This window comes from Schistosoma mansoni, chromosome 4, assembly GCF_000237925.1.
Source record: "Schistosoma mansoni strain Puerto Rico chromosome 4, complete genome".
Taxonomy (NCBI): domain Eukaryota; kingdom Metazoa; phylum Platyhelminthes; class Trematoda; order Strigeidida; family Schistosomatidae; genus Schistosoma; species Schistosoma mansoni.
This window is the reverse complement of record NC_031498.1, coordinates 23872686-23944774: the sequence shown is the minus strand read 5'-3', so window position 1 is coordinate 23944774 and position 72089 is coordinate 23872686. Positions and strand designations below refer to the sequence as shown.

Below are 72089 nucleotides of genomic sequence, written 5' to 3'. Positions count from 1 at the left end.
ACACTCACTACAAAATATAACATGAATTAATAAGGATCCGTAATTTCCCGTTGTTGATATACAGGGACTATAACTGATCAGTTTTTGCCTTCAAATGTTCAACTTAGGAGGACTGGATTGGTATAGACACGTGAAGTTTCAAATATAAACAATGGGAAATTATCTATGTACGAGTTGTACAAGTCAGTAGCTCGATCAAGACTAAGTAGTTCAATGATTTAGTGTTTGAAGCGACAGGCACTAAAATTTAAGCTTTAGTGTGGACGTCAGTAGTGGAATACGGGTACATCCGGTTAACCTGTCCAAAATAGGGCGACAAAAGAAGCTAGATCCCACTGCCAAGCATAACCTAAATAAAGGTTCTAAATTTAGATTTCGAAAAATTTCAAAACAAGGACACTGATTTCTTGAGATCTCCACAACTGATATCAATAAGTAGTTCGGTTGTTTGTAAATTAATCAGCTTACCCCCATGAAATTAATTACTACGAGAACAGGAATAAAGTTCCCATGCTATACAGAAAACCTCAAAAACAAGTGAGAAATTGATACACTAATTAAGAAAGGTTGACTACACCATAAAAGTTCCTATAAAAATGCTTGAAAAACTAACCTCTCGCATAAATGTTTATCTTTACGAGACCGATGAGCGTCTTCATTTGAGTTGTCAATTGAAATAATATACTCTTTAAAGAGTCGAATCCTTTCTGATTCCAACGACAAACCCTAAAACAAATATTCATTGAAGTAATGAATTGTGAGCAAGAACGAACGCTAAACAACTGAAATAATTGGTCGAAAAAGTGAACAAACAACAAACTAAAAAAGCAGTAAGAGAATAAACAGCGATAGTTAGGGAATAGTGACGATGCCAAGAAACCATATGACATTAATGTCATTAATCTTGACAAGTGTCATCAAAATAAAACGGATGAATTATAGTTAGTATACTAATAATCTAAATGAACTGTACATGCGCATAATCACTATCAATAATAAAAAGTTCTATAATGATTTTACTGTACAATGTGATGATGCAACCCAGTTCGCAACTGTAGCTTGATGTACTGGGCTTTAAGTCACACAGTTTAATATGTAGGAAATAGAGACACTTACAACTTAGCCAAACCAAAGTATGTAGAGTGTGATTAAAATTTGAGACTTACTGGTTAAAAGTTGAGTTTTAACCAATAGGCTACTACTATTCCACTAACTGTGAACACATCGAATACGTGAGATAGGTGGAAATCCAGTAGGCAGTGACGATGAAAAGGAAATCATATAACTCATTTATTCATTGTCAACTCAACAGTAACTATAAAAACAACTCGGAAATCTGGTTGATCGTAAGGCAACTATTAAAGTGAAGTTGGCCAATAAAGTTCTAGAGACGTACATAATGAGAAAATATTCAAGACGTATCTACAAGACCATTAAACTTAAACGTTCTTGAAATGTCTTACCAATTCATAACTGCAAGAAATAAACACATAAATTATAAAAGCAGATCGTAAACAGGATCCTGGATAAGAAAGATTAGTTCAGTGCAGTCTTCTCAGTGAATTTATTTTCAGAGCCCTACCATTTCAAAAAGATACTTAATTTTTTTTAAATAATGATCAGTATTATGTTCGTTGGTAATAATAATAATACACTGGTTAAATATGGTAACGGAGAAACGAAATAAACCAAAATACAGAATTGTCATTCTTATTAAAAAACTGAAGATGGAAATCTCGACAGCTTAAATATTCAAACAGATAAAAGGTAATAATTGTAAAAGAACGGGTTGAGTAACGTGGTACAATAAAAATTTTTAATTAAGGTGGAATGTAATTAAAAAATTAAAAAATAAAGATGACAATCTTAAACCAACAACAATGATGGTTTTCGGAGTCTGATTTCCACAAACAAAATATTCAAAGTTGACTAAATACATCAGTCAAATCAATTTGGCACATGTGCATCCTGTGCGGATTGCCTGAAGTCACAAGCACTACGAGCAGAGATGGGACTGGTCAATTGAAGCCCTACGCATCAATGGGGAGATCCAAATAACCAATACAAAAATGAATTAAAACATTGCCTCATCGCACAAGCTAGTGGCTATCTGGACATAATAGCTAAGTGGATAACGTAGTGGCGTTTGAGGTGAACGGCACTGGGTTCGAGTCCCGGAGTGAACATCAACTCTGGGATGCAGGCACATCCAGCTGACGATACCTATATTGGACGAAACGAGCCTCCTGGGTTCCACTGCTAGCCACCATCCATGTGTGCCTACCAAGTTAAATCAATTTATTTAGAATCTAATCATGAAAGGCTACTAATCAACTAAAAACCAACTGAGATTGAGATTAAAATACAATAAGAAATTGGAAATTTACTTTGAAGGCAGGATGGTCACTCAATTTTTCTCGAACTTCTTCCCAACTAGTATTGGACTGAATGAAGGAGGAATTTGTAAGCATTTCACAGAAGTTTTGTTCAAGTTTTCTCATACGCCTAGCATCATCTCTTTGGCGTTCACGTTCACGACCTTGAGCTTTTTCTAGTAGACCGTCATACGTCATACGCATATTTCCTTCATCTATTCCTTTGCTGCGTTCATCAGAGCTTATTATCTGAAGAAAAATATCCCAAAACTTGATATTAGAATGTAAAACTCCATTGTCATTTAGATATAAAATAATTACCAATAAGTATGAGTCAACGATACTGAACATTTTATATTTACAAAATGCAGCTGGTTTATAATATCCAATTTCACTTTGTTAATTTCTGAGTTCTGCTGAAGAAATTATGGACTTTGCACTTTACTGACAAGGAATCACTGTTTTTAAACATGAACTGTGTAATAACATGGACCAGTGTGAAAACATGACATACAGGTTTACGTTAATAAAACATGTTGTACACTCAAGCACATATTACGAGAAAAAGAAAGAAACTATGGTTCACTGAAGATTTCATTTTTATTTCATTTTATTTTTTACACGATTTCGTTCATACAATCCAGTTGACTAATAACAACGTACAGAACCAGATTATTGATGAAAACGCTCCGCCCCTCAATAAACTTGTCAAAACACAAATCAACTGACCAGAAAACAGTTTTTTATTCTAGTGAAAGTAAACACATATACAAGTTAAAAACAGAAAACGTAATCAAACCCTAAATGAAACACTAGTGGGCGTAGGATTTAGAGTTTAATTCATTAAAAGATGAATTCGTTGATGAAAATGTGAAACTAGATCAAAATAGTTTGTTAGACAAATAACATCACGAATCCATGTTTTGCAACACAGGAACAAAAAATCAACGGAGAAATGAGTGAACAATCGTAAAACTGGCCATGATTAAACCCGATAACCTGATCTTAGTTCTACTAAAGAGTGGGTGAGTCACAAAACTAACACCTTGTATTTGCTAATGATACTTAATCATGTTTACCTTCGTATTTAGCATTTTGTACATAATATGTCAATTTACTAGGAGAAAACTTATTCTGTTGTCTTGTCTTCTGATATTACTCAACTCAATCTGGTGAACAGCCATCACTCGGCATACACTGTAAAATAGCGTTTCATTTACTGATTAGTATCCTCCTGATTGTTTTAACAAGAGAAAGAGCTTCAGAATAAGAACTAAAATCCCCCTCCATAAGAATATATCATCATGACACAGAAGTAAGGTGTTTTATCTTAAGTTAAATTAATCACAAATAGATTGGGTTAAATTTCAGCTAACGTTACGCAAAATGGTAATAGTGCTAACACCTCATGATGATATTTTAAACTGTCAAATTGTAGAGATTCACTACAGAAAACAACAACAAACTTACTGAACAAAAATCTTCGTATGAAACAGACAAGTCGATCGGTGTACAGTTGTATTTTAAAATCTCTTTGATAATCTTCTTCTCAGCTGGGAAACGAGCTCTTAATGCTTCAACATAGAACTTAAATAAATCCAATGGAGTAGAACCACGTTGAGCAAGCATTTTGTGAAATCGATCATCTCTAAAACAGTCGAAAGTACACACAAAGTATGAAGATTTAGCGTCGAATCAAACAAAATTTTGTCTCACCATATATCTGTCATAGGTTACTGTATCAAAGCTCATCCGTACACGTAAAGTGTATTGAATACACATCAATGACGATAATTGTCATCTATAACGGAAGTCACAAGTTTACGTGTTTGATGTCGACAAGCCAAACATATTTCTTATCAAATGAGCTAATATATTCCATGATTGTAAGATTGAATGGTAAAAGCGAGACGTAGGACTATACATTTCTCATTGTCTGTATTTCTCAAATACTTCTTAACTGTCAATATATCGGCTGTTTTGAGGTTGAATTCGCAGTTTTAGGCAGAGAATAGTTGCTATAAGTGTTAGGTAGAATTGATACGTTAGTAAATAATTTCTTGACTTTTTCTGTGCGGTTTACTATTTTTCACAACACTTCACAAATTTCTATACTGTTTTGGATTATCAGAGCCAAAAAATAATGTACTAGAATTAACATAAAATCGCTTACTTGTTTATTATATGGTATAGATCTTTCCATAGAGACATAGAAGTGAGTAATTTCTGTTCGTGCAATTCATCAAGTAAAACTATGAATGCTTCTCGATTCTTTCGTTGTTCCCTTTTTTGTCTCCGACGTTCGCGTTCTTTATCTTCGTCGTGCTCTTGTTCAAGCATGCAAATATGCTCTTCAAAACAGACAAGGGCATCCTCTTTATCTAAGTTTTGTAAATCCACATCTCCAGTGAATCTATCATCAGTGTAAATTTAAAAATACACAGAAGACTAACGGTCGGAACAGACAAAGCAACTTGATATATTACGAGACCACAAGCATAAATTCAGCTGATAAGTCAAGAACGGGTGTAAATATCAATAATATGAAAACCAAATTGATCGACTTAGAATGAGCGAACACCCTTTCCAAATTAACGCTTGATTTGTTAGACGTTTCAGAGATTTTACTGATCCCCCATTACATTTAACTATCAAACCAGAATACGCAGATGACAATGTCTCGCTTGATGGAAACCGAAAAAACCGGTTGCTTGAACACTTTAAGTAACATTGTAAGCAATTCGGAATAGTATGAATGTTATTCTTAATGTATAATATTACACCGTAACTAGTCAGCGTTAGCCCCTAGTTTGACCATAAGGAGTGAAGTAGTTGAGTATATTGATTACTCAACTTTGAAATTCGGATCAATACTGATAGTTTGTTGCCCGACAAAATTTCTTAAGGACATAAAAAGAATAACTCCTACTAATCTGGGTTCCCTGTGGTGTGAGTGGGTCTTGCTCTTCATTATTCTACGGCTACTAAACATCCCCAATGAAAATGACATAGATAGTGTGAAAGTTTATTGTTTCTTTGAAGTTATCTCCATATACTATGGGACGACAGAGCACTGCTAAGGTTAGATCTATGACACTAAGTAAAAATCCAAAGTCCACTCATCAGAACATACATCATCAATCAAGATGAATAGGACATGCGCTTGTCTAAACACCACCTAACCTGCAATGTTCGGTGACGTGGAATTATAAGTTATGAAAAAGTTAACGACGTTTAAGGTATGGTTTACGACGTTACTGACAGTAGGTGAGGACTTGATGGTTGAGGTTACACAATACTCGTCATCAACAGTTCGAGACATTTGACGACATGACTCAAAGTCTGTCACAGTGGTGCGACTGTATTTGTTTTCCATCCTCAACTACTGATTGGTTATTTCAATTACCGGTTTACATTCTCGTTCCTATCAAAATAGCGCACCTGTAACACTCATGACTGCAGCATTGGATAAAACAGTTTTGAATTATTGTATGACTGAACATCAGTTTCTTGAAGATTTTAGGTACGTGTGTCTGAGCTTTCACGTCACACAAATACAGTGTGGTGAAACTAACAGGATGGATAATGGAGGAATAGAAGTAATATCAATAATGACAGTAAAATGACTGAAAATAAAGAATATGGTTAGGAGAGGAACAAAATGTTCACGGGAATAAAACATACGATATGTTGAAGAATCCCAACAAGCACGAAACCTAGGTTCAAGATATCTTGTCAATTACTTCTCACAACTTCACATCAAAACAAAGTGAGTCACAATGTCAAGTGTTGTGCATATATATCTGGTGCCCCCCTGTACCAATATTTGTCAGTCAGTCAGTCAGCTACAACGTAGGACCAGGCACATATATGCATCGGTTCAAGTTGCCATACCTCGTTAGCACAACAAGATGAACACCCGGCCGTTTCTGCTACTTTGACGTGGTGGTCGGGCTTACTTATCGTGATGAACCAATCGAGCTATACTGGCTGGAACAATCGTTCCTCAAGGTCCTATCATGCCAGGTAGGTCAGTTGAAGAGTGGTAAGACTAAAAGCAGCAAACCCAAGGTCCGAAGGCGAAGTCGTACTGCTGACTGTACAGAGGTGTGACAGTAGTAAGGTGTTTCCTTCAGACAACCAACACAACAGCGATGCTGCCTTCCCACAAGGAGGGGTGGGGTTAGAAAAGGTCGACACTAAAAATGCACATCTCGCCTTATCCCACGGATATCCGTCTCCGGCGGTAAGGTCCTTTGAAGAACGGAGCTAACACAAAAACTACCCACAGAAAGGTGGTGTGTGACCGACCCCAAGCAGTTGTCCCTTGGGCACTGCGGTCACGTTCTCAGTTCATTAAGACCACTTCTAACCCAATTTCCTTTTCAGGTACCTCTAGAAGAACCCTTCCACGGTGTGGGCAACCGGGAAGTGATAACTGCCGTCATACTTTTAACAGCACTCAAGACCACCAATATTTATGTTCAAATAAATAAATAATAAACAATGTCAAGCCATTTAGCTTAGCGAGCACAATGAAAACTTGATTGATATAATTTTATGACCACAAACCAGGTAATATCACATCGATTACTACTCAGTAACCGATTAACATAAACGTTAGTCGCGGTTTAGTAACCTACTACCCAATTTCAAGAAATAGTTGAAGTTTAAACATCCTATTGCAGTAATGCTGAGAATAAAGATATAGAACTATCCAAAAACGTGTTCTCAGTTTCAAGTCTGGCGTTCGCAATCATGGCGTGGTTTTTCTTTTATGTTAATATAGAAACACAAATACACATGGAGTGTGAGAACTGTTCTAATCGTCACACATAAATTATTTACTCAAATTAGTACCATCTACAGAATAAACAAACACCGATCACTGAAATAAAGGTAAAATCTGTCTTTTTAAAACAAAAAGTCACACAAATGAATTTGATAATAATCTCTTGCCGGTTCGGTTTAATTTAGTACATGTGACATAACATTAATGGCGGAAATTAATTACATAAGTTTATTCAGCTAACCTGGTATTATCAAGCAGCATTTGTTGTGCTTCGCTCCAGGTCGTCCGATATGTAAGATCAAGCATCTCACTAAGAATTTCATTAAATACTCGTACATTCCTTTTTCGCAAAATCTTAGCTTCTTCTCGTTCACGCTTACCTACCTCTTGCATGACATCATCGAATATTTCACGGCGATCTCGATCGGGGACATCAGTCCATTCCTTCGTGTCCGACAGTAGTTGATCTACTCTACGGTATGACATAGTTGAGTGCAGCTTATTGCATTTTAGAAGATACTTTTCTAGATCCTCTTTCGCCCTTTTAATTCTTATTCTTTGCTCCTCGCGTTCTTCTTTTAACCTTTGAGTTTTGTAAACATTAAATATTTGCTTTTTTTCATTAAACGTCCTCAAGATGGAGTAACGAGGATCCCCGGAGATTAACTTTAGTGCTTGCTCCCACGTAGCCCCACCAGGGACATTGCAATCCCTGAAAAGCCTCCTAAGACCTTCTGCCATTTCTGCTCGGGTCTTATATTCTGGCACTGTCTGAGTATTTGGTGAAAATGTAGTTATATGTGGATTAGATACAGGCTTCTCTTCGTCACTTTCATCTTTATCACTGTCACCTACTTTTTCCGGAGGTAGTGGAATCGAAATTGATGAAGGTCCAGTATCTGACGTATCAAAAGAGGCCAGAGTTGCCTTCATTGCCCTTTCTATTTCTGAAGGCTCAGGAGGCTTATTAACGTCATCTTTTGGGGTGGCTGGTGTACACGGTGTAACCGGAGGCATACTTGGTGGTTGTTCGGGGACCGTAGAATTCGCAGCTGCATTACAGGCGGCTGCTTGGTTTTCAGCGTCTATAAGTTCTTGCGGTTTGATCCATATTGATTGTTTTGTATTCTCATTAAAATAGTAAGGTTTTCCGTTTTCGGATTTAAACTCTTTCCATGGACAGTTGCAAAGTATTTTCTCACGCTGAGTCTTCAACTCTTGAGGTTTTTCCCAAGTCGTCTGTTGAGTGAATGTATTATAGTAGTATTTTCTCCCATCATGAGAATGGTGCTCTACCCAACCTGCATTGATTTGGGCAGCTGACAACTGGGTGACAGAGTTAGCTGGATTAGGAATCGACGCAGGCACGTAGGCTGCGTGAGCATAACCAGGATAACCAAGGTGAGCAGTAACAAAATGATGAGGATAACCTGCCATTACTAAACGAAGTGAAACCTGAAGGATGTCAACACGATTGGTTGATGTACGTCAATTTAGTTGTTTTAACTAGTTTTGGGCGATTGTAAACATAAAGTGAAGAGTGGGAGAATGTATTAGCTATACTCAAAAGAAGCACCAGGGAAAAAAAGACAAACAATTATTTGTCACTCATAACTTGAACAAAAAACCAAAACTAACAAATAATAAATATTTTTTGATATCCCAGAGTGTAGAAAATTGTATTTCAGATGTTTTGTGACTTAATGTAAGTCACTTTTTTATAGTAAATAAATAACCGAAACAAAGTTAACATGAGTTTAAATAGTACGAAGGAATATCACAAAAAGATATTATTAACTTACTAACCAATGCCAAATTTATTTGAAGCTATCAAGTCTAATATTGGCATTGATAACTACAAGGCTAACAATTATTTGAGGCGGCCTAGACTAAATTTTAAGGGATTTTAGAACAGAACGATCTTTTGAGAGCAAATCGTCTGCATTCGAAATTGTTACAAACACTTCCTCGAAACCCAACAATACGCTTAAAGCTTATTAAGTAGCTACTACCTTTATGATTACAAACTGACAACGAAATATCTGAAATACCAAGACGTGTTCTAAAGGTAAAAATTACATGTGAAATGATTTCAGTGGCTGGAATTTAAGTGATCCTAATATTCCGCCCGGCAGTCTGGTTCGAAATTGTACAGAAAAACTTAGTAGACAAGTCTCGCCAAGCTGTTCGCCTAAATCTCGACAAATGCTCATACGAAACACGTTTTGCGTACAGCTCTACAACACTTATGTCAAAATAAAGAACTGAAAAGTTGTAAACAAGAGTATAATCACACGCAAATACATTGAAGATTTACACTTTTACGATGTAGTATGCTAATCATGTTTAACTCGCACACTGAATGTAGCTGACCACCTCATATAGTAATACAAAAACCACGTCTCCACACATCACAAAGACACTAGCACAAGAGGAAAGAAATAAGACCAGCATAGACAGGTGCAAGTGCGTTTAGTACTATACTTATGAAATGGAGAGAAAAAGAATGCACCTGTACTAATGGTAGAATTTTATCCACTCCACGCTTATTAAGCTCGTTCGACTGACAATTAATAGATCCATAGAACGACTGAAATAGGTGCGGAGCAAAACAAAGTAAGTCCCGAAGGATTCCCTTCGAAAAAGTACGGACGATAGTCAAGCGTGCGATTATGAGACCTGTAATACATAGCGCAGACTGAGATGCTAGCTAATTATGACTGGAAGGATACTTAGGAAAAGACTTCAAATATGATATATGCTGTCTTTTTTGAGTGATAGATCAGAATAGATCCCCTTGAAAACACAGCGAGTTTCGCTGTTTATTCTGCAAATTCACTGGGTTTTCAAGGAGATCTGCCATTGGAACAAGAAATCACTGAGATCTCTAAAGTTACAAGATTCGAAGTCAGCTAAACTACTAGAAACCACACACTTTCGGGACATGTCCGACACCTTTTACACTACCCGCTACGATTTACTCTAAGCTCAAACATCAATCTTTTTTTGCTAGAACTTATTAACTACTTGTTGTTTCGAACTTACATCTGTGTGGTCGGAAGGCATTTTTATGGTAATAAAGTGTATTTCTTGTGCTCTCACTTTTGAAATGAAGGACTGAATAAGTTGGTCACTAACTGTAGGAGCGACCATACAGTAATTCGCGGTGTAATAATCCTTAGTACCTATGGCAGTAAATTAGCTGTCGACCGTTCCTCTACAAAACTCAAAAGACGACATCAACACTATGTCTTTGGGCAGGGAACTTCATATTTCACGTAGAGCTATTATGAATAGCTGTCCTAATACGTGTTGTTCGCTACTAAAATGAATGAAGAATGAAGGCTATTATGAGCGACATGTGGGATCATGACCGTATTGCGATTGTGGCGGTCTGCTGATAGACCCTGCAGTGGTTGAGAAAGGTGCCTTCTTAAGACTACTTCAGCATCCCAAACCTGATAAGTCCAGTGGGCTTGATATTCATCCTATGATTATTATAGCCCGATCAGATGTAATTGCTGAACCTATAGCCACAGTGTTTGATATGTCCCTGAGGCAGTCAGGACTGCCAATAGACTGGAAAGATGCAATAATCAGTCCGGTGTACAAGGCGGAGGATAGAGATAGAATTGGTAATTATCAACCCGTTAGTCTAGCCAGTGCAGTTGTAAAACTAATGGAAAAGATTATTCGGATGGCTGTTACAAACTATTTGGGAGGACATAATCTTTTGGGAAAAGATGGTTTTCGGAAAGGCCTATCATGTTTGGCAAATCTTCTAGTAGCAAGAGAAGATTCTGCTGTGGCAAAAGATCGAAATATTCCTGTAAGTGTGATTTTCAAAGGTCTAAGTTAAGCCTTTGATAAGGTTTCTATTCGGGTCTTTAATTAAAACTGGAAAGTTTTGGAATCCGTTATACGGTCATAGACTGGATAAGTCACTTTCTCTATGACAGGAGACAAGGGGCAAGGGTAAATGGAGCTCTCTCATCGTGGGAACCTGTAAAATGTGGGGTTCCCTAAGACACACTCCTCGATCCTCTTCCCTTTTTACTTTATGTAAATGATTTACCAAATGTAGCAAAGTCTTCCGTTCTACAATTCACCGGCGACATAAAGATTTAGAGACCCATACACAGTACGTCAGAGAGAATAGTATTACACGATGATTTCAACTCATTGGTGGCATGGGTGAACAGATGGTCACTAGAAGTGAATCCTAACAAAAGTGTGGTGATGCAATTAAATAACCATGGTGATTAGTATCCCCACTCGATATATGGATTCGTATTACCAAAAGTGATATTAAAACTACTAGTAACTGTGAGGCTGTTGCTGCAAAAGGCTATGGGGTACTGTGGGTTAATCGTATGTCTTTTTAGTATTTGGATGAAGAAATGTTTAGAATATTATGCCCGACTTTCAAGCGACCACATTTGGAATGTGAGATTCAAGTAGTTAGTCCTTATTCCAAGTATGAGGCGGATATGCTGGGACGAGTCCAACGACGAGGGACTAAAATGGTGAAAGGTCTATCTCGCCTATCTTATGAAGACAGACTGAGACACCTCAACTTATTTCCGTTATCTTACCGTAAAATACAGGGTGATCTAGTGTTAGCCTGTTATGTACTGAAAGATGACGTTGGTATTAATGTCTTATCTTTTCCATCCGTCTAGGACTGATCGTTTAGGAGGACATTCGAAGAAAGTTCAGAAACCGAGACCAAATCGTTTACGTCTGGAGTTTTGTTCCTCTCATCAAGTACTGAATTACTATGATTCTCTACTACAACATGTAATATCGGCACCTACTGTTGATATATTCAAAGCGAGATTGGATCTCCACAGTATTACAAACTGCAAGGATTAACATAGGTCAATAGACCTCCTACCCTTATTACTGAAAACTGAAGACCGTGCTCATACTGACCCCTCTTTGCTCATTAGGTTGCGTATTACGGGCATACCAGCAAACTAAGTATGGTTTATTTGTTAGCCTTGATGAGCTTGCGCGTACTAGATTTTAGGCAGGAGAACGAGTGAAAGGATTAAGTGAATGAACGTCGAATCAGCTTGTTGACTGGCAGTCTGAGGATTTCATTTTTTGTCCACGCTGACAGAGTTGTGTTTGCTGGGCTAGGATGTGCCTTCGAAATTTGACCTAACAGATTCACAGTTGATGTTGCTAAAGAAATTCATATGAGTGCATTTTTCCGGTGATTCAGTTACAAAGACAGAATGGTGCAGCAGTGGATCGCCCTGTTTAAAGGGGTATAAGACTAATAGGTAGGCAACTTTCGACGCTGTGTTAATGAAATTTCTTTTCAGACAAAAGAATAGTCTGTCTGATTCTTCTATCAAGCACCAATGTCATTATTTTCCATGAATTAGATATTCCGAACTTGAAGTCATCCGAGTATAAAATCGGGAGAAATTTGTTCTTAGTCTGTCGGGAGATATAACTGAAATGATGGTAACTCGGACTATTCGTCTAGCTAAAGGAATTTAAATGAAGTATCCACAATCTTCGTGATGAACTAGCATGAACCTATTGTTTTATAGCAGTCGGGATATAGGTGTAAGTGAACAATTTTAGGTGTTGGTAACATACAATTAGGTTTATATTGCGACTTACGCTCAGGAGCACTAGCAGTAGTCTGACTTATCATTGTCGCTCAATAGGAGAAAAGCAGGTAGTGTCGTTGAGTAAGAGGAGTAAATAAACGAGATGGAATATTTCCATTTTTATCTTATTCTGTCATCTTTTATTTTGGCCAGTGGTGGGTGGGCCGTGAGGCCCTAGATAACCACCTGACATTCACGTGAAACAGCTCACTGACAGGACAACTGATTATGCTGACCACATCAATGTTCCACTTTTGAATGGATTTGCAATGCACAAAGTCTGATCACTCCTGGTTGCTTGACCGTTAATGAGTAGCCATATGACGATCAACTTTCAGTTCGTCTTGGTGATTTTCGAACAACAATACCTTTTTGAAGTGGTTTAAACTACCTTATTTGCTGTTACATATATTAGCGGGAACAATCCTAGCTTCCGTGAACTGTCATAACATTATTTTGTCTTAGTTTTATAACTCTGAACGGTCTTCGGTATAGGTGTGACAAAATGTAATTTATTGTGATGGAGGAATTCAGGTTATGCCAAGTTAATAGATAAAACGTACCCTAACCCCAATCACCTAATCAACTACCAAGAATCCTTGGGTGGATTACTGGATAGAAGCTAGCAAGCGGTGAGGCTCAAAGACGGGAGATAGATCTGATCTAATGAGGGTAAGGCTAAAATAAAGATAGGGTGTAAAAACTGGTAATTTCCAAATCGCGACATAGGAATTTAGTAAAAGCTGGTAAGATACATAAATAATTTCGCCACCCCTTCCAAATGCTGTTAAATCCTTGTTCTAAGTGCTTGAGTTTGATTTGCATGTAATAGACCGTCGTGGTTTGAATTTGAAGCTAATTTGAAGTCATAAAAATGAATTGAAGTGCCATGCGTAAGAGAAGGATATCAATATCATTGATTAATCGCCTCACCCCAAACCACAGTGATGGTCCTGAAACCAACTAAATTTCCAGCCCCGATGTCTGTGAGTATTTTGAGGTTATCATGCTTGCTGTTCAGTAACTTGTTCTTTCATCCTACCAACACATAAGCAGCTGAAAATCAACATATAAAAACATAGTATCAGGACTGCCTTAACTTTGTCTTGATTCATCAGATCGTGGCAGTCAGCAATACACCTTCTATGAACTTTTGATAAGCTCATTTGGCATGAGGATAGAATAATATGTTTAACACGAAAGAAAAGTTACAAATGGTGACTACGTCTACATAGCTGAGTCATGAAGCCACTATTAAATGTTCACCTCTTTTGATCTTCCATAAGTGTTAAATGTTGAATACAAGTCTGCTCTGGTATCGTATCTTCAGCTTTAGATGCTACATCATCCACTCACTAGCATCGACATGAGGTTCTACATCACTATCACACCACTATATCAATATCACTACCTGATTCTCCATATAACAACCTCTCTATCTCTTCGTGTAGTATGCCAACGGTAAGACTAGTTGACATGAAAGGCACAATACCCACGTGCATCAGAAAGTCAACACGGTCCACCAGACAGATTGCTTTACCAAGACCTAAATCCTAATTACAAAAAATTAGGGAGTCTAAAAGTTTATCTCACACTTACGAAAATACTGATCTATATAGTACTGGCATCCGTCAGTTACGAAACTCTCTTGCCGAAATAAACGGTCGACTTAACCAACCAACACCTCTCACGTTTTCCGAGGTCTCAACTTCGTACATGCGTATGTTGACGACTGTCTGATAGCAAGTACAGACAGAGAATCCCTTCTCCAGCATCTGGACATTGTTTTCGGACGACTTCAAAGGCATAGCATTACTGTAGACATTCAGAAATGCCAAATTGGAACTGACTCGTTAGAATTCCTAGGACACACTATTGATGCTCAAGGCATTCGATCTCTTAGAAGCAAAGTAGAGGCCATTCTGGATTACCCAGAGCCGCCCACCATCAAGCGATTGCGCACATTTAACGGTCTCGTAAGTTTTTATGGGCGGTTCATACCAAAATGCGCATCCCTTATGAAACCGCTAACCGACCAACTTCATGGAGATGCGAAATCAATTAATCTAGACAACACTGCGCGGAAAGCATTCTCCACAATTAAGGAACTCATCACAAAGGCAACCCTGCTCGCACATCAGGACACTCAAGCGCCAATTAGTATCACAGTAGACGCATCCGACTCAGCAATCGGAGGAGTCTTACAACAATGGGTTAACCACTCTTGGCAACCTTTAGGATTTTCCTCGAGACGGTCGTTAGAAAATGAATCGGGGTACAGCACTTTCGGTAGGGAACTCCTAGCTGTGTATTGTGTTGTACGGCATTTCCAACGTTCCATTGAAGGAAGAGAATTCATAATTTTTACCGATCATAAACCTTTTACCTTCTCTTTAAGCTCATCTCCAGTCAAGTACTCACCTTGAGAGTCTCGACAACTGGACTACATTTCGCAGTTTACTTCAGATATACAACAAATTTCTGGAGCAAACAATGTAGTCGCAGACGCCTTGTCTCGAATAAGTTCCTTGAACAGTTTCCAAGGACTCAACCTTCTTAAACTCGCTCAGCTTCAAAAAGAAGACATTGATCTTCAGCATGAGTTATCCTCGACAACTCTTAAACTAAGTATTAAGCAGATGGGAACAGGTAAGGAAACCTTACTTTGCGACACATCTACAGGTAGGGATCGTCCAATAGTACCAAAACATTATCGACGCAACGTCTTCAATATTCTGCAAAAACTTTCTTACACAGGTGTTTGTGCATCCATCAAGCTTATAGCAGAACGGGTTCGCTTGCCTGGTATGAATATAGACGTGAGGGAGTGGGCACGCTCCTGTGTAAGCTGCCGGAAGTCTAAGGTGATGAGACACAACCAATGTCCCTTGGGCTCTTTCAAAACTCCCGATACTCGTCTCGACCATGTTCATCTGGGTTTGATGGGGCGCTTACCAGATTCAAATAGATACTCATATCTCTTAAACTGTGTAGACTGTTTCACTCGATGACCAGAAGCAGTGCCTATCAAGGGCATTACTGCTGAAACAGTGGCCCGCGCCTTCGTCGAACGATGGGTAGCAAATTTCGACTGCCCTTTGACTAGCACTAAAGACCGTGGACGTCAGTTTAAATCTGGACTTTTTCGCTGTCTGATTAGGATTGGCCGCCTACTACCCAAATGGGTTAGCTGAACGCTTTCACAGACGGCCTAAAGCTTCACTCTCAGCTGCAAACGTTTCACAGTCAACCGATGCTCTTCCACCCGTCTTACTAGGTATTCGCAATGCAGTGAAAGTTGACATTGAGTATAAGCATCTCAACTCGTTTATGAAACGACACCCGAACTTCCAAGATAATAGATAGATCCTTCGTCTTCTTCACTAAACATGGATCTAAACTCTTACCCGAGCAGGCTTACAAACACACTGCGTTCAGTTTAATCTGTTTCCACTCAACCACAGTCAACTGTTTTCGTTCAACCTGCCCTACGGTATAGCACACACGTCTTTGTACGTCGCGATTCATTTAGAAGGCTTGTAGAAACGGCATATGAAAGACCCTTCGAAGTTCTTCAAAATGAACCTAGGTATTATATAATCGACAAGAACGGCACTAACGATAGAATCAGCACCAATCGTCCCAAAGCCGCATATTTAGAAGAAAACCCTATGCGTATCGATTTTCCTTCGGTACAATCGAAGAACGTGGGTTGAACAATTACGATTACTCACCCGATAGTCAACAATCACGACGACACTTCGGGGGTATCCGACAAACGACTCAAAACATTGCGTTCTGGAGGAAGAGTAAGATTTCTAGAATACTTAAATGATTAGTGTACGTAAGATACTACATAACACTTCGTTTCGTCTCGACTTCTTGTGTATTTCGTCAAAGAACAAGACAAGCTTTTTAATATGCCGATATATATTTATTCAAAAAAAAACAAAATTGTTTTTGTTGCTAATATGATTAGTCACGTGGTTATATTTTTATTTTTTCAGAAATAATCAAAAAAAATCATCCTGCGAAAATCGTTTTTACGCTATTGCATCTTCACGAAATACATGGACATGAGTTTATTTTCTTTTTCCCTCCCGTTTAGTGTTTTCATGCACGTGCGAGTGTAATTCGACATGCACTTACACATCTTTTTTTTCAGGACGGCTTGAAAAGATGAAAAAACGACGACGTTTACGATGAATCTGAATTTCCATTGTACCTGTTTTCCATTACTGTAATGTACCACATGGCTCCTTATAGTAAGGAAAGACGATTAGACGCTGCTAAACATAGCAAGTTATAAGGATTATGTTTACCAACGACAAAATCATTGGGTTTTAACTTCTGGCTGACTACGTCTTAGGGTCATTACTACCCCACTAAGGGATTGGGGTGATCTGCAGCGGTCAATAAATCCCCAAAATCAATAGCTCCGTAGGTCTTCAACATTTGATGCTAACCGCGTCAGTTTTGTCAGATTCACTTGGCTGAAGGCTCTTGGTCATGTATTCGCACCAGATCACGAGTGAGTACGCCATGCTTCACTTATCCTACAACAGCTAGTCAGTTTCGGTTAGTCACTTCTCGATATATCGATATTCTATCAAATATATCTTTGAACTTCTTCGCCTCTGACTTCCGATTTCACTAGGTTGGCAAGTTTCGATCATAAAGGGTATATTGGTTAAGGTATTATCAAACTACGAATATTTGTAGCATCTTTAGAACGTAAGACCTTCAAACCTAGATTAGTTTCTGGCTAATGATCAGTTTATAGTGAGAGATGTCCCTGTGCACGCAGAAATGCGTAAGCAGCAACCGCGGGATAGTCACACTTAACATGGTCACTAATGAGACACTTCGAAAAGACAAGGACACCTACGTCACATATATCAAAAGAGATAATCGTCTTCTTTTGGTACTCGAATTGTCACTTAACTGCGTTTTCATATCCAAGTCAACAAATCTTCTACATGGTAATATAATTGCTGCAGATATCCAGAAATCACGCTGCTCTGGGACAAGCCCTCTCACTCGAATTACAAAATATGCAAATCCACAAGTAACCATCAAGCTTACTAAAGCTTGTGTAGTTGAATGGCTAGACTACTACCCAGTCTTCAGTCTTCAGTAATAAGGATAGTAGGTTGATGAACCTGTGTTAATCCTGACAGATTTCCTTCCAGTGAAGGTCCAGCTTCTTTTTGAAAATGTTCACTGATGGTGCTGATACCACTTGTTCTGGTAAAGCGTTCCAGTCATTGACCACTTGATGAGAAAAACGGGGCCCCACCTTTAGTTTATTAGATCGCGGTTTCTGAACCTTCTTGCTATGACCCCGGAGATTATTAGTGCTGGAGGGAGCAAAAAGATAAGACATATTAACACCCAGATCATAAATAAAGATACGAAATGCCAGTATAAGGTCACCTCGCGTCCTACGATAAGATAAGAGGAAAAGATTTAGACGTTTTAAACGCTCATCGTAAGGGAGTTTAGAAAGACCCTTTACTAATTTTGTCCCTACACGCTCAAGCGATTTAGTATCTTTTATCAGACAAGGGCTAGCTGCTTGGATACAGTATTCTAAGTGTGGCCTTACATAGGTGGGATATAAAATTCGAAACATATCCTCGTCAAAGCATTTAACTGCTCTGCGAAGCGACCATAGCGCACGATAGCCTTTGGAAGCAACCGCATTGCAGTGCGTAGTAGTTTTTAAGTCGTGACTTATAATTACTCCTAAGTCTTTGTGCTCATGAACGCGTGGCAGAGATGTACCATTAATGGTATAATGGTAACTAATATCGTGCCCGATGTGCATGAACACGCTCTTCCTGGAATTAACTTCCAGGCCCCAATCATGAGCCCACCTAACTAATTCGTCTAAATCTGCTTGTAGATAACAACGATCAGTCTCATTTTTTACTGTTCTCCAGATTTTAACATCATCCGCAAACAATAACGTCGACGACTTAAGTAATAAAGGTAGTTCATTAATATACAGAAGGAAAAGTAAAGGGCCTAAGATGGTGCCTTGGGGTACACCACTTTTGACCGGTTTCCATTCGGATAGAGTTCCATTGACTCTCACTCTCTGTCTGCGGTCACATAAGAAGCTTCCTATCCATTCCTGTATAGCACCTGTTATACCAAAGCTCGAGAGCTTTTGCATAAGACCTAAGTGTGAAACCTTATCAAACGCTTTGCTAAAATCTATGAATATCACGTCGACAGACTGGCCGTTGTCTAGGGCAGCTGTTCAATCCTCTCTCGCAATGAGTAAGTTAGTCAAGCATGAATGCTTGCTACGAAACCCATGTTGCTCGGGAGTTAACAGATTGTACGAATCAATGTGGCTCAGTAGCTTAGCCCGAATTAATTTTTCAAGTAACTTAACTACTATACTGGTCAGGCTAACAGGCCGGTAGTTAGATACGATCCGTCTCTGACCATCCTTAAATATAGGACTAACTATGGCGTCTTTCCAGTCCCTAGGTAGTTGAGCCTGTGAAAGGGACATGTTGAAGAGCATCGTGAGCGGTCTTGAGATAATGTCCGCAAGCGACGACAGCAAACGTGAGTGTAACCCATCGGGGCCCGGTATCTCACAAGGTTTTAGGTTAGTTATCAAAGGAAGAACAATATCCTCGGTCACGTGCAAAGGTCCTATGGCTGGTATCTCATTGTCAACGGGACAAGTAGTTGTAACACTACACGTAGAGTAGACTTCACTGAAATAGTTAGCAAATGTCTCCGCTTTCGCTAGATCAGATTCAGCCAATAAAGCTGAATTTTCGCTTAACAGTAATGAGGGGATACCATCACAACGTTTCGTCCGCCTTTTAACATACGAAAACAGTCACTTCGGACAGGTACGGCTATCGTATGTCAATTGTCGTTCGTAAGCCGTGCGGGATTTAGCTATGGTCTTTTTACATATATTCCGGATTTTTTTATATTCGCACTTAAATGATGCCTGACCTGTTGACAAGAATAAGTCCCAGAAGTGTTTCCTACGCTTCAACAGCTTCCGGGTTTCCTTATTAATCCATGGAGGGCAATATGATAGCTTACGTGCTGACCATGGGATAAACGGTTGAGTTACGGATTCGAACGTAGACTTAAACATATTCCATGCATTATCAATCGATCCATCAGCATCGACCGACCAGTCAATCGAGATAGCATAGTCTCTGATTGCCGGAATATTAGCTCTCCAGAGATTAGGACGGGGTGGAGCAGATGCAAATTCTATACCATGTATCCGGAACTTAAAGGAAAGTACATGGTCACTATTCACCAGTGGGGGAAGGTGTTGAATGTCGACGATATCTTCACAGTGGTGTGTGAGGACAAGGTCTATCAATGACGGATTATGTTCCGAGTCTATATGCGTCGGCTTAACGATACATTGTACAAGTGCACATTGAATAATTGATGACAGAAGGACGCTATCGAGACCCCCACCTGGAGCTATGAGCTCTATCCAGTTTATATGGGGTGCATTGAAGTCTCCAACGATGAGACAACATTCTGCTTTACTCCAAGAACAGACATGTTTTAGGATAAAGTCGTCAGCGAGACAACACGGACTACGATATATTCCTCCTATCGTCACTAACCCGTTTCTAGACCTAATTGTACAACATACTACCTCACACGTACCACTTACATGCGCCTCCGATATGATCGAGTTAATGCGGAAGTGGTCCCTAATATATAATATTATGCCTCCTCCCTTGCGACTTCTAACTCTATCACTTCTGACACAGATGTAGCCTGAAATGACTGGAGAACAGTCTATATCTACAGTGAGCCAAGTTTCGGTGATAACAATTATATCCGGATTTAAGTCGTCTACCATCAAACTTAGTTCAGACGTCTTATTCCGAAGACTACGAGCATTCGTATAACACACATTTAGGGTGTTTTTGGAGACATGCGTTCTACCCACACAGGTCTCGGAAGCATTGGCTTCCAAGACCTGACTACCCGAAAACCCTTAATCGTAAGGTTCGCTTCACCGTTTAGCCTTCGAGTTTTTAACTCTGTTAGGGCATTCTTCCACTTGATCCGATCCTCAAGTGGCCAGTCAGGTCGAATACGAATGTTTGAGTCACGAGTTTTGCGTGAGTTATTTAGTAATACGTCCCGTTCCTCAAAATTTCCGAGTACTAATTTAAGGATCCTTCTCTGTTGGGTTTCGCCTCCAACATACTTACCAAGTCTGATGACTTTCGAGATATGTACCCCTGGGACCTCCTCTGGCAGTATATTTCTGATGAGAAATCCCACTAACTGCAGGTCGTGGGCATGTCTCTTAGAGGGATCGGTGTCTTTCGATTCTACCCGTTTCACATTGTCAAATAAATGGAAACGTACGGAAACAATAAGAGGCGCGAGCAAAGAAATCAACTGGTTTATACAACCCTGCGACAAAGATATTGGATATTTGACGGATGACATTGGAAATAGCCTCAGTAAGTTTGCTGCGCTTGTTTTGGTGTTGGCGGGTCAAACCATCTGCTTCTATCTTCGATTACTAAGTTGTCTTACTCTGAGGCTTGTGTCATTGCCAGTTGTTATCTGTTGCTTTCTGTAGTAAATGTAAGTACATTGTTTTCACTCTCTGGGTTTTTGACTTACATTTCCTTTTGTATTTCTCACCTAAGCTACTATGCATCCATCCATCAATGAGCGCCGCAGAAACGGTGAAAGAAACCTTGTCCTTAAGGGTTTTTACATTGTAAAAGTTCGGAGCAAAACGACTCCCAGAACACTCTGGATGGTAAAGGAAAGTTCTTCACAGAGTTAAAGGTCTGCTCACGGTCTACTAAATAAAATGGCAGGGCTTAAAATAATTGTGGTTATAGAAAAACCGGGTGTTATTGCTGTCTCAGAAATATGGTTAACGTCAGAAGTGTTTGACAATGAAATTCAGTTGGCTGGTTTTTTATCCAGTGGGGCTGATAGATTAAAACGTAGGAGAGGCGGGGTTATCCTGGTCACGAAAAGTACCTTAACCATACGAGCTGTTGAGACAATGGCACATGATTCAGGGACATGTGAAGTGGTGCGTTGCAGGCTGGAATGTAGACGGCAAGATATTGGGTCAGTTGTAGCATATCGCAGTCCAGAATGTGTAGTACATGACTTCCCCCCGAGCAAACTTTAGTCCTGGTGTAATAGGGGTAAAAGCCTTATAGAAGGAGACTTTAATGCACCGTATATAAACTGGGGAAACCTAGAAGTAAGGTCATTGATAACGTCATGTGATTGCAAACTGCCCCCAAATGCCCTGGTACGGCCGAGAGAGGGGAGAGTCTGCTCTCCCTTTCGAAATGCTCTCATATGGCCACGCGAATATATAGCCTCTGTCAGGGAAGTCCTACTCACTGCCTTCTCGTACCACAGGTGTTGTTCACAAAATTGAGAGGACGAAAAGCGAATGTCCGACGCTTTAACCGGGTTGGTGGATGTGAAGGATCCACCTATTGGAGTTGGAAAACCCTGATTCCAAACCAATGGTGCACATCGGCTCCAGTATCTTGAGGGAACGAATGGCGTAGGAATCAGTGGTTGGTCACCGACTACCATGGGACTGCATCTCCTTACGATGCTCCACTGCCTTCTGGACTAGACCTTTAGGTCAAAGGCTCCGGGTGTGGGCCCCTAAGAAAACCACCAGCTTCAGTCTGGGCACCTGGGCAGTATCACAGCCCTCACACAAATCAAATGAGATTTGTGAGGCGCATATTTATCTGGTGCTTCCTTGTACCAATATTTATGTGTTGAAATAAATAAATAAAAGAGGTGACACAATCTGCACTCAAGCAACCTAAGAGTCTATTCTCGTACATAAATTACAACACAAGGATGCAGCATTGGATTCCCAATCTAAATGAGAAAGGAAGTGGGCCTAAATTTATAGAGGACGATTAGGAAAAAGCAGAGGCTAGTTTTCACTCAAGAACCTCATCTAGTCAAAAAACTAAACCCAAATATAAAGTCAACAAACCATCTGCTCACCGTGGACTTTAACCAAGATGATGTACTTAAGGCTCTTGGCACATTAGACATGGAAAAGTCAAGAGGCCCGGATGAACTACACCCCAAAATCTTGAGATAAATTGCACAATATATCGCAGCCCCACTGACTTTGATATTCAATATGTCACTTGACCACAGATTGAAAGAATGCAGTTGTCACTTCCATACCTAAAACAGGATCGAGACAACTTCCATCGAACTACAGACCTGTCAGCCTCACCAGTGTCGTAGTCAAAATACTGGAAACAATAGTCAAAAAGACCATAATGACATTTGTGGAAACCAACAACTTGTTAAACAGAGAACAAAATGGTTTCAGAAAAGGTTTATCTTGCACAACAAACCTTATAGCAAGGGAGCATTGGACAAAGGCTCTAGACAACGGAAAATCAGTGGATATGGTCTACATAGACTTCAGCAAAGCATTTAACAAGGTGCCAACAAATAGACTACTCTTGAAGCTAGAGAATCTTGGTATTGTCATACTTCTCTTAAAATGGATTAAGGATTTTCTAGTGGGTCGTAGATAGGAAGTACGGATAAATTGGAAGTGCTCCACCTGGAGACCAGTACTGAGTGGAGTACCTCAAGGTTTTATCCTGAGTCCTTTACTTTTTATTGTGTGTAAATGATCTCCCAAGTATAGTAGAGTCCCCAGTGTTATTATGCGCTGACGATGTAGAAATCTGGAGAGAAATAAAGCGCAGATGCATGCGCACTTCAGGCAGACGTAAATATTGTGATTAACTGGTATAAAGAGTGGCTGATGCCTATCAACGTGGCAAAGTGTGTCTACATGCACTTTGGGGATACAAAAGTAAATAGGTACAGCTTAGGTGAAGTGCCTGTACCCGTGGTCCAGTCTCACAAGGATATTGGGGTGACAGTGGGTCATGATCTTAAGACCACGATCCATTGCCGGGAGGTCGCAACTAAGGGGTTTAGAACCCCTTGGGCTTTAAGGCGGACATTCACCAAGTTAGATACAACCATGTTCACTACAGTATACACAACCTTAGTAGGAACTAAGCTTGAAAACTGCGTTCAAGCTGCAAGTCCCTGTTTAAAAGGTGACTCGGATATCTTGGAAAAAGCACAGAGAGCAGCTACCCGTGCAATTCCAGAGCTCCGGAATTTACCTCTTTACTCTGTCCTATCGCAGATTAAGAGGTGATCTGATTTTGAACCTAATATAATATTCTCTTTTTCTCCCCACTAGAGTAGAACATCTCAGAGGACATAGCAGGCGAGTAGAAAAGCCAAGAACAAATAAAATACCCGTGGCATATAAGTTTTCACACCGAGTCATCAATTCTTGGGACCTGTTACCCGAAGTCGTGGTGTCCGCACCTTCAATTGACTCATTCAATGGAAGACTGGGCACTCACAGAAGCATACTAGAAGAGGAATAACACTTGGCGAAATATATTTTCTCCACTTCGAACTTGGACTTCTCACTCTAGTTAGCGGGGCTGGGACGCGTCAGAACAGCTAGCTTATTGGTCTTTGGTCACGGAGTCTTTGTTCCTTTCGCAGACTAGGTGAACTCGTGATCGCTTGAAACATAACATGAGTATTTAACACGTTCGTGCACTAGGCTAATGTATTTGCAACTATGACAGACAAACCATTCCTGTCCTTTTCCTTCTTGGCGAACTGTAAAGAGGTCCGTTTTCCTAATTAAGACTTTACTGGCGATGACCCTAGTCGAATTAAAAATACATTTAAGATAGTCAGTTAAGTGCTAGTTACAATAATTGGGATTTTTTGATTAGTTGTCACCGAACACAATCATAAGAGAAATTTACTAAAAGTTAATAAAGTAATTTAACAAAAAAGTGTCAAAAGTTTATCCTACTATCACCGTAAATTCACTTTTAATCGATATTTCTTTCCTTCATTATTTGTATTTGCTAATAGCATATCCCCAACAGTAGTATGCTACACCAGCAGCTTTCTTCGATGTTATCTGCTGCATGTTTTCTAATACTACTACAATCTCTAGACTTAACCATACCTTCGAAATCCGGTCACAGCACTGGATCCCTTGATTTAAAAGTTACGTCTAGTTGATAAGTGCTAATTCAGTCTTATCTTTCTATTGGTTGTATTCAACTATCTGAGACCGAGCACCACCATGACGTTAAGATGGCAAGATCTGCATCTAACCACCAGTTTCATATATGTTTAATATTTAACAGCATTGCTTATATTCAATAGAACTTATTTTGGAAATTCTGAATAATTTTGTTCATTATTATTTTAGTAGAGAAATGTCCGGTCCCTCAAAATCAGGTAAGCGTATTGAGAACTTTTTTAGATTCTTTGTATCATATGAATGAAAACGAAGTTTATATGTTTGGACTTCATTGAGTATTTACTAAATTCCTTTTCACTCATGTACTGCTGGTGGTTAAGTGTTCAGGGGATATGCTTTTTGAAATTTTGGTCACAGGTTCATTCAGAAAACGCAGTTATCCCAAGTGCCACTAGAGTTATGTGAGCGATTATCAATCGCTTATTGCTAATACGAATGAACATTATATTTTCATGAGCCATCTGAAAAGAAAATGGGGTTAATTTTGGTCTTGACAGCCTGTGAGGGTGACAGGAGAGCCTAAAGGACAATTTCTCAAGGTTGGTCACACGTAGAATTTTCATGGAGTGTTCCTTATATTCGGAACTCCTAGAGGCGGAAAGATTTTTTGTGGTCTGAAAAAGTTACCTGCTGCAAAGTGTTCAGTTGTCTCACTGACCGTAAAGTAGCTCCGTGTTACGTTCTCTATTTAGTATTCCTCGGACACGTAAATTAGAACAAGAATTGAGAGAGATCGATAAAAATCCCAATAAATCCGAACAAAGAAACAAAGGATGCTTCATTGGTGGATGGGTTATAAGTTTGATAGCTTTTGTTATTCAAACTAGTATACTGTAATCCGTATTGTGCGAATGTTTTTGTCTTTCGGTCGTCTTCATTCCTGTTCTTATGACTTTCCATTTCATCAGTGAAAGTAAGTTAGTAATCTGACTTGCTTTTTGATGAATTAATCACTTACAAAATAAATCAATCATAAACACCAGCTTTACAACTACTCTTGTCTGTGATTATTTCTGCTAACTTTGAACACTAGGAAAAGGAATAGCAATATAGTGTAGTTGGACCTCATGGTTATTTGTGTATCAATAACTTTCTCCCCAGCAATTTTTTTTCGTTCGTTTTGGATTATTAAAATATCGGTCCTTTTCCAAGGATGACATAAATTTTAGTAATATAGTCTCTACTATAAAAAAAACCCCAGTTCTGCTTTGTATTACGTTAGAGAGATATTTATCGGATCACATTGTATTTTTCGATTACCTCTCACTGATTACACATTTTTTCTTGTGGTTCATTTTAGTTCAATGCTTTTGAGCTACCTTATGGACGGAAATTGAGTATTTCAACTGCTAAACCACCCGCTCTACAGATATTGGGTTAGGTTTAGCTTTAGCTTATTTTCATCTATTTGTCGTTAAATTGCTACTGATAATTCCATAGGTTTTTATATTTATTTATTTATTTAAACATATAAATATTGGTACAAAAAAGCACCAGATAAATATGCGCCTCACAAATCTCATTTGATTTGTGTGAGGACTGTGATGCTGCCCAGGTGCCCAGACTGAAGCAGGTGGTTTTCTTAGGGGGCCACACCCGGAGCCTTTGACCGAAAGATCTGATCCACAAGGCAGTGGAGCATCGTGAGGAGATGCAGTCCCTTGGTAGTCGGTGACCAACGATTGGTTTATACGCCATTCGTTCCCTCAGGATAATGGAGCCCATGTACACCATTGGTTTGGAATCAGGGTTTTCCAACTCCCCTAGGTGGACTTTCCGTGTCCACCAAACCGGTTAAAGCGCCGGAAGTTCGCTTTTCGTCCTCTCAATTTCGTAAACAACACCTGTGGTACGAGAAGACAGTGAGTAGGACTTCCCTGACAGAGGCTATATATTCGTGTGGCCATATGAGAGCATTCGGAGAGGGAGAGCGTACTCTCCCCACTCTCGGCCGTACCAAGGCATTTGGGGGTATAAACAAACGAATGTATATTGCTATTTAAAATCCAATGTCTTCATAAATTATGACATAGGTATCTCTTGAAATTTTTATTACTTACAATTAAATGAAGATACATGGATTTGCTCTGAAATGTTTCTTAACTTCAGATGTTATAAATTATATCAAGTCTATGAAAATTGAAATAAAGTCATTGTCAGCACGAATAAATTATCTTACACGTTATGTAGTACAACAGAGGCGCCAGCTAGGTTCTGCAGTAAGTTTTAGTTTGTTGTAATAATACTGTTTCATCTGTATATTTTTATTCAAACATCATGTTTATACCATATTATAGCGTTAAAACTCATTTTTAATGTATATAATTCAACTCATTGGTTACTTAAAACTTTATTATCAATACGTTATGAGTAATATTTATTGTATGAAGAAATATTACTTCTTATCACTATTGAATGGAAGTAAATGAATAATACATTTGACTGGAATTCGAGTATTCGGAAAACTGGACTAATAATCTCATTTTTGAATTGTATATGTGTTTGTGCTTAACCTCGTTAAGTTTTACTCTATATGCTCAGCTACGAATTTTCATGAGGAATCTTGGAGATTGTCTAATGTGTGTAAACAATACTTTTATAAAATAAGGAAAACTTGATAATATACTTTAGAAATCAGCCTTAACAATCGACCTTTTGTAATTTAAACTGTAATCCCATAAAAGTAACTAAATCTTGTAAAGTCTTACTCAATCGATACTTAAGCATTTTCCATAATGAGGATCACGAATAATGGGACACTGATAAACTTACCTTGCATTGTTGAATGTATATATATGGTGGATTGTTTACATTCATTTAAATTAAAAAACCTGTGCTGTATTTCACCGTACTTAACAAAAACCTTATGTTGGTAATGAGACACTGACTTTTGGTGATTAATCTCCAAAAATCATTACGGAAGGACTTGCTGATAAGGCAGGATAGGGAGTGAAGTAGTCGAACGCGTCGACAACTTCACTTATCTTGGAAGTCTGATCAGCCCTAATGGGTTGGTGTCTGACGAAATCTCAGCACGGATTCGAAAAGCTCGTTTGGCTTTTGCCAACTTACGTCACCTATGGCGAAGACGAGATATCCGTCTATCAGTTAAGGGACGAATATACTGCGCAGCGGTTCGCTGTTCTACTTTACGGCTGTGAAACATGGCCATTAAGAGTAGAAGATACTCGTAAGTTACTAGTATTTGACCACAGATGTCTTAGAAATATTGCTCGCATCTACTGGGATCACAGGGTAAGTAATAGTGAGGTTAGACATAGGGTATTAAAAAATGATGGTAAATCAGTTGATGTGGTCATGGATCTTCATCGACTGAGGTGGTTAGGCCACGTGTTACGTATGCCTGAACACCGACTATCACGATGCGCTATGTTGACTAGTGTAGGGGATGGTTGGAAAAGAGTTAGGGGCGGCCAAACCAAAACGTGGCATCAGAGCTTGAAGTCACTAACTTCTAGTCTGAGCCATGTTGGCAGATACAGAGTACCTGGTTGGGGTCCGCGTGACTATCGTAACCAATGGTTGGAGACTCTAGGTGACATGACTGAGAATCGATCACAATGGAGTAGGTGTATACACTCTCTATCTTCCCTTAAACCTTGAGATTAAAATTGCTTCATATCTGTCTTTCTTCCTGTACTGTATCCTTACATACAACCTATCTTTTATATACTACCACCACTAAATTAACTACTTCGATGAATCCGTTGTTGATCTTGTTGTGCTAATGAGGTATGGCAACTTGGACCGATGCATAAATATGCCTGGTCCTACGTTGTAGCTGACTGACTGCTGATAAGGCTGATTCCTTTTAACTGCAACTAATTTATCATGTACAGGTTTCTGTAGTTGCTTATGAATCACTTTTTGTGAGGTTTAATGATCTACCAGGCTGGTCAGATCGAAGTAGATGTAGCGGTGTTCGAGCCTTCTACTTACTGATTGGAATCTTAATGTTTCCAATTACTGACCCAACACTTTTTTTTGTGGCTCCAGTTAGCATCAGTAAGTTCAAGTTACTTTAATTTTCGAGTAGATCATAGTTCATTACCTCTTTCTGTTGCATTGAAATCCCTGTATCAAGTGTATAGAATGTTCTCGAATTGATAATTTTTTAATTATTGTTTATATTCATTACAATGATGGCATTTTTATTCTAGTTGAAAAAGATTGCATCTCTGGAACAGTCTTCCAAACATTCGTTGAATCGATCGATAGGTGTATGTCATTCACCCCAATCTAAACGTTCTGTAGGATGTCAGATTTCTCCAGGAACAAACCCTCTTACTTCTGTATCCCCTGATATGAATGAAGTATCTACAAATAGTGAATCGTTTGAAGACTTGCATAAATATCTTCAACCACCCGATAGTGTAAACTCATCAATGTTTAATAAACCTCAAAAGCCGTCAAGCCCACAGGTTCAATCACCTTCATCTCCAAAGTATAAAGATTTGTTTACCGTGTTGATAGCTTTTTGAATACTTAAATAATGTAAATTTTGTTATGTTTTTCCTACTGCAAAAAGTACAGTCAGATGTTATTGCGATCACATCGTTTTGTGAATTCCATGGTCTATCAATATTTCATGGTGGAATTTATTTGTGAACATGTATCTGAAAATATTTCTCTGTTTTCAATTTTATATTGATAGAAGAATTTTAATTTGCAAAATTTGAGTCAATTGCTCCATTGACTATGGTGACTAAGAGGTTTTTTCTTAGGTATTCTACCTAATCCCTTATCGTTTTTCACTATACTGTCTAATATAGAGGTAGACTGTGAAAGAGTTAAAACTAGCCATACAAAGACCTTGAATCAGTCCATCAAGTTATAGAGTGTTAGTCTTAATCGTTCAAGAAAGCATTGCAATAGTCAATACTTTGAAACTTCGGTTGCATCGGTTCAAATGCACTCTTTATTAACCCTGTAAATTTTGAAAATAAACTTGTTTCATAATTTTTATTTCCTGACTCATTTCTTTTAACCCTGTTCTCCCTGATTTTAGCTTCCCTTAACATTTAGTTTTATTATTTTTACGTATGCATCACTTCTCAAACTTAATATACAACAAGAATAATGCTTTATAGTCTCTAGTTTTTCTTCTAAATTTAGGGCAATAAATACTGGTCAGTTTTCACTATATTCGGCTTATTCGACTCTATTAATCGACTTAAACTGGAAATGATAAATGCAATGATGGCTTGATGTTTAAGGGGTTTAACTTTATACCATCAGGTCTTCGGCTCCAACCCCACTCTCTCTGGCAGATCGGGCAGTATCCTTAACTTTCAAGTAAACAGTGCGGCTTAAAACTAAGCTTGTGAGTTTATACTTAATGAATAAGCTACATTAAGTTGTATTTTTGTGATGTTTTGTATGTGTACAATGACACAGTTAACGTTTTGTATCTTTCAGTAAATCTGTAGTTTTTTTGAAAAAGAAAAAAAGACGTTCTTCAATCATTCCAGTTCAACTTCGCAAAATAAAGAAAATTACTCAATCCCCACATTCATGTCCAAAGACTCCTGAACAAAATATCCATTCTCCTAAAAAGAGACATCGACGAGCGTCACAAAAGTATGTTGTTAAAAATTCTTTGAGATCTCATGATGATTTTTCAACTCTGTAATTTGTTACAGATTTCTTAATCCATTTTTAGTGGGGATTGGGTAACTGTTATTGTAAAATACAAGTGCAATTGTTTCCATACAGTTTTTGTCATTAAATCTAGCTAAAAATATCAAATGAACACTTTATACATTATTCTCTCCCTTTATTTTTCTGAGGTTCTGTTTACTCATAAAGCCAATAAAAATCATCCCATTGAAAATCTGTGTATAATTCCTTTTGACACATTGCTGTAAAATATTGATATCTTTCATTACACAATGTAAACTGTTCAGGAAATGTTATCTAAATTAAAATAATGTGGTTACCAAATAACTGTTTCACTTGTTTGTTTAATCAGTTACCGAACTCAAAAAATGGATTTAAAACACCCTTACAGTTTAGATAGTTTAAGTATATTTAACTGATTAGAAGAAATCCAAGAGTTTCCAAACCATGATATGACACCAGTTCATGAAGTCATTGACTGCTAGTCTGAGCTACATTGGTCAATGAGGATTGTGGTCAGTGTCCACTTGATTATCGTGACCAATGTTTGGAGACATGACTTGAAATCAGTCGTCTGGAGTTATGTAGACATAATCAATTTTTGTCTATTCACAGATCTTATTTCACCAAATTAGTCTGTACTTTTATTTCTAGAATTCATCCTTGAATCATATCCTCGATATCTATTTTTATTGTGATCAGTTTATTTTAGTGTGTTAATGCGGTGTGGCCAGTTGGGTCGATGCATATTTCTATGAGGCTTCAAGTTATTTATAACTGACACAGAGAATACTTTGTCTGGTAAAGGAAAAATCATCTTGTAACTTACCATTTACTTGGCACCATGTACACCAACAAAAAATCTCAAGTTACATAATATTTTATTTACGGAAATGATTCCCGTACTTTTTATCAAACACATTGAACAAGAACTTGAGTGCTTGTAACCTGAAGCAATATAGAGGATGCATGTACGCCAAGAAGAGACCGATTGATTATAGTCCTAAATATCAATGGGAAGATTCAAACAACATATACAAATGAGTCAAACTTCACCATATTGCACAAGTTAGTGGCTATCTGAACTGAGTAGCTAAGTGGAAAACGAGATGGTTCTTGAGGGGAACGGCACTGGGTCCGAGTCCTGGAGTGAACGTCAACCCTGGGATGCAGTTACATTCAGCTGACGTTCCCTACATTAAACGAAACGCGCCTCCTGGATTCCACTGATAGCCACCATCCATATCTAATTCGGCTGAAGTCAACAGCTAATCACTTCATGTCATGGTTCCATATCTTCGTTTCGCCGCCTCGAGCTTCTCAAAATTTACTTCTATTCTAGTCAGGATTATGCAGTACGGTATGCTTTTGGCTAGACATATAGCACAGATTCCAACCACGTAAACTCTCTGTTTACTCTCAGCATATCCACTTGGTGATCTCATCATAATCGAGCAATCCTTTCAAGATCCTTTCATTTAAATGCTTGCAATGTTATCTATAGACTAGTTTACAAACGTAGATATTAATCGTATGTACACCCATGATACAAGCAGCCTATGTTAGCAACTGGATAAATGAATTGTTTGTATTCTTACCAAAACTTTACTAAAGACGTCACTATTTAGTTGTTAGGTTCAATTACAACACTAAGTACGTTCTCAGACTTTTTACTTCAGAAATTAATTTTGGCAGACGATCAGTGTGAAAATGTGCGCCTTTTTCTTTGTTTTGTAGGCGTTTAATGAAATAACATTGTGATATATGTATACGTTACTTGGTAATTGAATATGTTTTTTCCATTACAATATTTCAACTATTGAGATGAGCTATGCACTTTGGATATTTGATGTAAAGATCCATAAATATTAATTCAAATTAAGGGATTACAATACATATTTTTTAAAAACTCACCACTGATGTGTGTCTTTTGATATTAATACTTATTGCATGATGTGATCTATCGATTAATATTCATTCTTAGATGATGACAAAGATTTGTAGCTTAGGAGAATGATTTTGGGGAATTTTTGCGCTCTGAACTGTGTGGTTTAATCATGAAGATTTCATTGTTTTTCTGGACAACATCAGCACAATCTTTAGATAGAAGTAAACTATTCGAATATCTCTACATATTTCTGACAGTTTGCCCTTTTAACCTTGATCTTAATTGATTGTTATCGTCCCTTGTTTGTACTGGTGATATTTGCTTGAAGGATTATGGAGAGTTCACAAAAACTTTCATTTATACATATTTACTATAAATATTTATTTCATCTACCAAGATATAAATAATAGGTCGGGTTCAAATCTAAGTCATCCACATTTCATTTTATCTATACATAAAAATTTCCTGCACTCATTATCACTTGCTATCCTTAAACCAGACAATAGAAAAGTACGTACTCATACAAATAAAATTCATACCTTTGCGGAATGTAGCGGCTGTCTGGGCTCAGTGGAAAACAGGTTCGTATTTCAAGTGAAAGGTCTTTAATGTTGTAAGCGTTAACACTGGGGTGCAGGTATATCCAGCTAGCAAGTCCCAATTAGAATGAAACACACGTACTAACTTTCGTTGTTAGCAAGTATCTAACAGGAATACTACTTACTGAGCTGGATTGTAAAAGGTGCTTTAATATCAAGATGGTTTTTAGCCACGAACTGTCGTTAACCCATAAAAACGTTTTGATTGTTTTTTGAATCAGTAAGCCGTTTGAGTACTAGGGGTTGATGCGAAATATCTCAATCTTGATCACGTATATTTTCAACCATTATTGGTTCATATGAATTTGCCCTTATTGTTTTTGAACTACTCTAGGTGTTCTTTTAATTATACCAGTGACCAGTGGAGTACAACCAAGTCTGTTGTGAGATATCAATCCACTGTAAACAAATAGTGGACGGTTACTCAATTTCGTCGATTAGTTGAAGTTGGACATTAACACTGTTGGATGCCTGCTCAGTGGTCTAGAGGCTAAGCGCTTGCGAGCGAGACTGGTAGGTCCTGGGTTCGAATCTCGCGAGGCGGGATCGTGGATGCGCACTGCTGAGGAGTCTCACAATAGGACGAAACGGCCGTCTAGTGCTTCCAGGTTTTCTATGGTGGTCTAGCTTCAATCGATTTATGAATTCAACCATAAAAAATTACTAAAATCTCCACGAACTCCCTTCTGATGAAGTAGAATCGTTCAAAATATGTCACAAAATAATCCATAGTTTATCGCTTTGTAATTGTAGTGCTTTAATATATCATGAAACTGTGTTTCATTGATCAACTCAGTTGGATTTTCACAAATTCTGGATAAAGTGTCTTTCTACCCATCAGCAAGACTTAATAACTACGTGCTAGTTTTTCAGTTTACCCTATTAATATATATATATATATATATATATATATATATATATATATATATACCTTTGACTCCCCAAAATAGATGAAGATTCGAAAATCTAGTACAATGTGATCATGAGTTTTAGTTATGGTTGAGATATTCTGTGGTTAGAGAAACGTATCTTTTAAGTTGATTGATGATTTAAGTATCTTATTAAAATTTCAGGATGATTTGGATCACGAAATCCTTTCACATAGAGAACTGTTACAAAAAGTCATAAAACACTGGACAACTATTTTTTACGGTTTCGGAACTCTGTAACATTCTTCATTTATGACGCCGTTAAACCTGATAGAAAACAACATTCATCTGCGTATTTGACACTTTACATCACAGACTAACTTCGGTTATCCAACCGTTAAAAACTAGGAAGTACTGAGTAGCTTTTTAACTCCTAATACAAGATTCCTTAATAAGGATCAAACTCAGGATCTTCAGGTTTTGTTACGAAACTTCTAAATGTTAACGTCCAAAGATTTATGCTGCTAACTTTAATCACTGTTAATTATCAAGTACAAATATTTAAATGTGGACAATGCTTCTTAGTAAACAAATCAAATCCTTAATGTTAGATAGGAAAAACGTACTGTTTGGCATAGCACAATTTTGTTTCTCTTTACTTGATAATAATCTTTAATTTTCTTCATTTTAAATTCATTGATATTTTCAGTACTATTTTGTTTGAACACTGTTCATCTTAATGGATTCATCATCGTCTACAACACAAGGTGTGCACTTTGTTGTTTGCTTGAAATTGTTTTCTAATTCTTTACCATAATTATCGAGTTTTTTTTGTGTGTAGTATGATAAGTTCCCATTTGAAATACTATATACTTAGCATTTAACTCACAAAACATTATTGCTTAACGAAAGCTTAATCGAAATTTAGTAATGTTATATCTGAAGCGTTCTGAAATTCACTTAGTCAGCGAATAGAACAAAGACTTGTGTCCAGAGACCAATAAGCTAGCTATTCTGACGCTTCCCAGACCCAGCTAACTAGAGTAAAAAGTCCAAGACGAAATAGGGGGAATATATATTCCATAAACAGCCAGAAGCACAGCAATCACAAGGGGAAGAAATCAAACGTATATATACAGTATAAAATTGTCCTTGGGAAGCATTACAAAATAACACACTAAAAGATGCAACGAACCAATAGCGTTTACGATATTTCCAAGTGGGAAATACGATTCGAAGGTGAAAGGAGCGCTTTTGGTGCGAAAACAAAGAAATTCAAATTTTCAAAATAAAATTACAAAAATACGTCATTTACCAAGTAAGTTTTGGGGATTTAACATCCCCCATACCCCTCCCCCTAATAACGAACTTTCTTGGGGTCCTCTTGCGTTCTGACTGTCTGTCGCCGTTGGCGTAGTGACCACCTTCTGGACCGTAGACCGACTTGTTGAGCTTCTTCTTGTGTTGGGTCTACTGGCAGATTAAAGATATCCATTTGGTAGACGAATAACAAGTTCTGAAATGTTTCCACTGGCGTCCCCTCCCCTTTTGTCTTGGTCAATACTCTCTTGAATGTATCCACAAATCTTTCTGCTTGACCGTTTGATTGTGGGTGGTATGGTTGGGAGCGGAGATGCTTGATAGATAGAAGTTTTCAAAAATCTTGGAACTGAGTAGAGGTGAACTGTGAACCATTGTCGGATACGACCGCAAGTTGATGCATTACACTTCAAACGAGAACATAAGCCACTAAAATCACTTCAACCAATCTTACGCAAACCTAAGGATAAAATAACAAAAGAAGAAAAACTGAAAATCATCTAAAAATAGACTGTTCCGATTGTGAAAAACACTACATCGGTCAAGGTGGAAGCCCCCTTCATCATCGGCTGCATGAATATGTTATCGGTCATACATCATAATGTTTCTCCGCTTATACTAATGCATGTGGACACATGTTCATGTCGATATTTTGTATAGAGAACGTTAAGAACACCAGAGAATTTCTGGAAGCTTGACACTCCGGCCAATTACCAATCAATAAACAAATCGAAATCTGTTCGATTTACTAACCAATCAGAAAAATCATGGACAAATATAGGATCAAGTAGAATGGGAGAGACAATCAAAATAAAGATGCAAACAGTAATAGGTTGAAGGTGAACAATAACCAATCAATATCGACAAGACAAGCTGTTAGTCATATGTGGATAAATTTCGAGTACTTCACTTCTGCTTGAAATATGTGCTGATGATGTCCAGAAGAGCGATGAAATAAAGTTAAGGGGGCGGACAAACCAAAACGTGGCATCAGTGCTTGAAGTCACTAACTTCTAGTCTGAGCCATATTGGTAGATGCAAACTGCTTGGTTGGGATCAGCGCGACTATCGTAACCGATAGTTGGAGACTCCGGGTGACATGGCTCAAAATCGATCACAATGACTTAAGTGTTTACACTCTTTGTCTGACCTCGAACCGTGAGATTACTTTATACCTTTCTGTCTACGAACAAATTATTTCTCCCTGTATCACACCCTTATATGAAATGTTTTTTACTATCATCAAAATAACTGCTATGAATTCGGTGTTCATCTTGTAGTGCTAATGAGATGTGGCAAGTTGAACCGATGCATATGTGCGTGGTCCTACATTGTAGCTGAATGACATCCCATTCTAGCACCTTTTGTGTGACTGGAAAAGTATGTGTAGGTTTTCTGAAGAGGCTCAACTTGACAATCAATTTTCGTTCTTCTTACCACGGCCGATGAGTGATTTAAAAAATCAAGAATCACTGACCAACCGTTTTGATTTATTAACACTGAGTCGAAATTTGTTCCTATGCCATCAACCAATAATGTAAAATTTAGCCACTTCGTATTAATTGATTCGTATAGGTTGTCACCAATATTTTATCCCATTAAAACATTTTTTATGTAATTATATTTTGTAGGAATACAAGAGACGTTAAAAAGTCTTAAAAAGAATATTGATTCTATCACAAAACAGATTGATGAATTAAATCATCAACGTAAAAACTTACAAGTACAATATGATCAAGTAATTCTTACTGTATATTATTTATATTACCAAGTTTGTATTATTTTAATGCTTTTCAAATACTTGTCGATTTAAACTAGTCAAATTGTAGCAATATTTCATTTTGTAAAAACTCATTACCCAGATACAAACTCGTATGATCTCATTTTTGAGACAATTTCTATGTGGATGACCTAGTTGTACTAATCAGTTGCGAAAATCAAAGTCGGTGAAGTGGGGTTTTGATGTTATTTGGTTGGAAGTAGTTGGATGGAAAACCTGAACCTAGTTTACGTGTTAATCGACACTCGTCAGCTAGCCGTACTGATGCCCCTTCTGGGGGCAAGAATATAAATTTCATATCATTGTTGAATGTTCTTTTGATATCTGCCTGTGATTCCCGGCGCAATGTGTGCTTTGGTTCGGCACTTTTCATTTTGCCTTGGTGAGCTTGCCTCATAATGCAGTTTGACGATTTCCGTAATGTGTGTCCTACCCTCCTCTAGCGTCTTTACTAATTTTTTCAAATGAAAGCTGGTTTGTTCTCTCCTGTAGTAGGCTTTTGCTGATGATGTCTGACCAAAGGATATGTAGTTTCCTGTGTAGACAACCTTCTATAAATACCAATACCGTTTTGATGATGGTTGTAGTAGTTTTCCATGTCTTCGCCTCTTACAGTAAAACTGTCTTGACATTCGTATTAAAAATTCTGATTTTGGTGTTGCTTGACAGTTGTTTTGAGTCCCATATGTTCTTCAGCACTCGGAATGGTGCTCTTGATTTTATAATCCATGCCTTCACATCTGCATCAAATCCCCCTTGTTTATGAATGATACTACCTAAGCATGTAAAAGTTGCCTACTCTTCCAGAACTCCATTGAGTGTGATTTGGTCTGTTCGACAAAGTACTAAAATATAATTGTATTTTCATATCGATATGCCAGCTCTTGTAATAATGGCACTAGCTCCCACATTGAACAGTTTTCTAAGAATAGTTTATCTTATTCACAATATTGAATCGCAAGACGATATATATCTGTAAATAATTTACAGTACACATCGCTAACGGACTTAAGCTAAACACCATTAAAATGCAGGAGATAATCATAACTTTGTCGCTCTGTTATACTTTTCTTTATTGGTGTTCATCTAAGGTCTTATTATGAATCAAACTCAAAACGTTTAGACTTTGTAGTTAATGCGTTATTTTCAGGCCGTTGAGTTAGTGTCCAATGGTGTATATCTTCAATCAGTCAATCCATCATTTACTTTTGGTCACCCTAAAGACTGAAACAAATTCAACGCTTTTATTACAGTTTTACATCATTAGCTTATTTTAGCTGGATAACCATGAAGCACTGGGCAGCCGTTTCGTCTTAACAGGGGATTCTTCAACAAAGTTCGAGACCTGAGCACTAACGAGTATATCCAAATATTCAAACGTTTTACGAACGGACAGGATTTTTAATATTTTGTTCTATAGTTGATGACCACCTTATTTGTCAATCACTTTTGTATATAGTGTGATTTATATCCTCTCATTTTTATTGTAACTCATAGTTAAAATCTCAATTAACTACAGCCCGTGTTCAAGAAATTTCAAATTCTTTAGATAAATCATCTGAATACAATTCAGAATCATTATTCCCATGGACTTCAGAAGTGAATCGAGTGAGAAAAGAAGTCTTTCAAATTTCAGAATTTCGTCCTTTACAAATAACAGCAATTAATGCAGTTTTAGATGGTCGTGATGTAATCCTAGTTATGCCTACAGGTAGGTAGGTGGGTAGGCACGTTTTAAAACGTTATGTATTTCATTAATAGCTTATATACAAGTTTTCGATTATTAGGTGTATAATACTTTGCTAATGAAAAAAGTTTGATATTCGTTTCGTAATAAAATAGTTTCTATCATGGATTGATATTAACTTGAAGATTCCCATAGCACAGTCAACAGCAGAGAGTACAACAGGGAATCATCGATTTTGGTTATTTCTCCATCAAGAAATAGCTTACACGGAGTCACGAAACGTCATAAAATTTGATTTTTTTACTCATCGGGATATTACAAATATATTAATTTATTTCTAACAATCTACCCAATGCTCAGTTTATTCGAAATTATCAAGTCAAACCTTGGTAATGATACCTATAATAAGGCATAAGTCTGATTGATCATCACCCGCAACTGTAACGGGGACATACGCATAGATGACATCTAATTTTTTGTCGGTTTTTCGTTAAGTGCGTAAAGCTTGTAGATGTAAATCACTTTTTCGAATTCTTTTCTTCCCTGGTTATATGTTGCGCAGTTAAAAAAATTGACAAGAGTCCTTGAACGATCGATGAATGTTTTTTTAGAACTTGTTCTTTACAATCTTCGCACATTTAATTTAATCGAAATCTGTGAATTAATTGCCTTCAAACGCCATTTTTACGAATAAGTAGTCCCACACCGATATATACATCGTTCCCGTTACAGCTTTACTGACAAAAACCTCCTAAGAAATATATATAATTTCCTGTATGGAATCTTAATAAATAAATTATCTAGTATGATTTTATTGTTTTTTATTCATTTCTTTTTCCATAATATTTAGGCGCAGGCAAAAGTTTGGTATATCAATTACCTGCATTACTTAATGTTAATGCTTTCAAAGTGAACGGACGATATCGTGGTTCATTAACGTTAGTTATAAGTCCATTAGTTTCTTTAATGGTTGATCAATCGATTAACTTGACCAGATACAGCCTTGAACCAGATACAATTGCAGTTTTAGATGCGAATACACCATTACAAGAACAACGTCGAATTCTCTCATTGCTTGCAGAAAAACCTGTTAGTTAATAAACTGATTATTATTATTATTATTTGTTCACTAGGGATCCTGGTACCTGTATGGTTACGCCACAGAATCGAGCTGTACTTTTCAGGTCATCTAAAAGCCTAGTAAGTGCTTGATTCTCATGAAACCCAGTGTAACATTACCCTCTTACAAAGTATATTAATAATTGTGAATCATTATTGATATGGTTTAAAGTTTATTTAGAGTAAAGACTCAAAGCGCCTGTTCTTTTGTCAGACACTAGTTCACTATCTGAAACAATGTGACATTACTTCGATTTTCAATGCTTTTTAATATATTAGGCAAATGAAAAGCCAAATGAGTTGGATATGAATCCTTCAGTCAGTCAGTCAGCTACAACGTAGGACCAGGCACATATATGCATCGGTCCAAGTTGCCATACCCCATTAGCACAACAAGATGAACACCAAATTCATAGTAGTTAATTAACTGGTGGTAATATATAAAAGAAAGATTGTTTGTAAGGATATAGTACAGGAAGAAAGACAGATATGAAGCAATTTTAATCTCAAGGTTTAAGGGAAGATAGAGAGTGTATACACCTACGCCATTGTGATCGGTTCTGAGCCATGTCACACAGAATCTCCAACCATTGGTTACGATAGTCGCGCTGACACCAACCAAGTAGTCTGCATCTACCAATATGGCTCAGACTAGAAGTTAGTGACTTCAAGCACTGCTTCCACGTTTTGGTTTGGCCGCCTCTAACTCTTTTCCAACCCTCCCTTACACTAGTCAGCATAGCGCGTCGTGGTAATTGGTGTTCAGGCATACGTAACACGTGGCCTAACCACCCCGGTCGATGAAGATCCATGACCTCATCAACTGATTTACCATCATTTCTTAATACCCTATGTCTAACCTCACCATTACTTACCCTATGATCCCAGCAAATGCGAGCAATATTTCTAAGACATCTATGATCAAATACTAGTAACTTACGAGTATCTTCTACTTTTAATGGACACGTTTTGCAGCCGTAAAGTAAAACAGAGCGAACTGCTGCGCAGTATTTGATGTTTTCTTTCTCAATTGACTAATAGATTAATAACAAAAGAAATTTTTTCTCACCAATTTTACTCAATTATGTCTTCCTTTTATTTATTTATTTTTAAAAAAAAATTTAGAGCAAAACAAATGCTTCAACAAAATCTAATTTACGCTTATTATATGTAACTCCAGAAAAATTGGCTAAAAGTAAATTATTATTAAATCGTTTAGAGATTGTTTATTCAACAAATCGATTAGCTTGTATTGCTATTGATGAAGTACATTGTGCTAGTCAATGGGGTCATGATTTTAGACCGGATTATAAATTTCTACATATATTAAGACGTCAATTTTCAAATGTACCAATTATTGGTTTAACTGCAACTGCAACTACTGAAATAATTGTAGATATAGAGAATATGTTGGGTCTTAATGTAGACAAATGTTTAGTATTAAGAACTAGTTATAATCGAGAAAATTTAAATTATTATGTAAGTTAACTTGGTATATGATTCTTGCTTGTTTGTTTCTTTTTTAACCATTAATTGTTAAACTGAATTGCTAAAAATTCAATATAGATTAAATTTATTGCTTCCTTAACCGATTTGTCATTTTTACCTAATACTGTAGATTTAACTGAAACAGTATTGACTTATAAACAAAGATGGATAGTGGCTAGCTGTGGAATCCAGGACGCGCGTTTCATCCTATGTGGGACTCGTCAGCTAGATGTACTTGTATCTCAGAGTTGATGTTCACTCTGGGACTCGAACCCAGTGCCGTTTGCCTCAAACGCCACCACGTTATCCACTTAGCTACTGAGTCATGGTAGCCACTTGCTTGTACAATTGGGTGAAGTTTAAATTTACTTGGTATTGTTTGTTTGAATCTTCCCATTGATGTTTAGGAATGCAATTGATCAGTCTCTTATTGGCATATGTGAATACTGTGCGTATTGACTTATTATTTCGACTATATGAGATGTTTGGAAGATATCTACGGTTAAATACTAGTTAACTGCTCCTGTCCTCTGCTTTCAAGGGGCAGTTTTCACAGTTGTAAAGTAAAAAAGAGCAAACTGCTGTGTTGTATACTCTCCCTGCAGTAGACAGATATATCGTTTATAGAGTAAGCTATTTATCCATCTGTTTGGTTTATTAGAATCTCGTAAACATATTATGATTTTCTTCTAAATGACCTATTCTCAAGTCTGATTTCTACATTCATAGAATCAAGCTTTACTGATGATCTACAAAGCGCTCAATTGTGTGAATCTTACTCTGCCCCATATGTCCTTACTTCCAAATTATTTTCTGGGAATTATAGTTTGGTTTTAAATAACTTCTCATAAACAGTTATCTAATGACTATCACCCAAATTGCTTACTGAGGCGTATTAGTCTTTGTGTACAATTATGATTTGATTTTTAACACCATCTTAAATCCCACATCACTTATTCAGGTTTAAGGCTACATACTACACTGATGTTTAGATGATTATAGAAGTGTCTCTAATTGGTTGGGTATCTGCCTATCTTGTCTGTGAATATGCTTATATTTCCTTTAATTCATTGATATCTTTGTTTTCACAAGGATAATCATTGAAAATGTGACAGGAAAAGAAAACCTCTTAAGCTGTAACTGTATTTATCAAGTTTAGATTTCTAATAGATTTCATATTTTTTGCTCTACTAGGACTTACAATTTTTTGTTTTTCTTTCAATATGTTTCTGATATGAGCTTTGGCACCTGGGACTGTTTCATGTTCATGCCATATCCTATAATCACTATGATTGATTTATGCCTCAATAATTTTCATGAGAAACATTTTATTGTTTATCACTTTTCCTCCAACTTATTTACATAGGTTAAACCAGTCAGTGGATCTATCAAAGCATCTGTTAAATATTTATATGAATTAATTAATAAAAATTATATTAATCAATCAGGTAAATATTCTATTTGAATTATTATTCTATTCAATGATAAACTAATAGTTATTTTGTTTGAATTCAATGTTTCTCTTTTTTTTATTATTATTATTTAAACACATAAATATTGGTACAAAGGGGCACCAGATACATATGCACCGCATAACTTTCATTTGATTTGTGTGAAGGCTGTGATACTGCCCAAGTGCCCAAACTGAAGCTGGTGGTTTTCTTAGGGACCCACACCCGGAGCCTTTGACCTGAAGGTCTGATCCACAAGTCAGTGGAGCATCGTGAGGAGATGCAGTCCCATGGTAGCCGGTGACTAACAATCGGTTCGTACGACATTTGTTCCCTCAAGATACTGGAGCCCATGTGCACCATTGGTTTGGAATCAGGGTTTTCCAACTCCCCTAGGTGGACTTTCCGTGTCCACCAACCCGGTTAAGGCGCCGGACATTCGCTTTTCGTCCTCTCATTTTCGTGGACGACACCCTAGCCACGAGAAGGCAGTGAGTAGGACTTCCCTGACAGAGGCTGTATACGCGTGGCCATATGAGAGCATTTGGAGAAGGAGAGCGGACTCTCCCCACTCTCGGCCATACCAGGGCATTTGGGAGCATGTTTCCTATTACATATTCACCATATGGTCTTATTGTTCTCTGTTAATTTGAACTGAGTAAGGGTGTTCGTTTAATATATCGTTTGTTTATTTATATCGAAATGTCAAAAAAATAGTTTTTGAGTTCGTCACATAACAGAAAAAGGTTGATTTTAAGTTAGTTTTTCTGATTTAAATAAATAAATCCACTTATTTTCACCACTTGAATTTAGAATTATAAAGACGATACACTACTTCAATAATAGCTTAGTAGTGGTTTTAAGCATATAAAACAAAATAAAAATAATACAAAACACCACTACAGTTGTATATATTTAATCTGACTTTATTTTGTATAACACTATGTAACAATAATGTCCAGAGTTAACAAATCTCATAGCCATTTGATTACACGTTTTAAAGGATAGATGGATTGTGGCCAGTAATCGAGTCTATGGTGCTCGTTCCGTATTATTTTGGGAATCGTCATTTGAATGTGGCTGCATCTCAGCATTGATATTCATGTTTGGATTCGGCGGATAATGTGTTAGGTGTAACTATGCTACAGGTATTCGGAGTTTGACAACGCCTTTATAAGCGAAGGGTACCGACCAAGTTAGAAATGAAAGAGTTCGAAGATATATTTGGCAGGTTATCGATATGTGAGAAGCTGGATAGTAGTTGTAAGGGGTGCGTAGCACAGCGTACCTACTCGTGATCTGGTGCGGATGCTTGACTGAGTGGCTTTAGCTATAATGTGTCCAGTAAAACTAAGGAGGCCTGCATCAATATTGATGAGTTACAAGACTATTTAATTTGTGGATTTATCTACCGGTACATGTATTTGTTGCAAAATGTACTCCATTTGAGTCTCAATGTGAACATCAACTCTGGCATGCAAGCAAATTTAGCTGACGAGTCCCAAAGTAGGATGAACTGCTCGTCCCGGATTTCTCTGCTAGCCGAAATCCGTCTATTTTATGAAAGCTATTCACTTATTCTTTAATAATTTCTGATAAACTCGTCTTTATTCTGTTCGTATATTTCTAGGCATTGTATACTGTTTTTCTCAGAAAGATACTGAAGATGTTTCTTCAGAACTAAAGAACTTTGGGTTAAAGGTAGCTCCATATCATGCTAACTTAGATTTTAATTATCGATCTACAGTTCATTCCGGTTGGAGTCAAGGAAAAATTCAAGTACGTTATTTTTAGCGTATTAATCATTGTATTTTATTTATCAAAATTATCAACAAATCTTCTGAGCATGCTTCAGAATCTGTTTTAAATACTATTTTTGAAATACACTTATTGACTGTACTACTGGAAATAATTAAAAAGCATTTGTAAGTACTATCAGCGAGATTGACTGAAGTCTTAGGTAGGATCTGGGAACCGGACGTAATCCTATCTGACTGGTCACAATCACTGATTGTGCCAGTCTATAAGAAATGACAAAAGTCCCCTTGTGACAATCACAGAGGAATCAGTTTGACTAATATAATGTCTTAAATATTAGCTTCAATAATACTTCAACGCCTAACTAGAGCAACAAATCACCGTTGCTGCTACCTTGACGTGGTGGTCGGGCTTGCCTATTGTGATGAAGCAATCGAGCTATGCTGGCTGGAACAATCGTTCCTCGAGGTCCTACCATGCCAGACAGGTTGGTTGAAGAGCAGTGAGACTAAAAGCAGCAAACCCAAGGTCCGAAGGCGAAGTCGTACTGCTGACTGTACAGGGGTGTGACAGCAGTAAGGTGTTTCCTTCAGACAACCAGCATGACAGCGATGCTGCCTTCCCACAAGGAGGGGTGGGGTTAGAAAAGGTCGACCCTAAAAATGCACACCTCGCCTTATCCCACGGATATCCGTCTCCGGCGGTAAGGTTTTTTTTTGAAGAACGGAGCTAACACAAAAACTACCCACAAAAAGGTCGTGTGTGACCGACCTCAAGCAGTTGTCCCTTGGGCACTGCGGTCACGCTCTCAGGTCATTAAGACCACTTCTAACCCAATTTCCTTTTCAGGTACCTCTAGAAGAATCCTTCCACGGTGTGGGCAACCGGGAAGTGATAACTGCCCTCATACCTCTAACAGCACTCAAGACCACTGTATTCATAATCAATCTCCTTCTTCAATTCCTACTATTCCTTCTACCTTGACTTTCAACACTAAACTTCCTCTCTCGGTTTCCTCCTCAAGTGTCACCATGGCCAACGATTCTAGTGCGCGAAACACTGTCCCAGGTCTACTAAACCCTCGCTCCAAACTACACATTGGAGCCTTCAACGTACGTACCCTATGTCAAATCGGTCAACAGGCCTCCTTAGCTAAAACCCTAGAATCTCGTACCATTGATGTATGCTGTGTCTCCGAAACACGCATACAGGATCCCAGTGTGGTCATTCACTTGACCTCACCTCGCCAAAATGGACAGCCAACGAAATACACCCTCCGTGTATCTGGCGACCCGTTGGCTAGTTCTCGCGGACTTGCAGGTGTAGGCATAGCACTAAGTACAAGGGCAGAACAGGCACTACTAGAATGGATCCCCGTTAACAGTCGCCTGTGTGCTGTCCGGCTAAATGGCTCCGTAAGAACTCGGAAGGATAGGGACACACGTCGTTGCCTTTTCGTCGTTTCTGCCTACGCTCCCACTGACTGCAGCCATGATGAGGTGAAAGATGACTTTTACAGAAAGCTCTCTGAGCTTCTTCAGAAAGCTAAGCGCTCAGACATAGTAGTCGTAGCGGGTGACTTTAATGCCCAGGTAGGCAGCTTAAATCAAACAGAAAGACATTTAGGTGGGTGTTTTAGTATTCCGGCTCAACGAACCGATAATGGTGATCGTCTGTTGCAACTATGCTCAGACAATCGTTTATTTTTGGCAAGCACTAATTTTAAACATAAGGAGAGACATCGTCTAACATGGCGACCACCTGCACCAAACCAACGGTGGACTCAAATAGACCATATTGTCATCAGTCATCGTTGGAGAGGCTCAATAGAAGATTGTCGCTCGTATTGGAATACTTGTTTAGACTCTGATCACGCTTTAATACGAGCGCGCATTTGTCTGCACCTCAATGGACGCAGGAAAAGTACACTAAGAAGACGCATTAGGATTGAACTGGAGGACGAAAAAGCCAAATGCGAATTCCAGAAACAACTGAGTTCACATCTAGGCAGTTCTGTAAACGAGACTGACCCAGATACTGCTTGGAAAGACACACGAACAGCTGTGGAAACAGCAGTAACATCTATTAGTCATTTAAACCATAGGGCTCCAAAAAATCAATGGATTTCTTTTAAGTCTATTTCACTGATGGATTCGCGTAAACTCATCCCATCAGGCTCTGAACATGACGAAGAGCGTAAACAAATTAGATCTAGGTTAACTAAAAGTCTAAGGAACGATCGTGAGCAGTGGTGGGCAACGAAAGCAAAAGAGATGGAAAAGGCAGCGACTGTAGGCAACACCAGGCAACTCATCAGACTAATAAAAGAAACTGGAATTAAGAAGTCAAGTGTAAGTGAGACAATCTCCGAAAAAGACGGAACCCTTATCTGCTCTCAACCCAAACGTTTAGAACGATGGGCGGAACACTTTAAGGAACAGTTTAGCTGGCCTTCAGCTACTGCACAACTACCCACTATTCCCAGAAAACCTGAATGGAACATTGAAGTAGGCCCCCCGACCCTACTTGAAGTTCAAAAGGCTATAGGTAATCTGAAACGAGGAAGAGCAGCTGGACCAGATGGATTGGCTCCAGAGGTCTTTAAATATGGTGGTCCAATTTTAGCGATTAGGTTGACTAATATTCTGGCTAAAATCTGGGAGACGGATGTAATCCCATCCGACTGGTCACAATCACTTATTGTCCCAATATATAAAAAGGGGTCAAAATCATCCTGCGATAACCATAGAGGGATTAGTCTGACTAACATAGTATCTAAAATACTAGCCTCAATAATTATCGGGCGCCTAACTAAGACTCGTGAACTGCAAACACGAGAAAATCAGACTGGCTTCAGACCTGGTCGTAGCTGTATCGACCACATATTCACCATTCGTCAAGTTTTAGAGCACAGACACGTTTATCGGCGTCCGACAATGATAGTTTTTCTTGACTTAAAAGCAGCATTTGACTCTGTAAACCGAGAGGTTCTGTGGCAATGTCTGTCATTGAAAGGTGTACCTGAGAAGTACATAAACCTTGTGAAGGCTCTTTACTCGAACACTATCAGTCGAGTGAGAGCTTATGGCGAACTGTCATATGATTTTACAACGTCAAGTGGTGTACGTCAAGGCTGTCCACTATCCCCATTTTTGTTTAACTTCATTATGGACCTGTTGCTGGAAATAACACTCTCGTCGACTGAATTTACAGGAATTGATCTCCTACCAGGGGGACCACTAAGCGACTTAGAATACGCAGATGACATAGTCCTGTTTGGTGAAGACGCTGACAAAATGCAGAGTCTTCTGTTGGAACTCAGTAATAATGCCAGGATGTTTGGGATGCGTTTCTCCCCATCCAAATGTAAATTGTTACTCCAGGACTGGCCTGCATCAACACCCGAACTAAGGATAGGGAGTGAAGTAGTCGAACGCGTGGACAACTTCACTTATCTTGGAAGTCTGATCAGCCCTAATGGGTTGGTGTCTGACGAAATCTCAGCACGGATTCAAAAAGCTCGTTTGGCTTTTGCCAACTTACGTCACCTATGGCGAAGACGAGATATCCGTCTATCAATTAAGGGACGAGTATACTGCGCAGCAGTTCGCTCTGTTCTACTTTACGGCTGTGAAACATGGCCATTAAGAGTAGAAGATACTCGTAGGTTACTAGTATTTGACCACAGATGTCTTAGAAATATTGCTCGCATCTGCTGGGATAACCGGGTAAGTAATAGTGAGGTTAGACGCAGGGTATTAGGGGACGATGGTAAATCAGTTGATGAGGTCATGAATCTTCATCGACTGAGATGGTTGGGCCATGTGTTACGTATGCCTGAACACAGATTACCACGACGCGCTATGATGACTAGTATTGGGGATGGTTGGAAGAGAGTTAGGGGCGGCCAAACCAAAACATGGCATCAGTGTTTGAAGTCACTAACTTCTAGCCTGAGCCATGTTGGCAGATGCAGACTACCTGGTTGGGGTCCGCGTGACTATCGTAACCAATGGTTGGAGACTCTAGGTGACATGGCTCAGAATCGATCACAATGGCGTAGGTGTATACACTCTTTATCTTCTCTTAAACTATGAGATTAAAATTGCTTCATATCTCTCTTCCTTCCTGTACTATATCCTTATATACAACCTTTCTTTATATACTACCACCACTAAATTAATTACTTCTATGAATCCGGTATTCATCTTGTTGTGCTAACGAGGTATGGCAACTTGGACCGATGCATATATGTGCCTGGTCCTACGTTGTAGCTGACTGACTAACTAGAGCTCGTGAAGAGCAGACTAGAGAAAACCAAGCTGGTTTTCGACCTGGATGTGGTTGTATAGACCAGATATTCACTTACACGGCCACGCGTATACAGCCTCTGTCAGGGAAGTCCTACTCACTGCCTTCTCGTGGCATTACTGTTGTTTACGAAATTGAGAGGACGAAAAGCGAATGTCCGGCGCTTTAACCGGGTTGGTGGACACGTAAGGTCCACCTAGGGGAGTTGGAAAACCCTGATTCCAAACCGATGGTGCACATGGGCTCCAGTATCTTGAGCGAACAAATGGCGTATAAATCAATCGTTGGTCACCGACTACCATGGGACTGCATCTGCTTACGATGCTCCACTGCCTTGTGGATCAGACCTTCAGGTCAAAGGCTCCGGGTGTGGGTCCCTAAGAAAACCACCAGCTTCAGTTTGGGCACTTGGGCAGTATCACAGCCCTCACACAAATCAAATGAGATTTGTGCGGCACATATCTATCTGGTGCTTTTTTGTACCAATATTTATGTGTTTAAATAAATAAATAAAATAGCTAAACACTAAGTGTACGAAAAAAGGACGACAGCATTTCCACTCATAAATACTTGGTACAAATGAAGTTTCTCCTAAGTAGACCAATTGGAACAAACTGTGATAGTTCCTGTCTTAAAAGAATAAAAATTCTTTTTTTTGGACTGAATTTGTCAGCATAACTTATAGTTTTAGTCATCAATGATGCTATCGTGGTAACGGTGTAGTTTACAGATATTTAAAAAACAAGTATTAGAAATGAAGAAGAGGGTCCAATTTTCATTTGTATAACCTCGAAGCTGTGCAAATAATTGGTCTTAGAGGATCATACACTCCTAGCATTTTTAAAATATGCTGCTTTTTGTTGATTCTCTCCTCTTAGATTTTTTTCACCATAACTATAGTGCTTTCCATAAGGTTGGTTTTCCCGCTTTCTAGTGCTCCCGTTGACTGAAACTTCAGAACATATGTCACTAGTATAAAACGTACAAACTTGGAAAACAGTATGATTTCATAATTTCACAACGGTGTTGTTTACATCAAAATACAGAGTACCTCAAGAAAATACAACTGACTGAACTATGTTTTTGATTCTTAGTACTTTTTCAATTAAAGTTGACAATCGAATTGAATATCCATTTTCCTTCATAATATAATATGCTTACATGACCCACTCGTTTTTACATATTTTTCTTTTTTTTCCGGTTAGTGTATTTTTGGAATCGTCAACTTTTTTCTCTGTTTATGACTCTTCCCTAATGTTCATAGGTAATTGTTGCCACCGTAGCTTTTGGTATGGGTATTGATAAAGCTGATGTTCGTTTTGTAATACACTTTTCTTCGAGCAAAAGTCTAGAAAATTATTATCAGGAATCAGGTAGAGCGGGACGTGATTCGAACTCGGCGGATTGTATATTAATGTGGCGTTTTTCAGATCTGTTTCGTTTAGCCAGCATGGTATCATCTGAACGAACAGGGATTGCAAAACTTTATCAAATGGTTGGATATTGTATTGATCCAAATAAATGTAGACGTTATTTAATTTCGAAAAATCTCGGTGATACTTCTTGGTCTACTGATGACTGTAAAAATGCTTGTGACAATTGTCAACGTAAAAGCACAAATAAGTCAGGTGAGTCAAGCACTTTTAAAATAAATCAAATGATTATATCAGTCGATTTCCCTAATTACTGTTTTATAATTGTCCAATATTAAATACTGAACCACATTAGTAGATTACTTCTTTATTCCCAATTAGGTGGTCGATTACGCTTAGTGAGCAGTCGTTATACGTGTATCATCCATCGAAAGTTGAGATCAAAGTATGTAGAATTTCACGGTAACACCTTATCCTGAAGAGTTAAACCTTCTCTTAGTGATTTATGCATTTCAAATGTGAATCTCACCAGAATAGTCTAAAAGATGAAGTGGAGATATTTATGAAGCGAAATTCCAGTATTTTGTCATAATCACTCCCTATCATTGCCACGGTTTTTACCAGATGGATATAATTATGATATGAGACCAAATGAGGGAAATCTATGTGATAAGTCTTGCTAACAATACACCTAAACTGTATTCTTAGATGGTTCTTATGACCTTAACTACTTATACACGTCAAGTGGGACAATAGGGAGAAGGCCCGAGCTGCGATTATAAGTTTTACTTTAAGGTTAGTTCACGTACAGAAAAAACGAGGCTATTCGTTGAGCTACACATAACCTTGGGTTTCTGAAACCGTATTAAATACAGTGGCAGTATCAGTAAATTTCCAGTCCAAAATATAGCACGTAACTGTGCATTTCCTAGATGTTTCTGCGAAACCTATTCAACGCTTATTGCGTAAAAAGTTTCCTGGAGTTTCTGGGCCTCTCGAGACTTTAATGGTGGGATATTTTGGGACTCCTTTAACAGTACTAATTATGCCCATCCACCGCATATCTCAATTTAAAATCTTGGCTGATGCAGAAATAGCTTAGAGCGATCAAAATAAAACATGGCATTAGTCCATGAAATCGCCAACTGTTGGACTGAATCTTTTAGATAGATGCGGACTACCTGGTTGGGAGCTGCTCAATAATCATAACCAACAGTTGCAGACGTTGGGTAATATGGCTCAGATACGTTCACTTTTTGTCTACAGTTAAGAAACTGTCTCATACTTCTCCACTCTGCAGGTTAACTCTTCTCAAATCATATTGTTTATATTCACTTAGTACTGTTTGTTTGAATCTTCCCATTGATGCTTAGGACTGCAACTGGTCAGTCTCTTATTGGCATATATGCATACTGTGCGTATTGCCTTAATTCACAAGCATTATAAGCAAAGATGAAGGTACTGGGTTTGAGTCCCAGGGTGAACATCAACTCTGAGATGCAGGTACATCCAGCTGACGAGTCCCGAATAGGACGAAACGCGCGTTCTAGATTCCATTGCTAGCCACTATCAATCTTTGCTCATATTGTTTATGCCTAATTTTCTCTGCTACAACTAATACTGTTACTAGCTCTAATACTCTCTGAAATTTGTCTTGATCAATTTATTTCTGCGCTGATATGGTGTGATGAATTGAGCTGACTCATAAATGTACCAGATCCCACGCTGCTTATCATTGATTAATTATTGAACTTAATGTCATCGCATACTTTGGATTCATTTTTTCAAATTGTATCTTTTATATTCAACTTTTCATTGCAATCATTATCAACATTTTGTTCGCTCTACTTGTCGTCTTATTGATTACCGCTTTCATTATACTGATCTGAAGTTTAATAATTTGAATCAATACACATTAATATCAAGCCCTACACTGCTTAACATTCACTCAATTTGATTGTCCAACTTCTCATGTTGTTGTTTTTTGGTATAATATAGATGTATCCACTCTGATTCAAATAAAAACCAATGAATTACTGAATGCAACAAAACAATTATTATTTGATCAAAGTTTAACAAAACAAGAAAGGATAACTGGCCCTAAATTAATTGATCTAATGACTTGTAATAAACAAATACAATCAATCAGTCAAAAATTATTGAATAAAAATCAAGAAAAACCTGAACGTCAATTTTATGAGCATTTCATATCTTGGTGTTTAATTCATCAATATTTAAAATTAGATTTTCATTTTACACCATATTCAACTGTTTGTTATGTTGTAAACAATGACAATATAGTTGATAATGAACACATTGAATTGATGCCTTATTTATTATCAAATAAGAAAGAAGAGTGTTTTCATGTAGATGCTAAACGAAAAAGAATACATTCAACTGAAATTGTTGATCTTACATAGTTGATATCAATTTGTTAGCGTAACGCTTTATGTGTAATTTATTTACTTATGTATTATAAATATATTACCTGTGATTTTATGTTTGAATATAAAAAACTGTTAACCTAAATTGAAACGTTCATCTTGAATAATAAAGACAGTGGTTAACTGATGTAGATTACTACGTTACGCGAAGGTTGCGACATCAGGAGATTTAGTCCTTAAATGGTTGGTGACTAACATAGGTTTGTTTGCCCAGATATACCATTGGTGCCGAGTCAGAGTTTACGGAAATCCCAATCGGGCCCTATCGTATTTATTAACAATGTATAGTTAATTTGTGTGCAAACTATAAGATAGACTTTGCTTATTTTCTGAGTTATTATGATATTGGATATTGATGAATCTACAAAAGACATTACTTTATATCACCTTTAACGATAATTTGAATAGTTAGTAAACTTTTCAATCTAAACTAGGAATGACAACAAAATGAAAAACAATCAGAAAATTTCGCAGTCATTTCTTTTCAGTCATGATGCCTTAAGTGTTGATCTTAATGACAATACAATACCTAACTTGAATAACAGTATTTCAGGAACTAGGTCTAGATAAAAAATTGGACTCAAACCTGTTGATGTGATTCTGTTCACGAAATAGATAGAACCGGTATTTACGCAAAATGTTGTAAAACAGCTTTACCTAAACATTCTCACGCTGATCAAAAGTAATTGCTGTAAAGTGACTATTAATCGCGAACATGAATAACATTGAATTCCGAATGATTGAGAAGCAAAAAGGAGATAGGAGACAGGAAATGGACAGAAGAAAAATGTATAATGTGCAAATTATCTTTTAAGAAAAAGCAATAAGATAATGGGAAAAAACATTTTGTACAAAAGAAACAAATAAATTCTATTGGTATGTACACAGTCAAATTAAGATTTTTTTATAAATGTCAAGTATCTGACCGGTCATTATTTTTCAAAGATGTTTTTAATTCTCCTGGGATAGGAACTGGTTTCTCAGGATTATGATCAATAGTTTGGTGTAGTAAAATACCAAGTACACCACCACGTTGAGATATGGCACGTCGTAGTTTTTGTTCCTCTTGCATTAATTCATCCATTTGAATTAGCTGAAAAACACGGAAACGATATTACAAAAGGAAATTGTAACGGAGTCATGTGATTAGAATAAAATACAAACTGCTCAATATAATTACGTTGTTTATTGAAATATTGTAGTAGATGGACTAATTATTTCAAATTACTAATTCAATAAGTACAGTAAATCAATTTCATGCTAAGACTCATTTTTGATTCTAGATAAAAACGTTTGTTATTGAGTGGACGTTTCTAAGCTTCTAAACTACTGTCCAATGTGCTTGGACAGTAATTTGAGCCAGCTTAACTTGATACAATTTATTAATTCATCATTAATTAATTAACCGAGACGTGGGAACGTATGTATGCTAAACAGCCTGTTTAACATACCGAAGGAGCATTTTACACATTTTGGCAACAAAATGAGATAACTAGATAGTATTCAAAAATGTAATAGTATGACATATTAGATACAAACACTTAGAATACACCTATTCAACTATTTGTACGTTGACATTCATGCTTACTTCCCATTCGTATTCTAACTAAACAGACTTAAAGATTTATTAAGAGGCCTAGCTACCATATTCAACTTTTGAACAAATTAATATTCTATCTTTACTTGTGTTTGTCTGCTTTCTTTAACTTATTTGTCAATTAAAAATAAATAGCTGAGATGGTAAGCAAGTACTAAATCGATTGGAGTGCGAGTAACATATAACATTGATTTTTTTCAAGTCGTCTGTGACATGCAATCACATCCTAAGTAGGAGTTTGATAAGTATTGCTAATTGAACACTATACTCGGTTCCTAAGTTATTCTCATAAACCCCAAGCTAAATCTACACCGCAACTTGAACACGAGAGAAAAGGCGCAAAAAATGAGAGAAGCACTTTACCCCAAAGGTTCATTCATGTACAGAAAAGATAGGGTTTTTATGGTATTTTAGAAGTCCTTGGGTTTTCCAGAAAATTCTCGAATGCTACTAAAGATAGTAGCAGTATAGTAATCAGCCAAACAGGAACTCTACATGTGACTTTTCACTTTCGTAATGTTTCTGGCAAAACGTCTAGTGAACGCTAATTAGATAAAATGCTTCTTAGTGTTTCCTGAGCCTTTCTTGTCTTTTGCGAGAAGTTTTCTGGATCATCCCAACACCTTCCCCTTTTCAAGAAATAAGACCTTCTCTTCAGGTCTACTTGCAGCTTGACAACTGGTTTTCTGCGGCGTTCGGACTTTCCTGGTATCCAGCGTCTATGAGTGTCAGTTGGGCTTCCTGCCATTGGAATACCTGTAATTATCTCTAGCGGAAGCCTCACTCAACTATCTACGGTGTTTAGAATCCTTTTTTCTCTATGTGTTTGATTAATGTGTCTAACGATTTGTGAACAAACTCAGTCAGTCAGCGACAACGTAGGACCAGGCACATATATGCATCGGTCCAAGTTGCCATACCTCGTAGCACAACAAGATGAACACCGGATTCATAGAAGTAATTAATTTAGTGGTGGTAGTATATAAAGAAAGGTTGTATATAAGGATATAGTACAGGAAGGAAGAAAGTTATGAAGCAATTTTAATCTCAAGGTTTAAGGGAAGATAAAGGGTGTATACACGTACGCCATTGTGATCGATTCTGAGCCATGTCACCCAGAGTCTCCAACCATTTATTACGATAGTCACGCGGACCCCAACCAGGTGAACAAACTATTATTAGAAAACATTACTTACACAGCGATATCGTTCCAAATCTATTTTCGCTCGACGCAGACGTTCCCAACCAAAGTGTTTAGTACACTTATTGCGCGGTACACAACAGAATTCACCAGTTTCTTCAAAGACATTGTGAACAAGCGGTGATCCACATACTGTATCTGCAGGTAGCTTCGGTTCTTTATAATGCTCACAGACTACACGTAATCGTTTACAATATGCTCTAGCCTGTGAGTCGTAAGCATCACAAAATAATGGTGTACCCATGATTTGCTCCTTTTGATTAGCACAAAACACGGTGTTTCCTTCCATCTGAAACATATTTCATGAGAAAAACATTCGTAAAAACTGTGCGTAAATTTAAAAAAAACGTACAAACAAACGATAAACAGTGAATTACTCTAACTTACCTTTTGAAAACATTTCTCCATATGCTTCAGAGCATGTCGCATACTGATTTCAGCTGAGCACGTAACACATATGATGGGTTCCATCTGTTCCACTTGTTCTGCATCGTGAGCAACCGCAGCAAGCTTAATAATAATAATTAAAAGATTATAGGCTGATACATAGATGGTTTTATACGCAAGTGCACAGAACAAGAATAAAGAGTTAACTCTGTAAAAACAGTAGATTTTTAAAAAAATATACTACATAATCGAACTTCGTATTACCTACTATGATCTGGAATTCGACAATAGAACCATTCAGTACTCTGTCGTCTTCAATGATTGGTTAACTGATATATGCGTAATACCTCGAATGAAAATGTATCGGTTTAAAGTGACTCATTATACATCAGCGCAACCACAGAAAGCTGACCAACAAAGTTGTTAAGTCGGCTTCCAGCGAACTCCAACAGAGCATCCAGAGGCTCAAAAAGAGTCCCAACCAATCAGAGTACGACAGAACATTCTGGAGCTCCAACGTGGCACGCCACCATTGGTCAGTAGCAATATATGTCGTTAATTGGATTGGCTGAATTAGGATGTTGATTTAACTTAAGCAAACATCTATAAATACCTACGTTTTTCTGTACAAAAATGATCCTTGCAGTAAAGGTTTTCTCTGTTACTCGTGTCTTCTCTCTGGTCTTCAAGTTGCTGAGTAGTGCTAGCCCTGGGGTTATCCGAATAGCTTAGGATCTGAATAAAGCGTTCAACCTACAAGACATATCAGTGGCGACGGGGTAATTTATCAAGATGTCTATTACCTTTGACCAATTTGAAGCTTTTCTTGAGTGCCATGAAAAACGTTTCGAGCAGTTCCAGATTCGCATACTTGAAACACTGACCCAGCAAATGAACCTGAACAAGAATGGACTTACAGATGCTTCTGCTAAATCGCATGCTGATTATGTCATTGATTCCATTCATGAATTTCATTTTGATGGTTTGGCTGGTGTAACATTCGAATCTTGGTACAAGAAATATGAAGATGTATTTAATGTTGACCTAGAAACGTTTGATGATGCTGCCAAGATCAGGGTGCTACTACGAAAGCTGGGGACCGTTGAGCATGAACGATACACTAATTACATTCTGCCCAAGAGACATTTCATTCGAAGAAACAGTTAAAATTTTGTCGCAAATTTTCGGTGAACAGTCTTCCTTGTTCAATATTCGGTATCAGTGCTTGAAGATAGTAAAAGCTGGCAACGATGATTGGGTGCAACATGCTAGCATAGTAAATTGTGAATGTGAGCGCTTTAAACTATCAGCAATGACAGAAGACCAATTCAAATTTCTTGTTTTCGTGTGCAGCTTACAGTCTTCAGAAGACGCCGACATCAGAACCAGAATTTTAAGTAAAATGGAACAGTGTCCAAACGTAACTCTACAAGAAGTTACTACCGAGTGCCAAAGGTTAGTGAACTTAAAGCATGATACCTCAATGGTAGAAAACGGTAACTGTTTCCATAATGTCAATGCAGTCAAGAGAAAATCCTTGCAAGGTTCCAGCACATGTAATTATCGTAATAACGGCGGCAAACCATCATCTCCATGCTGGGCATGTGGAGACTGGTACTATAAGAGGTTTTGCCCGTATAAAGAACATTGTTGTAGTAAGTGTCATCGAAAGGGCCTAACCCTAAACCAGCTGCAGGAAAAGAAACTATAGACGACATTTTGCAAAACCTTACTTCAAGAAATACAGGTCTGGGGCATTAACGAAAAGAATATTGGTATCGCATAACAAAGCTCGAAGGTGCCGACAGAGAAAGTACGTAACCTTGAATATTAATAAACACCGCATTCGACTTCAGCTTGATACTGCTTCTGATATTACTTTAATAAGCCCAGAAACTTGGAAGAAGATTGGGCGACCCTCGGTGCATCGAACAACACAAATAGCACACAGTGCATCAGGTGGAAAGTTAAACATTGTTGGAGAGATACCTTGTATTGTGTCTAAAGATGCGGTAACAACAAATGCAACAGTGTATCTTACAAAGAAGCCAGCACTCGACTTAATGGGGTTGGATCTTATAGAAACACTTGACCTAGCAGACCACTCTATTAACAGTATCTGCAAACGAATCACAACTTACAGCACCTCAGAGTGGAGTCAGAAAAATGCCATGCTACAAAAACACCAAGACGTGTTTCAAGAAGGATTAGGCGAGTGCACGAAGGCTAAAGCAGTGCTAACTCTAAAGCCTGCAGCTACTCCCATTTTTCGACCTAAAAGACCTGTGCCCTATGCTGCTCTTCCAATAGTCGAACAGGAATTACAGCGACTTCAGCAAATGGGTGTTATCGAGCCTGTGAACTTCTCGAACTGGGCTGCACCGATAGTGGTGGTCAAGAAGTCGAATGGAAGTATCCGTCTATGTGCAGACTACTCCACAGGATTAAATGAAGCTCTAGAGTCCCATCAGTATCCGTTGCTCTTACCAGAAGATCTTTTCGCTAAGCTGAACGGTGGCAGATATTTTGCGAAATTGGACTTATCAGACGCATATCTTCAAATCCCGGTATCTGATGAAAGCAAAGATCTTTTAACGATCAACACACACAAAGGTCTGTTCCGGTATAACCGACTACCTTTTGGGGTGAAGACAGCGCCTTCTATTTTTCAGCAAATTATGGATACCATGTTACAAGGTATTCCAGGGGCAGCAGCTTACTTAGACGACATCATAATTATGGCAGTAGATAAAATGGACCTGCAGAAGAAACTAGACCAGGTACTAGAACGCATAGCCGATTATGGTTTTCGACTCCGAGCGGAAAAATGTGACTTCTATATGCAGCAAGTACGGTACCTGGGGTTCATAATAGATAAAGACGGAAGACGACCAGATCCAGAGAACATTGAAGCAGTGAAAACAATGCCTAGACCCAGGGACATTACCACCCTACGATCATTCTTGGGGTTGGTCAGCCATTATGGTACCTTCCTCCCTGATCTCCATCGTCTACGTGCTCCACTAAACAACCTACTACAAAAGAATACGAGATGGAATTGGTCTGCAGACTGCCAAGCGTCTTTCGAGAAAATCAAGCAACTCCTGACTTCCAATCTCTTATTGACACACTATGATCCTTCTCTACCGATAGTCGTCGCTTCAGATGCTTCTAACTATGGTGTGGGTGCAGTTATCTCTCACATTTTTCCTGATGGGTCTGAAAAAGCTATCTCACACGCTGCCAGATCTTTGACAACGACCGAAAGGAACTATAGTCAGATTGAGAAGGAAGCCCTATCAATTATCTTTGCAGTGAAAAAGTTCCATAAGATGATATATGGCCGACATTTTACTCTAATAACAGACCATAAACCACTACTTGCAGTTTTTGGGTCAAAGAAAGGTATTCCAGTTCATACAGCTAACCGACTCCAACGATGGGCAACCACACTTCTTGGTTACGACTTCAAGATAAAGTATCAGTCTACTACCGCCTTCGGACAAGCTGACGCATTGTCAAGATTAATAGGCTCCCAATCGAAAACCCCAGAGGAGACTCTTGTAGCAAATATAAAAGCCGAGGAAGAAGTTCATCGTGTATTGGATGACGCAATCACTGGACTCCCAGTCACCTTTGAAACTATCAAGAAGATCACTGAAAGTGATAAGATACTGAGCACAGTCAAATGCTATCTCTCGTCCAAATGGCCAAACAATCGCCTTGACGGAGAACTTTTGCAATATTTTCGTCGACGGGACTCACTAATGGTTGTTGACTCGTGTATTATGTTCGGTGATAGAATTGTTATTCCGAAGTTATTACGTCACAAGGTTCTCAAGCAATTTCACAGTGGCCATCCTGGAATCAATAAAATGAAATCGTTGGCTCGTAGTTATGCTTATTGGCCGTCAATGGACAAAGATATCGAGAATAAATGTCGTAACTGTCCATCATGCATTCAAGCCGCTAAAAATCCTGTGAAATGCGAACCTCAGTATTGGCCTACGCCTGAAGGACCCTGGGAAAGAATTCATGCAGATTTTGCTGGTCCAATCCAAGGAAAAATGTTTCTAATTATCGTAGATGCATTTACTAAATGGCCGGAAGTATATACCATGCCAAATTGTACAACCTCAGAAACAATCTACAAGCTGTCTACCCTGTTTAGCTGTTTCGGAGTACCAGAGACCTTAGTAACAGACAACGGCTCGCAATTCGCCGCAGAATCGTTTAAGCATTTCTGTAAAGCAAACGGAATAACTCATCTTCGTTCTCCACCCTATCATCCACAATCTAACGGACAAGCAGAACGCTTCGTGGACACTTTTAAACGAGCATTACTGAAGGGGGGAGGCGAAGGGCCGACTGGGCAGGTGATCACGAAATTTTTAACATCCTACAGATCCACTCCGAATCCGAATGTTCCGGACGGCAAGTCTCCTGCGGAAGTCATGTTCGGAAGACGTGTTCGAACCGTCTTCAATGCCATGTTGCCATCTCAATTAGTTGATGAGCGCAGTCACAATCCAAGTATTCGGAACTTCAATGTCGGCGACAAAGTTTACATTAAATCCTACATCGGGAAGAACCGATGGGAGCCGGGAGAAGTCGTACAAAAATTGGGAAGAGTTCTGTACAGAGTTCGAGGAACTTTTGGGATGTGTATACGACACACAAATCAAATCCTTAAAGACAAAAGAATGATGCAGAATCGAAGTAACCCGCCGAATTTTCCGTTAGATTTAATCTTAGACGCACCAATGCCACAAACACCAAAGAACACTGGAAGGAAGCCGTGGACAGGGAAGACGACGAGAATAATGGGACGACGTCGCAACCCAGTTATCAACCTACAAGTTGACCCTAGGAAGAAGTCTTATTCGGGGGAGGTGTTAAGTCGGCTTCCAGCGAACTCCAACAGAGCATCCAGAGGCTCAAAAAGAGTCCCAACCAATCAGAGTACGACAGAACATTCTGGAGCTCCAACGTGGCACGCCACCATTGGTCAGTAGCAATATATGTCGTTAATTGGATTGGCTGAATTAGGATGTTGATTTAACTTAAGCAAACATCTATAAATACCTACGTTTTTCTGTACAAAAATGATCCTTGCAGTAAAGGTTTTCTCTGTTACTCGTGTCTTCTCTCTGGTCTTCAAGTTGCTGAGTAGTGCTAGCCCTGGGGTTATCCGAATAGCTTAGGATCTGAATAAAGCGTTCAACCTACAAGACATATCAAAAGTGAAACCAGGAGTGGAAATAATACACTGATAAAAAAAATGTATGCACATAAAAATCAGATATTGTCTGACTTTTGAGAGAAATTACCATTTGTTCATTATTTCGTCCAGTTTTTCGCTCTTGAGCTCGACTGATAAGTCCCGTAAGCTTTTGATGCTCCATTTCTAATTCAACTAACCGATTGTGTACTACACACTGTTCTTTACTAATTTCTTTAAGACGCAATTTGTCGATAACGGTAGCCATACAATCCGGTAGCCTTTCTAAGTCAGAAAGAGCCTTTCCAGCTTTCGTAAACAAGTCAGGATACCAAGCATGAAAACTTTCTGGTAGTAGAGTTTCTAAGCGTCTAAAAAAGAAAATGTGTAATTTATTAGTCTTAAAAAGCTCTGTAGTGAGTAGTGGACTGAGGTCATAAGAAACTTTATTTAACAAAATTTAGGCTACTCCAAAGAACTCCTTATTTGTAGAAAAATAATTATCTCATTTCTGTTTTCCTTGGCCGAAATGTCAGTGAAAGTCAGGCTCGCTATTTTTACGTGCAATCATACACACATCATTCGCATGTTGTAAGGGATTAAGTTTTCAACTGTTGGTTAGGTATCAGCAACTTTAGCAAAAGTTTCACACAGAAATTTCCAGCCTTGAATGTCCTACTAGAATCGTGTGTGCAAACGATTTATCTGAACTCAACTCATCAGTAATCACTCAGGCAGTGAACCAAAGACCGGAAAGCATATAGGACTATACAAGTTTGACATTTTTATCAAAACAGCAACTCGATAATCGTCCGTAACTGACACCGTTACTAGACCGATTCGCGTATTTGTTGGACAGGTAATACATAACTGGGTATTACTAATAAAAAAAATGAGTTAGATGCAACAACAGATGTTTATTTTACGACTTTCCGCCCATGAACAGATCGTTAAAATCCGAAAAATGAGTTCCATATTCGACTTAGGTAATGTATGTGTGTTCAGCTTTTATGCCATAAATAACGCCTAGTACAATGAAATTTATTTTATTCATTTAAACACATAAATAGTGGTACAAAGGGGCACCAGATACATATTCGCCACACAAATCTCATTTGATTTGTGTGCGGGCTGTGATACTGCCCGGGTTCCCAAACCGAAGCTGGTGGTTTTCTTAGGGAGCCGCATCCAGAGCCTTTGACCGAAAGATCTGATCCACAAGGCAGTGGAGCATCGTGAGGAGATGCAGTTCCATGGTAGTCGGTGACCAACCACTGATTCATACGCCATTTGTTCACTCAAGATACTGGAGCCCATGTGCACCATTGGTTGGGAGTCAGGGTTTTCCGACTCTAAGTGGGCTCGCCGTGTCCACCGGCCCGGTTAAAGTGCCGGACATTCGCTTTTCGTCCTCTCAATTTCGTAAACAACACATGTGGCACGAGAAGGCAGTGAGTAGGACTTCCCTGACAGAGGCTGTATACGCGTGTCCATGTGAGAGCATTTGGAGAGGGAGAGCGTACTCTCCCCACTTTCGGCCGTACTAGGGCATTTGAGGGCAGTACAACGAAATGCATATAGCCATTGCGTTTCTACTAATGGTCGTAGTAATATAGGTTGCAATCTACAACAGTTGAGGTTAGACTAGTAAAAACAGTGAGACGCTCGAAATCGTGAAAGGAGGCTCACATGATCTTAGTCAATAACCAAACAGTTAAAGGTTGAGTGCCTTAAGTGTTATGAAATAGTATTGTACCGGAATCTATAAAAGAAGCGATAAATTATGCCTTTATAGACTGCTTGGTAATAATTTGAAGAGGGCACACAGTAAACATTTTTATAAGGGATTTTTGAGTCTTATTGCTTTTATACATTTCTAAGCCATTAGAGCTTAAAATTTAGATTCATAAACAAAATATTTTGTAAATAAAGCAAAGTACAGATAATCTACAAACTTGATGGCAAGTTTAAGTCCACATTCATTCGAACAATATTTTGTATCTGGTCTTGCTGCAGCTCGAGTGCATCCAGGACCGAAACATTGTCGAGGTTTTTTTAGTTCGTTCGGTATTAGTGAATCAAATACTTTTCGTGGGTCGCTATTATTTGTCTTTGATTTTTCAACTCGACGTGTAGCAATCTTACGACCAGATGATGTATGAACAGTTCTAGCACTTCCACCTTGATAGCGATTAACAGTTTTAGGTCGACCAACGGATTTGGAAGATTTATTGGAAGAAACAATGCGACTACTCCCTGGATTGTAAGCAACTGTCCTTGACAAACTTCTGCCAATTCTACGTTGAGAACGATCTCCATGTGAAATTTTGCGATGTGAACTGCAACTATTTCCAATTTTACGTGAACCAGTGATTTGTGTTCGAGAAGCGCGACTAGAACGCTAAAAATTGATAATTTAGGGTGAACATAAAGTTCGCAATTGAAAACCTAGGGGAAATTGTTTTTATCAGGATGATAAAAGAGAACAACTTTTTCAGTTACAGGAAAGTACAATTAGTTACAGTTGATAATACGAAACGATTATACGAGTGGTTAGTTCTACTGCATTAGCAGACCAATGATCCAAATTATCATCCGCTACGGTCTGAGCAGCCGGACAGTATCACAGTCCACACAAATCAAGTGAATTGTGTGGCTCATATGTATTCGGTGCCCGTTTGTGCCAATATTTATGTTCAAATAAATAAATAAGAAGGTCCAAAATATTAAAAGTAATGTTGCGAAGAAGCACATAAAACTGTAGAAGGATGGAAATTACACGTTCTAGGCAATAACCGTCTATGTTTACTAAAGCCAATGACAAATATCTCGAACTAAATTCACATGGTGTTGTTTGCTTGTATCTTCCCATCGTTGTTTAGGAGTGCGATTGATCAGTCTCTTGTTAGTATATGGCATTTTATGCGGATTGCCTCGATATTGCCTAAATGTTTGAAACGCGCGTCCTGGATTCCCCTACTAGCCACTTTCCATTTTTGCTTAAATGCTTGTGAATTACGGCAATATCGAGGCAATCGGCACAGAATGCACATATACCAACAAGAGACTGATCAATTGCAGTCCTAAACAACGATGGGAAGATATAAGCAAACAACACTCTGTGAATTTAAACTTGACTACATTGCACAAGCAGGTGGCTATCATGACTCAGTAGCTGAGTGGATAATACGATGGCGTTTGAAGTGAATGGCACTGGGTTCGAGTCCCGGAGTGAACATCAACTTTGAGATGCAGGTATATTCAGCTGACGAATCCCAAATAGGATGAAACGCGAGTCCTGGATTCCACTGATAGCCACCACCCATTCTTGCTTAAATATCTCGAACGTTTCAATGAATAATGTTCTATACTTTTAAACAGTACATTACATCGACATTATCCAGTTAACATCATTCAATCTTAAAAAACTTCGGTTCATATTAATATCCACAAAATCAGGACAACTTTGAAAAACCTAATATTTTCTTATCTAATAAAAAAAATTGGTCACTTGAATTATTGTAAAGAAATAAATTTTTAAAAGATTATTTAGGCTACTTCCATAACTGAAAGAGATCTTCTGGTTGTACATCTCAGTTTCCCCCATCATTACTCATATATATATATATATGCATCTTATCCGTTTTCTCTTCCCATTCTCATTGTTTTGTGTGGCGCATATATATCTGGTGCCCCCTTGTACCAATATTTGTGTTTAAATATAATATAATAAATACTGATGAGAGTTACATGACATAATTGATTAGATGTTCAAGTCCTTTGTTTTTTGCAGGCATACAATGCTGAGACCACACAATTGACAGAGTATAATTGACTAATCCACCATCAAAAATCAGATGGAGATTTACAGATGATAGAATTAATGATGGAGTAGGATGGAATCAATACTTATTAATTATGATAACTCAATTACAGTTTACAAATCTCTTAACTGTAGCTAACTGCATATAAACTTTAGCGTTAATAAATCTTTAAGCTTAAATAGAAAAACACCACAGTAATTTAAAATAACCAGCTTCGACACTAAGTATCAGAAAATTTTCCGACGACAAAACATGGTTATCTTTGATTTTAATAGGAGATAAAAAAAAAAACTATGTTGTGTACATCAAGAAAAAAAAGAAACTTGACAGTCGAATTTTGATTTAATGGTGCCTCCATTGGGAGTAACAGGCGTAAGTAAGTAATGAATACAGTTGAACATATCACTCACAAGGTTTTTTGCAAAATGAGGATGACGTACATTTTCTAGTTAAAATCTACCCAATACGTTTTTGTGTCAGACATCGTTATATTGATTATCGCTAACTTTTCTTCAATCCAAAACAAATGTGAACGTTCAACTATTGATAGGTTGGGTTTAATTCTAATGACAGACTGTTACAGTGAAACATGTTACAAAATATTATTCATTTATTTGAACAAATAAATATTGGTACAAAGGGGAACCAAATACATATGCGCCACACAAGTCACTTGATTTGTGTGTGGGCTGTGATACTGCCCGGGTGCCCAAACCGAAGCAGGTGGTTTTCTTATGAGGCCACACCCCGAGCCTTTGGAGCAACGTCAAGAGATGCAGTCCCATGGTAGCCGGTAACCAACAACTGGTTTATACGCTATTCGTCCCATCAGGATGCTGGAGCCCATGTGCACCATTAGTTTGGAATCAGGGTCCCCCAACTCCCCTCGCTAAATCCTCCGTGTCCACTGACTCGGTTAGAGCGCCGAACATTCTCTTTCTGTCTTCTCAGTCTCGTAAACAACACTCCCGCCACAACGAGGCAGTGAGTAGGACTTTCCTGACAGTGATTGCATGCACGTAGCCATGTGAGAGATTTTCGATAGGGAGAGTGGACTCTGCCCACCCTTAGTTGTACCAGGGCATTTGGGCGCTATACTTACTGAACCATACTAGAAGGTATGTGCTAAAACGTGAACAAATAAAACTCGATAAGCAACCTACGTGAATAACTTTACAAAATATAGACACCAGATTAACTAACTAAAGCGGTTTTTCACTGAAATGATATTCTCATCTCGTTGTTCCTCTTTAGGTCAATTTTCCTTCATGATGTCGTGTGAAATGTAACGAATGGATTATATGTGTCCCAAACAAGTATAGTTGAACACCTGAGAAAGGACTAGCATATCATACTGTACAACTACATCTTATTACTGCTACTAAACAAGGAATTTTCTTTCGACCTGTTCTGTAAATTTAAGATCAAATCTATGATGTAAAAATAACGGGGTTTCAAGTATAAACAACCAAAATTAACTTACTTTTTTCTCATAATCGGAAGCAACCCAGTCTTCATCCTCTTCATCATCATCCTCATCAAAATCATTGTCATCATCACTCACAAGACCTTCAACGTTACTATCATCCAAATCATCACAAATTTCATGTCCATTTGATGAGACGCGATTCGTTGCTGACCAGTTACCAGAGAAAACGGATTCCTTGTAACTTTTTGATAAGTCACTTTGATGACTGCTGCCTTTTAAAAATTTATCACGAGGAATGTTTTGACTGAAAGATTTAGTATCTGCAGCACTGTCATCCCACTCACAAGAAAATTCTCTTCTGTTAGGCAAATTCTTCTCGTGATTGTATTTTTGGCTCATTTTGTAGTGAACGTGCAAAATTTGTCGCACTTTAGAAGCCAAAAAGAGGAAGATAATATTACTCAATATGACTACTTCTGCTAGTTTTCAGCTGAAAGTTAGTTTTAAATAGGAAAGTCAAGTTGGTGAGGTGGTAACTCTGATCGTTTGCCAAAAATATTCTGGCGATTGCCTGTTTCTGTCTAGTAGCAACTTCAGTCAAAATCGAAGACAATCATGACTGAGCGACCTCTGGTAAAACGTCAGTTATATATACGGTAAAGTTGTCTTACTTAGACTATTATTACGTATAAGCTCTAGTACACTCGCATGTTCTCAAATAAAAAACACCATACACCTTGAGGTGATATCAGTGGTATACTATAGAAGTGGCTGCATGAATATCGAAGTATGAAAATGATAGTGATCATGCAGTGATTTGAAGGAAACCCCTATTCTGTCACTGCCAACAATCCATGTTGTGAAATCGATGGATGTAAGCAACGTCATCATAGAATTCTTCACAACACAGAACCTGATGCTAAACAAGCATGCTGTAATTCTACTTATTCTACTGGAACGTATTTGGGATTTGTACCAGTCAGGTTACATGGTCCCACAGGACATGTGGATACTTATGCATTGTTGGATGATGGCTCAGACTCGACACTACTGCTTAGTGATGTGGCAAAGCAGGTAGAAATTTCAGGTACAGTGACAAGACTAAACATATCTTCTGTAATTGGAGCGTCATCTCGGGACGCTGAACTTACCAATTTCAAAATTGGATCTTTAGATAAGACTAACCGAATAAAAATCGAAGGTGCATATACTATAGATAACCTACCTATTAAAAGGGCAGAAATCCCACCAACGGGCTTCCAAGAAAGATGGAAACACTTGAAAGGTGTACAGCTACCCACCATAGTCTGTCACAAGGTCGGTTTGTTACTTGGTGTCGACGTTTCAGAGGCCCACTGGGTCGTATCGGGAAACCTAAACAACCCTATGCCTCACTAACTATGTTAGGATGGGCTTTATTTGGACCGACGGGTTAACTTAATAAAACTTCAGCCTTCATAAACTGTTTAGAAGTAAAAAATTCCTTCGAGGAGGATATTCTCAAATTATTTGAACATGAATTTTCTGAAAATAAGTACTCTGATAAGGTTGCCATGTCCCTATGTGATAAGACCATTATGGAAATTACTGACAAACAAACAGTATTGCTCGATGGACATTATCAAGTGCCGATACCCTGTAAAGTGGATTGGCACTCACTTCCAAGGATTAAGCGCGAAATAGAAAAACGATTAATTTACCTACGTAAAAGGTTACTAAAAGACGAACAGCTTTGGAAACAGTATACTATTATATTAGCTACCCACGAAAGTAAAGGATATTTGTCTCGAGTAGCACAAGCTATCGAAGAGGAAAGGTATTTTATTCCACATCATCCCGTGTTTAACCCTAACAAACCAGGTAAAGTTCGGATAGTCTTTGATTGTGCTGTTAAGTTGCAAAGCAGGTCTCTAAATGATTGTATACATTATGGACCAGATCTTACAAACGACCTAGTGGGAGTTTTGCTTAGATTCAGAAAGCATAAAATTGGACTGTCAGCAGACATCGAAAAAATGTTCCTCCAGGTACATCTACCTGAAAAAGATACAAAGGCCTTCAGCTTTTTATGGTATCCCGATGGTAATCTTGACTCTTCTCCTGAGGTCTATGAGTCGCATGTATACCCTTTCGGGGCTACGTCCTCACCGTTTTGCGCTACTCATGCTTTAAGACGTACAGCTGCAGACCACCGAGATTTGTTCCATGAAAATACACAGTCCACCTCACGAGAAAATTTTTATGTAGACGATTGTCTGGTCTCAGTAGAAACAATATCTGAAGCTGATGAGTTAGCAATTAACCTAATAAGACTCGTAGCGCTTGGAGGTTTCCGTTTACATAAATGGGTTATTAACGTAAATGAAGCACTGAATGACGTCCCTATAGGCGATAGGTCAAACAATCTGGTTCGTATACCAGGTTCAACAGAACGTATACAGAGAACTTTAGGACTTTGTTGGCACACGCAATCCGATTGTTTTGCATTTGACGTGAATCTCCCTGAACGCCCGATCACTAAGAGAGGCATTCTATCATGTGCATCATTGTTATATGATCCGTTATATCCTCCTTATTAATCTTTCCCACATCCCTCCACGATTACTTGCGTAAGGAATGTTGTAGTACCACTCTATATTCCGACGAATCATTTCCTTAGCTACTCTATTATCTTTAAAGTGTTGTAATAGAAGTTGTATCTCTTTCTCTAATCCAACGAATGTGGTTCCTCTATCACTATATATCTTCTTCGGCGCCCCCTGCGATTTGAGAAGCGAGTTAACGCCATTAGAAAGGAATCGATTGATAATGCGCAAGCAACTACTATGTGAACTGTCCGGGTGTTGAAACACGTAAATAGGCAACCGTAACACTTTCGAGGTTTGCGTCCCCCTTTAATCATGATTGGGCCGAAATAGTCTACTCCTGTCGTTGCGAACGGGAAGTCGGGTGTTATCCGCGTAGGTGGTAAGTCTCCCATCAGTTGTGACATCGGCCTGATTGATCTAATACGGCAGCCTATACATTTATGTATGATCCTCTTAACTGCAGTAATGCCCTTTAAGATCCAAAACTTTCGCGCAAGGCGGCTAGTGTGTAGTACACCCCCATGTGTCCCTCAGCTTGATGGTAGTGACGAATGATAAGCTCCGTTATAGGGTGTTTGCTGGGTAGAAAAATCAGATGTTTCTGCTCTAACGGTAGATCACCACGGTTCAAACGTCCTCCTACGCGAATCAGGTTGTCAATCACGATTGGACGTAGCTTATTAATAACATGATTTTTTGACAGAATGTTATCAGAATGCTTGTGTCTTTTAATCTATTGTCTAATTTCCACAAATTCTTGCTCTTGTACGTATTTTAATAAGTCTCTTTCGACATTATCCAATTCGTTAAGTGTAAGGGGTCCCCTTACGATCGTTTTATTGTAGAGGTAACGTTTGAATCTGATGAGCCAAGTTGTGCCTTGTTTGAGTTTAATCCATGACGAAAAATAGGATATAAATGTATCAAGGGGAAAAACTGTAGTCATTGTGTCCAAGGTTGTGGCGTTCTTTAACTCTAGCTCGACTGGGAGTTTTAAGACTTCTTCTCGTCTATACTCAGGCCATTTATCCTTCTCAATCGTTAGGAACTCGGGACCTGAAAGCCAAGCTTCAATACAGTTAGGGTCATACTTACATATTCCTCTGGAAGCTAGATCAGCAGGATTGATGGATGATAGTACATACTTCCATTGAGATGGGCTAGTTTGCTCGTGAATAAAGTTAATTCTATTAGCTACATATGTCTTGAAACGTGACGTCGTATTAAGTATGTAATTTAATACTATCATAGAATCAGTCCAGAAGTAGATTTCAGTCATGTCCTTTAGCTTTATTTCCTCTACTATTTGCCTCATCAACTTCACTGCCAGTACTGCGGCCTGTAGTTCAAGGTGAGGAACACTGACAAATTTTAGGGGTGCTATTCTAGACTTGCCTAGGATGAAGCTACATCTGGTTATACTTGCATCATATTGTAATCTCATATAGGCTACGGCTCCATAACCGCTTTCTGAAGCATCCGAGAACAGATGTAAATAAATCTGCCCTTTATCGTACGACTCAATATTGAGACATCGTGGTATCCTTAAGTCTCTGACACCTGCAACTGCTTCTAACCAACTTTCCCAACTCAATTGTGACTCCTCATCTATCATCTCATCCCACCCATAGTTTTTACGACATAACTGTTGCAGAATTCGTTTAGGGGTAAGTGATAAAGGCGCTAAAAATCCAAGCGTATCATATAACGATGATGCACATGATAGAATGCCTCTCTTAGTGATCGGGCGTTCAGGGAGATTCACGTCAAATGCAAAACAATCGGATTGCGTGTGCCAACAAAGTCCTAAAGTTCTCTGTATACGTTCTGTTGAACCTGGTATACGAACCAGATTGTTTGACCTATCGCCTATAGGGACGTCATTCAGTGCTTCATTTACGTTAATAACCCATTTATGTAAACGGAAACCTCCAAGCGCTACGAGTCTTATTAGGTTAATTGCTAACTCATCAGCTTCAGATATTGTTTCTACTGAGACCAGACAATCGTCTACATAAAAATTTTCTCGTGAGGTGGACTGTGTATTTTCATGGAACAAATCTCGGTGGTCTGCAGCTGTACGTCTTAAAGCATGAGTAGCGCAAAACGGTGAGGACGTAGCCCCGAAAGGGTATACATGCGACTCATAGACCTCAGGAGAAGAGTCAAGATTACCATCGGGATACCATAAAAAGCTGAAGGCCTTTGTATCTTTTTCAGGTAGATGTACCTGGAGGAACATTTTTTCGATGTCTGCTGACAGTCCAATTTTATGCTTTCTGAATCTAAGCAAAACTCCCACTAGGTCGTTTGTAAGATCTGGTCCATAATGTATACAATCATTTAGAGACCTGCTTTGCAACTTAACAGCACAATCAAAGACTATCCGAACTTTACCTGGTTTGTTAGGGTTAAACACGGGATGATGTGGAATAAAATACCTTTCCTCTTCGATAGCTTGTGCTACTCGAGACAAATATCCTTTACTTTCGTGGGTAGCTAATATAATAGTATACTGTTTCCAAAGCTGTTCGTCTTTTAGTAACCTTTTACGTAGGTAAATTAATCGTTTTTCTATTTCGCGCTTAATCCTTGGAAGTGAGTGCCAATCCACTTTACAGGGTATCGGCACTTGATAATGTCCATCGAGCAATACTGTTTGTTTGTCAGTAATTTCCATAATGGTCTTATCACATAGGGACATGGCAACCTTATCAGAGTACTTATTTTCAGAAAATTCATGTTCAAATAATTTGAGAATATCCTCCTCGAAGGAATTTTTTACTTCTAAACAGTTTATGAAGGCTGAAGTTTTATTAAGTTAACCCGTCGGTCCAAATAAAGCCCATCCTAACATAGTTAGTGAGGCATAGGGTTGTTTAGGTTTCCCGATACGACCCAGTGGGCCTCTGAAACGTCGACACCAAGTAACAAACCGACCTTGTGACAGACTATGGTGGGTAGCTGTACACCTTTCAAGTGTTTCCATCTTTCTTGGAAGCCCGTTGGTGGGATTTCTGCCCTTTTAATAGGTAGGTTATCTATAGTATATGCACCTTCGATTTTTATTCGGTTAGTCTTATCTAAAGATCCAATTTTGAAATTGGTAAGTTCAGCGTCCCGAGATGACGCTCCAATTACAGAAGATATGTTTAGTCTTG

The 72089-nt window shown here is 38.3% G+C and overlaps 4 protein-coding genes across 4 annotated transcripts in view; 2 read left to right on the top strand and 2 right to left on the bottom strand.

Moving 5' to 3' along the window:
* Smp_056640 (huntingtin interacting protein-related) overlaps positions 1 to 9342 on the bottom strand; it is a 10535-nt gene extending 1193 nt beyond the window's left edge. The window contains exons 1-5 of the mRNA XM_018797266.1: positions 7409 to 9342; positions 4549 to 4788; positions 3846 to 4023; positions 2388 to 2624; positions 614 to 726 (exon numbers count right to left, since the gene is read on the bottom strand). Of these exons, the coding sequence (XP_018652324.1) occupies positions 614 to 726; positions 2388 to 2624; positions 3846 to 4023; positions 4549 to 4788; positions 7409 to 8604 (1964 nt within the window). The 5' untranslated portion in view covers positions 8605 to 9342. The remainder of the gene's footprint in view (positions 1 to 613; positions 727 to 2387; positions 2625 to 3845; positions 4024 to 4548; positions 4789 to 7408) is intronic.
* Positions 9343 to 27020: 17678 nt separating this feature from the next.
* Positions 27021 to 29456, top strand: Smp_152530 (hypothetical protein; the record flags this gene model as incomplete). The annotated part of the gene is made up of 2 exons (XM_018797263.1): positions 27021 to 27173; positions 29136 to 29456. 2 exons carry the CDS (start codon positions 27021 to 27023, stop codon positions 29454 to 29456), a joined length of 474 nt encoding a protein of 157 aa, XP_018652323.1.
* Positions 29457 to 34459: 5003 nt separating this feature from the next.
* Positions 34460 to 52657, top strand: Smp_056620 (putative dna helicase recq1; the record flags this gene model as incomplete). The annotated part of the gene is made up of 9 exons (XM_018797262.1): positions 34460 to 34717; positions 36902 to 37008; positions 38548 to 38761; positions 39588 to 39826; positions 40982 to 41335; positions 42711 to 42792; positions 44426 to 44574; positions 50129 to 50492; positions 52236 to 52657. Exons 1-9 carry the CDS (start codon positions 34690 to 34692, stop codon positions 52655 to 52657), a joined length of 1959 nt encoding a protein of 652 aa, XP_018652322.1. The 5' UTR covers positions 34460 to 34689.
* Positions 52658 to 53594: 937 nt separating this feature from the next.
* Smp_152520 (putative cpg binding protein) lies at positions 53595 to 66739 on the bottom strand (the record flags this gene model as incomplete). The annotated part of the gene is made up of 6 exons (XM_018797261.1): positions 53595 to 53774; positions 55475 to 55768; positions 55867 to 55989; positions 61197 to 61458; positions 63043 to 63488; positions 66476 to 66739. 6 exons carry the CDS (start codon positions 66737 to 66739, stop codon positions 53595 to 53597), a joined length of 1569 nt encoding a protein of 522 aa, XP_018652321.1.
* Between the last annotated feature and the right edge of the window lie 5350 nt (positions 66740 to 72089).